Source organism: Mustela erminea, chromosome 16 (assembly GCF_009829155.1).
Source record: "Mustela erminea isolate mMusErm1 chromosome 16, mMusErm1.Pri, whole genome shotgun sequence".
In the NCBI taxonomy this organism is placed as follows: Eukaryota; Metazoa; Chordata; class Mammalia; order Carnivora; family Mustelidae; genus Mustela; species Mustela erminea.
Window position 1 is genome coordinate 72,524,188 of NC_045629.1, and position 72,089 is coordinate 72,596,276.

Here is a 72,089-nt window from a genome sequence, read left to right on the forward strand (position 1 = left end):
TCAAGAGTCAAATGAGTGATTAATGTGGCCCTAAATATTATCTGACACCCAAAGTAGCATTTTTTTTAAGTTGAATTACTTTGAGTACATTTTGGAAGAAATCAAAATAAAAAAACAAAAACTTTCTTCCCTCAGGATTCTCATCTTTGCCTTGTACAGCTTGCTACAGATAACAAAAACAAAATGCAACTTAAAAACAAGATATTCTAAACAAGTGTATCTCAGCTGTGTGGTTTTTCTTGGGTGGGGAGCTCTAAAAGGGCAGGGCCCAGGCTCAAGCCTGATAGCTGGACGAGCTCACTCCTCCCTGTATTCATCTCCACCCTGGACCCTTGTCCAGCAACTCCACTTCTCAGAATGCCCTGCCTTTCCTTCTTCCCTATCCACATCTGATCCACTCTGACTGGGCTGTCCTCACCTTCATCCAGTGGCCAGGTGAGCATAGTTAATGGCTCTGGGTTAAAATCCTGACTTTGCTACTTTCCTGGTGTGTAGTCCTAGGCAAAAGGTTTACCCTCTCTGAACTTCATTGTTCTCATATGTGGAGAGGGGATGATACAATATCTACTTCCCAGATGGTTGCAAGGAATAGATGAACAGCTACTTGTGAAGTGTATTGGTATAGTGCCATATGCATGCTACATGTGCTCCTAAGACTTAACATTACATCTCTTCTGCACTAACCCCTAAAAGATGACATTTTCCTCAATCATTTGGTTCTTGGAAATGTAACTTTCAATTTGAAACAAATAGTTTTTATTCTAAATTGCCAGCTGTATTATATATGTCTCCTTCTTCTGTACGAAGAAGTGGTGGTTTTTTTTAGAGCAGGAACCATATGACACAAAAATACAAAAGCACTTTTTACCTTCTTTCTTAGAATGTTCCTAGGCCCAGACTAATAATAACTGCTAGCATTTGTAGAGAGCTTCTCATTTTGCTACTGCTACTACTGTTATTACTATCACTACCACTACTATTCCTTCTAGTGCTACTATTACTACACCTTTACTACTTTTGCTATTACTCTTGCTGCTAGTGCTACTACTGCTATTACTAACACCAGTCAACAATGGTTACTTTCTGGGAAAGGCAATACTGTATGCAATTTACATTTGTTACCTCACTTAATAAGCATAGTAGCCAATGAAGGAGGAAGGAAGTGCCCAGAGTAGTTAGAAACACAGGATGGAAGTCTTTGAATGTGAGCTCCAATAAAATTGCTAGTTATACGATTCTGGAGAAGTTACTTAACCACTCATGTCTCAATTATCTCAAAATAGAGATATTAATAAAACTATGGAATCAGTGAGATAATGTAGATGGAAAGTTTTTATAATAATCTGAGTAGTGTCTGGCATTTAACAAGCACTCAAGTTATTGTTGATATTAAAAACACTTTTTGGTGTATTTAGGGTTATTTGTCCCCCTAATGTCCAGTCCTCTCTGTGCCCCCAAAGCATCATGCTTTCTGCACATCTAGTTGCATATCCTTTAGGACTGAAATAGTCTTTTACTTCTTTGAGTCTCCTACTAGCTTACACACTACTTTAGAGGACAGGAATGAGCCTTGTTCAGTGTTGTGTCCATATTACCTAGCATAGACCTGTTACATGGCTAAGTTTTCAATAGACACGTGTGGAACAGAGAAAGGACTGAATTTTTGAGCCAAATCTTATGACAACTTGCTATAATACTTAACACACATTAACAACCTTGTAAGACATTCCTTCCATGGTTCCTTTCTTGCTTCCCTTCTTTCACAGCAGCCAGCTTCTTGTTTTCCCCATTTTATGGAAGAGAAGATAGAGACATATGATGGCATATAAACTGGTTAATCAGACAGCTTTTTATTTTCATCATTTAAACAATGATCTTATTTTATTTAAATTCAATTAATTTAAGTCTATTGTTAGTTTCAGAGGAAGAATTCAATGATTCATCAGTTGCTTATAACACCTGGCGCTCATCACATCACACGCCCTCCTTAATGTTCATTGCCCAGTTATCCCATGCCCCACCCACCACCCCTCCAGCAACACAATGGAATATTACTCAGTCATCAAAAAATTCCAATAATGTGGAAGGAACTAGAGAGTATTATGCTAAGCAAAATAACTCAATCAGAGAAAGGCAATTATCATATGATTTCAACCATAAGTGGAGTTTAAGAATCAAACAAATTTTTATGGAACAGTCTGGATCCGTAACTTATCTACATACATAGATCCATAATATAGACTTAATAAATACTGGGCAGATTGAATTGCAATTTGGCAAACTCAATGAATATTCTTGAATGATCAGGCTTATTCTATCCCTTGACTTGAGAATAGCATTTTGGCATTATCAGGAAGAGAAAAAAATATAGAACCTCTCCAAGTGCCACTGGAAAATCCAGCCATTTGAATCAATGAGTACACCACTAACCATGTCTGTGTGATAAGAAAATACCTGAGTGCCTGTGTTTGGGCTCTTGGCTGCTAACTGTGTTGACCGCATGACTGATTCACATCAATGTAGGGAAATTGCTTGTTAATCTTTTATTACCATGTTCTTGTTCAAAGAACTACTGTTCCTAATTTGCCTGTAGTGTACGGATCCAATAATTGAAAGAACATAAAGTATTGTTTCTCGCTAGAAAGCAATCTCCTGGTTTAAAATTTTAAAATATTACACACACACACACACACACACACACACACACACTCACTCATGTCTTCATTATAAAGATAGCAAAATAAGACATACACTAGAAAATTCAGAAAAGAAAGAAAAAGGGAAAAATCACCCTTAATTCTGTGACTTTTACACCATTCCTCTTGGGATGTTGATGATTTTTCTTCCACAAATATTTCTGTTTATTTTTACGTTTTCATTTGTACTATGATAGTATTCATACAAACCTATCTTTCTATTCTCCCTTAACATTTTCTTAAAAGATTTTATGTATTTATTCGACAGACAGAGAGATCACAAGTAGGCAGAGACGCAGGCAGAGAGAGAGGGGAAAGCAGGCTCCCTGCTCAGCAGAGAGCCTGATGCAGGGCTCGATTCCAGGACCCTAGGATCATGACCTGAGCCGATGGAAGAGGCTTTAATCCATTGAGCCACCCAGTTACCCCTCCCTTAACATTTAACAGAATAATTTTCCTTATAATACAGTCCCTATGGGCATAACATTTAAATGGTTAAATATCCACAGACCATCATTAATTTTCTGGTTCTCACTACAGTGGCTTATTACAACTAATTCTGATTTTCAGACAAGTAGCAAAAGATATGGAAATGCAGGTTTTTCTTTGCCATTGATCAGAGCTCATAATATTGTGTCATTGTTGGGCTTGGATTGTATGATCATCACTGCAGGTGAAAATAGTTACAAAATCATAACATCTTTGTGGAGGAATCCGAGAGGTCATTTGATCCAATTACTTCATTTTGCAGAAGAGATTGAGACCCATTCATCTATGGGATGATGGACCTAGGTGAGAAGATGTGTGTTATTTTAAGAATAGCAAGGAGAGCAGTATCACCAGATTGTACCTGACAAGGAAGAGACAGCAAAGATGTAAGGACAGAGGGAAAGTAGTTGTGTGGGGGTAGGCTGGGGGGCAGCTCACGTAGGGCTTCATGGTTTCTAGTATGGACTTAGGCAGTTACTCTGATAAGGTGGAGAGCCAATGGCACCCCTCTGGCTACTGTGTTAAGGTAGAGGGAAAGAATGGAAACAAGAAGATCACTGGAGGCAATGCAGAAACACAGTCAAGAGATGATGGTGGGCTCAGGCCAGGAGGGTACCATGGAAGTGACCCAAAGTGATCAGTTTCTACCTACATTTTATTTTATTTTGACTTTTTTCCTACATGCATTTTAAAGGTTGAGGTAAGAGTAGTACGTTGATAGTAGATGGGATGATAGTGTAGGGGGATGGGTTTCAGGTGGAGTATGGGAGATAGAGAGGAATTGAGGGTTGACTCCAGGTTCCTTTGACTGCAACAATTGAACACACGGTGTTCCTATCGCTTGAGACTGGGGAAACTTCAGAAGGAGCAGATCAGGGGTTCTAAGGGGAAGCAGGGGGAGGGCAAAAGCAGTAATTCAATAATAAATCAAGTGAGAATGTGTGGAGTTTGAGGCATTTATCAGACATTGAAGTGGAGATGTCAAGCCAGCTGTCCATCTGGCCAGCTAGATAGTCCAGTCTAGGATGCAGGAGAGAGGTATAGAGACATGAATTTGGAAGTTTCCTGTGTTGGATGCTGTTAAAAGCCACGAGAGGAGGTGAAATCACCTCGTGGTTGAGAGAAGATTAGTCAGAGGGAGGACCAAAGACTTTTTTCAGAGAGATGAAAAGGAGCCCGTGCAAAAGACCAAGGAGCAGCATCGGTGAGGTGCGTGCTGCCCTGCTACATGGAGGCACTGTAATATACTGAACCATTCTACTGGGGAACAACATTAAGCAGTCTAAGCTTTCTACTCCCTACAGTCTCACCATGCTCCCTTGTGTTTCTCTGGCCTTTCATATAGAAATTAGCTACGTGTTAGTACTTGGTGGGTTGGTGCCCTAATACCGAGCCCTGAGAATACCTCATGAGATCTCTGGCTAATCAGTATTTTATATAATTTATTGCAATTAGGCTTGAGCGGCCAAAGTTAACCTTTACGCTGTCTCTGATGAGAGAGAAATCCATTCAATTCAATCCAATAATCCTTATTAATTGTGTAAATTAGCTATAAGTTAGCTGCAAATTAGTTATCTATACAGGGTAATGAATAGTATAAGCAGTATTGGCAGTGAGCATAATCTACTTACAGGAATGAACTGCTTACAAAGGCTTTCGTGTCTTCATTGTTCAGTTACAATGATGGACACTCGAGTGCGATGGTTTTAACCTCATCTCCCAGATAGCTGACCTCATACATGCTTTAAAGGAGCTCCCGGACAGAAGAGGAGGTGAAATCACAGCCTCTGGGATCATTCAGGCCCATATTAGCATCCAAGCTCCTACTCTTTGGTGGTGTGCCCTTAGGAAAAGTGCCTTTCTAGCTTGACAATAAGCATATAGTACTAATACTCTGGAGAGTTTTTAAGAATTAAATGAAATATAGTATGTAAAATATATGTCACAGAATATGTTTTCAACAAGGATGAATTCCTCAACTTATCCTGTGAGATTAGTCTTCAAAACTCAGCCACAATAGTCCCTCCTCTAGAAAAGGAAAATAGTCAACCCCAATGGCAAGGATTGCCCCTTTCTGGAATCTCATACAGCTTGCAAAGTTTGCCTCCATTTTGTGCTGCTTCACTCTGTCTTAAAATGAAGTTAGGTATTGGCATATTTCTCTCACCCAGAAAGGAACCTCAGTCTCACTCGTGTGTGCATTCATCCCAGGTCCCCTGGAGTGGTGTATGGTATATGGTATGTGCTCAATATTCTAATCTATTATATTCACTCTATCCAGAGAATTCCAATGTGGATCTGTTTAATTAGTAATGAGGTAGCTGAGGTTCCCATGTGCATTTGAAGGTAATACAATGGCATTTTTTTGTAAATCCTTCAAATTCATGATCTGCCTCTTTCTATTTGCCTGAATTAAGAGGTTGACTTGAGACTATTTAATGGGATTTCCTTTATTAGATGGGTGTTCCTCTATCTTGGGTAATTAAAAACCACCACCATCTAAACTGAGTACCAACCACAAAAGCTGCTTAGAAAGAATGATATGATTTTAACTTTTCATGAAGTCTGGATTATTTTCACTTTCTTTGACTGAAAGTTTCTCCCACCACCTCGTACACACACACACACACATGTGCACACATGCAGGACAACAATGAATCACTTCCTAAGCTCATTTGTATAGAAACAAACTCTGGAAAAAGGGCAATACGATTAAGCACTAGTTTTTCAACCTCAGTTTCCACCTCTTTATGAGCTTTGGACAAGAGAAAAAATCTGCCTTGCCAAAAGAATATCTGTGATACGGTCTTAATATGATCATGTTTATGCGCACATATCCTGGCTAGAATAAGATACTTCAAGTTAGTGAGTATTCACATGGGATCATTTTTGTGTGCTGTGCTAAGAGGTGTGTAAAATAAATAATAAATCTTGGACTGTGCATCAGAAATACAAAGCTACCACTTACTGATTTTTTACCGTGTAGCAGGTACAATGCTAAACATTATATAAACATTTTTGTAATTATTTGGTGTTCTCCTAACAACTCTGTAAGATAGAATTTTTCTCTTGCTTAGTTGGCATGTGAAAATGGGGTCTTAAAACAGTAATTTAGTCCAATCAAGGTCACATGGCTTGTAAATGGTAGAGCTGGATCTCAAATCCACATTTGCCCATTCCAAAGTCTGTCTGTGTTCATATCTACCACTGAATACTTATTTTATAAAAAAGACAAAAAACCAAACCAAACAAAACCAAACAAAAAGACAAAGATGAAATGGTCACAAATAATGTTCTTCAGGAGCTCTCAGTTTAGTAGGGATGAAAAAAGTAACCATAATATAAAGGAGAAAGTGGGATCTTGGGAAAGATGGAAAGAATGCTGACTGTAGATGTTCAGAGTGAGGAGAGATTGTTTTCCTCTTACTAACTCCTTCAGTTTCAACCAAGCCATCACCTCCCTCAGAAAGGCCCTCTTGATTGGCTAGTGCTGCTCCTCTGTGCCCCTCCCCTATGCCTATCTTGTGGCACAGTCACACCCATAGGTGCTGAGCGCACAGGAGGTCAAACTGCTTGGCATGCAGTAGACACCAGATGCATCACTGAAGGTGAGAACAGGGTGCATGCTTCAGGGAGAGTGTGGTGTGTAACATGAGCCCTGGGGGGACAGAGAAGATGTGTTTGAAGGTTTGACATTGAGAGTGGCAGCCTCAAGAGCATTCTCAATAGAGTCTCGTTTAAACACGCAAAGACTGGCTAAAGCTGAGCTTTGATGAAGAATAGTGGAGAATGGTTTTGTTTGCCAGCCCAAGGTCATGAAGCTATACAGTGGGATAAAACTTAGGCTGTAGGCTGAGGTCAGATATAGAGAATCTTCCATATTAGGCCAAGAGATACCCGTTTTTTCTTCATAAATAAGAAGGAGGCCTGGAATGTTTTTGAGCAGTTCTGCGACTTAATAAGACTCATTGGCTAGAGGCCTTAAAATATGTAGGGAGGGAGCAAGGCACGCTGGAGAGCACTTTGGAGCAGACATAGATTTGGGTTTGAGCCCCTTTTACTGAGTAGACTCAGACATGTAACAGCTGTTCTCAAACTTACTCAATTGCTTCATCTGCAAAATGGAATATTAAGAAACACCTCTGGAGTCCTAGCAGAGATTAGGAAAGGGGCGTGTCTTGTGCTTCTCTTTGTTCCTGGTAGGTAGCAGGAGCTCAAGAACGCATAACTGTTAACAATATAACAGGTTAGAAAAGAAGGAGATGGAACAGGAGGGCTCTCAGGTGGGGAGATGTGCCAAGAGTCTGGAGGAGTTTCTAGGAGGTCCTTGACAGAAAAGTGGCAGTGGACATGGAGGAAAGAGAGAAACCTGCATATGACCAGGAGTCAGAGTTGGCAGGAGGTGACTGAGATAACCATGAACACAAGTTGGACTCCTTCTGTCAAAGATCTCAGGGTCTTATTTCAGAGACAAATTTCATGCATGGGGAGAATTGGGGCACAGGGCCCAAAATGGGACAGCATGGAGTAGAGTGCTGGATACACAGAAAAATTCAATAATGAATCACAGCTTAAACAGCTGCTTCATGCCAGGAAGTGTGCTGGAAGCCAGCATATATTTTCCTATTTAATACTCATATTGGAGATAGGAAACTAAGATACGAGGGAATCAGTAATTCAGAGGTCAGAAATCTGATAGGTGGCTGAGGTAGATTCCAATGTGTGTGCTTGTAGTCATTCAACTAGTGTATCAACATGACTGTGAATTCTCTAAAAAGGAATTAAATTAGGTCTTAATGTGTGGGGAGGGTTGTCATTGAGAGGAGGAATCCTCTGAAGCAGAAGAAAGAATGTGAATGATACACTGGGAATCAGCTCTTTCTATCTTTGGGGCAACAAGGAAACTTGTATAAGAGACAGGATTATATTTCATATTTTTGTTTACCCTGGAGAAGAAGAAAAGTAATGCAATTCTTCGTTTTCCAAAATGAAGTTAACTACAAGGCAAATATATTTCCTGAACAACTTCCAGAAAATAGTATATATTTATATAAAACAAAATGAGCAATTAACTGAATTCAAAATTTTGCAGAAGTGGTCATGTTTGTAGCAAGATTCAGGAGTGTTGTATTGCTCCGAGATTTAGCATTAGTCTTTATTCTCTGCCATCTTCTCTATGTTATTACCATTTCTTTGCCACTCCCTGGTTCATAGGAATTTTTTCCAGTCTTGAAATTCCTTAGAAACTTTTCTTATGGGTTCTCCTTGCCTTGCTAGTGCTTCCCATCACTGATCTTGTATACACACCATTACCACCATCCCAGGTACAGTTAAGTCTCATTATTCTCATTTTCAGTAGTTATGTTCTCTAAAGACATCATGAACACTGAATTAGTGAATAGTGAACAATTGTTCTTAGGGGAAATATGCAGTTAGGTTCCTATAAGCTTCTGGTCACAACATTTTCATCAATGGATCAGTACATAAATTTGCTTTATGTGTGTTTCTACTTAAAAACACCTTATTTAATGTATATTATTGATTTACTGACATTGATCTCATGGCCAGCAGGATGACAACTCATGCTTGAACAAAGCTTATCTAACAGCAGTTTTTTCTCTGTAAGGTACACCAGTCTTCTTATGATTAGGAATGCTAGATAGCACTTCAGCACCACCATTGGGGGCCACTTTAAACTGTAAACCAACAAAAAAGCATAAAAATGAGAAAGATGCGGTGCTCAATAGGTCATGAAAAGGATAAGTAAATAGATCGTGAAAATGATACTTGTTTGCAGGAAGAAAGCTGAAACCAGAAGACAGAGCACCTCCTTGTCACAGCTAGGAATATGCACAGTGGGTGATGCAAATTTTTCATCACTGTACCTGTCAATGAGTGACCTTGAAAGTGCTATATTGATTTTGGGGTTACAAATAAATATTAGCAGGTAAGAAAATCCAAAAATATGGAGTTCACAAATAATGATGATGGACTTTATTTACTAGGTTTCATAGGGCTGAGTTATCACATCACACTTGGCTATAAGGGGCTGCCATGTAACAAATAACTACTTCAATGTTCATTTAGCTTCAAGTGCTTTCAAATGAACCAGGGCTCCATTTGATCAAACCTTTGTGTTCTTAGGTTTGCAAGACAAGCTTCCTAAATAAGTGAACTTTTTTTTTTTTTTTTTTTTTCAAGCAGGGTGAGTATACTAAGAAGATATTGGGCAGAAAAACACTTTATTTTATTTACTACTGAAGCTAGAGGTATCATAAGTATGGTTGTCTTCATGGTAAATGTTTACCTCACTGTCAACAGTCTGCCAAGTATGCATGTAAATTCAATTTGGGGAAGCAGTGAAAATGGAAAGTTTAAGTGTAGGGGAGAAAAGTTTAGGAAATTTGCCTTCCAGAAGACTTAATTTATCAAGAGTTTTAAAAAGAAAAAAAAAATCAAAGATTAAATGGTCACAAATACTGTTCTTGAGCACCAGGAATGACTTTGTCATTTGGCTGCAAGGGACATGCAGCAGAGGGCCTGTGGGTTGTGTGTGAAGACAGCCCCCAAGGGTTTGGAAAGTCCAGATTCATCCTGAAAGAGGACTTATTTGTTCTGTTATTTGCTTGCTGAGTAAAAGTGACCTCCACAGAACTATTTTTAACTGTTTCTCACGGAGGGTCAGTTAAGCTGTTTGATGGTTCCAGTGTGTTGGGTTAGTAGTAGAACTGGCGTCTCCACATGCCCTGTCTGATCTTCTTGCTCCACAGTTCAGTAGTCTTCCGTGGGTCACTAAGGTTCACAGTCAAATTCCTTGGAGTATCACCCCAGAGACCAATGCAATAAGACTTTGGCATATTTTTCACGTCATCCATGCCCATTTCCACTGTAGCTATAGCTCACCTTTTCTATATATCCACTAAACAAAATGTCATGTGCCTGCCTCTGCATTTTTGTATCCCATAATCAACATTCATGCACTTGCTTCCATTTTCTTACCACCTGACTGGGAAAACCCATCCTCAAAGCCACAGAATAGCCTTTTTTGGACTCTGACTTCACAGTGAACTCTCCTTCCCTATATGACTAGATGTACTCAGCCTCCTTCCAGCTTTGAAATCCTAAGCTTGTGGAGTGTTATCTGTATCACTCCTCTGCCATTCATTTTTATCCTTGTAGGCAGTCATCTTACAGATATTTATGTAGCATCAATTTTGGTTGTAGTTCATCCATATAACTAGATTACAGTGTCCTTTGCAGGGCAGACTAATTTCTGATTTCTCTGACCCTTAGCCTTCTTAGCAGTAACATGGGGATAATAGCAGAACTACACTGCCGAGTTGTGAAATTAAATGAAGAAGTGTGAGACAATACTTAGAAGAGAGCCCTGATTAGAGAATATGCTTAATTCACTATTGCCAGTCATTCTATGCTTCTTTGCATCTTCTGCTTCCAGGAAAATAACATCATAAATGTTCAGCTTCTATTTAGAGTGGGGTTTTCTCATATGTCTATTTAACTCATGCAAATTCAACTATATACTCTTTTGTTTAGAATTGGAATACTATAAAATTTATTTCTACATATATACTACTATTTACATTGTATATTTATATGTATATATTACTAAGGCAGATTTTATATTTTATATATAATATATTTTTAAATATGATATTATATATTATATTTTATAATATATCTAGTATGTATCAAATATTATGTATCATATAAAATCTGACATATATGCCAAAGAACACATATATTATCTTTTTTGGACAATTTAAGGGATTCCCAGGGGTAATTTTAGTTATATGTCACTTTTACATGTCATATGAAATTCAACTCCATTACTATGTGTTAAGTGCTTTCCATACATCGTTTCATTTAAACTTTGTGTCCATTCATTTTACAGAAGAGCAATTTAAGACTCTAGGAGTTTCATCAATCTATCCAAGGTCACAGAGCTAGAAAAATCAAGATTTTTAAATTTTAAATCCTGAAACCCAATCCTTTGGCCATTCGTTCCCATCCTTATTGACTGCTTTAGGCTATGAGTTACGGGCATGCTCCCATGTGAACAGTGGTCAGTGGTAACAAGGGAGATGGGAAACTGGTCATCTCTGAAAATGTGGCATGTCATTCACTCTCATGGGAGCTTTGTTCAGCCTCCATGACCAAGGGCATCTACTGGAGATTGGGGACACTAATCTGACCCTCTGGTTCTCTTAGGGACATCTAGTGTGTCCTGCATGTAAATGCAAGCTGTGGCTGGAAGCCAGTACTTGACTTGGTATCCAGTGGCTGATCTCAGCCACGCTCTGATTTCATCAGCCTGATATCACCCAGTGCTCCTTTTATTGCTCTCAAGGAGACATATCCTGAAAGTACCAGATGACATTGTTCTAGATGAAAGTTTACAAGGACCCAGTTCAGGAATATTTTCAGCCCAAATCTGAGCTCTTGATTTGATTTGACTTGAGAGAGCAACTAATTGGAAGAGAGTTGGCTCATGATTTAGGACTTGCCCCAAACTTTATTATCCAAATAGAACAGTAACTGCTAGTTGATGAATTCAACAAACGTTCTCTCTGTGCTGAGTCCCAGGCATAACAAGGTTAACAGGACATTATCTTTGCACTCAATGGATTATACACCATCCATATCCCATAATAAATTCCACATTTCCTTTGTACAAAAGCAAACTACTGTATGGTTTGCTTATTGTATATAAGTTCTGTTTGTCTGTCCATGTTGGCAATGCCTATGTTGACTAGAAAGGAAGAGAAACCAAAGGCGTGAGGCAGGACAGGTGACAGAATGCTCACTGCATGAGGGGTTAGAAGTCTCAGCTCAAATTTTAGTCTGTTCCTTATTTGACGTGTGACCTGGAACACATAATTAAATCTCTCCAAGCCCTTCTATTTTTAATGCAGATAGGCCTATTATTTTCCTCATGGAGTTCTTGTGTCATATTTGGAAATATTCTTCAGAGTGCTCTATGAACTGTAAGACATTTTTTATTTCACATGAGGTTAAATGTACTGTATTCTATTATAGCTTATATTTTGGAAATCTAGAAATCCATCTTTTATTAGCTATGGTCTTTTCTAATTCACCAGACTGTTAAATTAATGAGACCATTCCATCCCTGACTCTTGGGTAAATGATAGCTAATGGTCATATTTTCTGTCTTTTAAAAGCTGGCAATTAGTTAAGCCCATAGTGATTAATTTCCCTGGAATAGATCAGGCACCCAATATAATTATTCTTGCCAAAGCAAGACTTTGAGAACATTTGAGAAAGGATTTCAGTTCTACCTTTGGATAAAAAGGGTCAACATGCAGAACTGATGGGATCTATATATGATAATCCAGTGGTTCACAAGAAGTATGATATGCACTATTGGAAATTTGGATTCATTCCAGCACATCTGAACTCACTTTCTATCTTCTGAAATCAGCTTCTAGATGTTATGCAATAGTCTTTCATTTTAGAATATGCAGTTGAGTTAACATGGATAGTAGTGTTTTGGTCTATTGAGTTAGTGTAGATTGTCATGAATGCTTTGACTTACTTTCAGGGAACTAAGTTTGGTATGAAGTTTATTTTTCTTGGCAATGACTCTGACTCTGTTATTCAGGATACAGGGCCTATTAGCATGAAGATGTCAATATCCCAAGTAAGAAAATATTAATCCATAAGAGAAACTGGATGACAGAACAGCCATGCTTAGCTGCATGTGTTTTGGAACCAGACTCGGGTTTAAGTCCTGGCTCTGCTGTATGAGCTGTGTGATCCTCAGTAAATTCTTTAACCTTTCAGAGTTTTATTTTCTTCATTTATAGAATAACATGAGAATAGATAATAATATCCTCCTTGTAGAGCTGCTGTAAGGAGAAAATATGATAATAATGTAGAATGCTCAAAATGTTCACAATTTTCACTGTCATCACCACCAGCACTATCATCATCATCATCATCAGTGTCATCACTAATTTCCCCATCATCACCACTATCTGCCTTGACTTCCCTACTATTATGTACTTGGTTCAGTGGAGACCATCCCAGTACTTCCATTTCATGCCAGCCCAGATCTTGCCATTTCACAGCAGAGAATGAATCATTCCTTTTGTGTCTTCTAGAACTTATCCTGGCTCAACCATCTGAAGCTGACTGTTGAAGATAGGAGTAGATTATGCTTTTTGTATCTCCATAGAAAAATGGCCCAAAACTCACCTGGATCTTCAAAATTCTAGCAGTGGGAAGTAAAATATGGTCTCAGTGACAGTTGTAATGCAGTACTTCTCTTGCTGGGACTTCCTTGTTCCCCCCTCACACTCATACATAATGGTGCCTGGAATGCCAGAAAGAGTGTCATTCAAGCTCTGTGACATTAGCCTCCTGGACTACTCTGTGGCAATTGCCATTTGCTCACTATCTTCCATCTTGCATTCTCTCTTTTACTCCTTCATCTGTTCACTTATTCATATTCATCAGTTACTTTTCCCATGTTATGTAACAGGCTGCAGCTATAAAGGAGAGAGATGATGGCTGTCCTAATGAGACATTATGAAGGATGTCATCAAGGAAATAGATGGTTACAATTCAATATGATAAAGGAAACCATGAAACAGTGGATCATAGAAGATCTGTCTGATCTGACTTGGTGGATAAGGGAAGGAATGTGGAAATAGTTCATATCGGAGTTAAAGAGAGACACTGCAAGTGGTCCCGTCTAAAAAACAGAATGAGGCTCAGGGGAATTCCAACTTCAGGCTCTCCGCAAGCACCAGCAATCAGTTGCTCTCAGCTGTCTAGTCCTTTTTATTTTTACTTCCTCTTTTCTTGAGAACTTGACCAGATACCTGAGACATGCGACAATCTGAATGACAGCCACTGGCTAATCTTGTAATCCTTTCTCTGAAGGCTTTGAGTTAAACCTGTGTTTTCATGCAAAGATGAAAAAAGAACAGCAGGACCCTCTGTGACATGAAATAGTGAATCCCATCTTACTGAAACTGAGGCAGGTCTCTGTCTCTGGCTCTGTCCTTCTCCCTCTGCTTCTATAGCCTAGATGAGTTGAACTTGAGACTTCAAATCAGAGATAAAGTGAGATGCCTAGAATTATATAGAAAGTTGATAGCAGGCACAAGAATTAGAGACAGATTCCAACCAAATGAGCAACACCCTTGTATGCATAATGAATGTCAGAGCTTCCAAAAATTTGATCATGTTCTTTTTGTACCTGGAATGTCCTCCTCCATGTCCTACGAGATTCATCTCAAAGGATACCTCATCTGCATCACCCCAATCCTAGGAAGGATTAACTCCTTGCCCTTCTGTGCTCCTAAACTTTTGTTCAGACCTCTCTTTCAGAGTTTATCTTTCAGTGTTATACTTGTGTTATGTTGAAATGGTAAAGATTATAGAGACCGGAACCATGTGTTAGTCATCTTGGTATCTTCAACATGTACCAGGTCCTCATGAATCTTGCTGAATGATTCAACAAACAAATCCCAGAGAACAAAGCCCTCATCTTATTTAAGTCAAGTTGCCTTTTAGTTTAAAGCCATCTGCAAGGTTCTTTTTGGAAACTCCAGAGAAGGTCATATTCCTTCCAAACAAGATTTTTATCTTGACAGTATTCATGGAGCTTGGGAATGGAGTGGGCCTGGCTATTGGGTCACGTGCAAATAGAAAACTCTTGTGATAGATGGGCAATAGATGGTCATCAAGCACATGGAACTTGATAAACCAGTATTTTTACAGAAGAATTCACAAACCATGATTACCTTAGTAGATAAATCAATCCTAGGAATCCTCTTTCTGTCTTCAGCAAGATCTCCCTGTTTAATCCTTCTATCTTCTTGCAATTATCACAGTGATTTCTGTTGCATTCAATTACAGTTTCAAACAGACCAGGGGGCTGAGTCTGGATCCACATGGCTGGGTCTATGATGAATTATTTCAGAGTCTGTGAAGGGGTCTTTCCCTAGTTTGATGTAGCCTAAAATCAGTGTAGCAGAGATCTTGGAGTCAGAAGAACTGGGTTCTAATCCTGACACCATAGCAACTTTGGGCAAATTACATTGCTCCTCTGACTTCAGTGGGGTGTTTTCCTAGAAGGGTTTGGAGAAAATTCAATGTGCTAAAAAAAACAGAAATATTGGGCGTATATTGGGTGTATATTGGGCACTTCATCACAGTGAGGTTTCCTACCTCCTGGGAAAGTGGGGAAGGTAAGCTGGACAGGAGATGGTGAGATAATCTTTTTTGAGACTGCTGAAAGCTGCTGAAGGAAGAAGCATTTTGCGCTAAAGCGTACTTCTTCTGTACCTACTTGTTTCCTTTTTTGGCTAGAGGCAAGGGTCAGTGTTGTCCCCTCTGATAGGCTAAGCCACCTCATTTCCCTTCTGCCCTTACTTCAGCTGCCTGAAACCAACAATTGTTCCTTTTCTGAATGGAACGCCTGTGGCCCCCCCTTCCCACCACTGTGGTGGTTTGGGCCCTCCCCCAACTCTCCCACCCTTGCTGGTGCTGTGAGGTGACCATTTCCCAAATACCAGGAACTCAGAGGGAGTACCGCAAACAGCAACTCTTCTCTGACTTTGGCCCGGGGCCTTGACCCCAACAGCACATCCTGTTAGAACAAAATAGGTACTGAAAACAATAATTATAACACTGAGCACCCCTCCCTGTCACATCCCCCACCCTGTGAATTTCCCCAAAAGGTGTTAGGTGAGGATGAGGAGGGGGAAACCTTCTTGAGGGCCAGGAAGGCATTCAGAGCAGATGTCTTCTCCCTCCCCACTCCTTGTTCTTGCATTAAGAAAGGGGCATCTATTTCTTTGAATTGGTAATCTATGCACATAGAATGAAATTTAAAAGGTGCAGAGTGGCATCTAGTGAAGACCTACTTCCCATCCTTTTCTTCCACCTTAAATTCTCCACCCAAGAGCCAATTTCCTGTTCCCACTTTCTTGTGTATCTCTGCAGCACACATATTTACATTTGTTCACCCCAAAAGTTGCATGATGTACACATGATTGGGTACCTTGCCTTTTGTATTTAGTACTATATTCTGAAGTTCCTCTCTAAAACTCTCTCCTGATAAACAGAAGGATAGTATTCATTTACATGTATGACTCAGAGTTTACTCAAGAAGTCATCAGCTGGTCACTTAAATTGTTTGCAAAAATGCAATGAATAACTTTGTGCATACATCATTTCCCCCAGTTTTGTTCTAACTCTGTTAAGAAAATGTGAGGGTGGAGGTACTGTAAGCTAGCTCAGGGAGCACAAACACCTGGAATTCCTGGAATGTTCCCCTCCAGCTTTGCTTGTCCTTCTGGGGAACTCTCACTCTCCTTAAGCCTCTCTAGACCAGCACCACCAGGGAAATTTGCTCCCACGTGTTTTGGGTTTCTAGGCAGTGACTCCCAAACTGTAGCTATGGAAGTCCGACCCTGAGGATTTGTTAAAACCCATATCGTTGGGCTCTTCTTAGTCCCCATTTCTCATTTAGGAGGTTTCAGGAGGGCTCTAACAAATTACTGCTTTGGTGAGGGTTGCATATGAAGAAGTATGGGTTCAGTGACTTTCCTGTCCACTGCTTAGCACATTGCTTACTAACAGTCTATGCCAAATGTCCCAGGCTGGTTTAGATCCTCTGAAATATTCACCTAGCATTCCTTTTGGGGCTGAAAGTTCATGAGGACAGGAAGTGGCCAAAAGTTTATTACACATTTGGCCTTCAGGGCTTGACAGAATAGAATGGGTGAGCAATCTTAGAACACAGTGGGTGGACAGCCCATGTGTGTCAAGTGAATCAATGCACTGGAATTATGAGTTTGTTGCATTTTTTCTTACAATGCTAAATTCTCTAAGGCTATGGCCTCTAGGTCCCTAAATATCTCTCTTCTCCATCTTCACTGACACCAGCTAGTCTCAGTCACTGCTCTATTGTTCTAACTGGTCTTCCCATTTTGACTCTTACTCTCCTTCTAATCCCAGAGACAGACAGACTGATATTTTAATAACATAGGCTGTAAAGATTAGCAACTACCTTTATTCTCATCAATAGGGGTCTGGTTAAATAAATTATCGTATATCCACATGGGTGTGTAAACAATTCCCTAATTTTTTCTTACAGTTACATGCACACACTCTCTCTTTTTAAAATATTTTGTTTATTTTATTTTTTAAAATTTAATTTAATTTAATTTTTTCTCATATGCTCTCTTACCATTGTCATTCAGTTACTTATGGCATTGGAGCAGCAGGAGAGTTTGTTAAGACTTCCAAATCGCTGTTGCATGAATCCTATTCCTACTAAAGTTTTTTTTTTTTTTAATTAATAGCTTTTTATTGACATAAATTGTGCCTGGAAATTCAGTAAAATATTTGAGGATTTTAGGGTACTCATTGGTGAGGTATTTCTTGTGGAAACTGATACAGAGTCTGCAGAAACAGGTCAGGGAGGATTTTGCTGGCTGTGCTTGAGAGGGTGGACTTTTTCTACAGGCAAGAGGAGATGTGAGATGTACAAAGTGAGAGAACTGTGGTTGCCTGGCATTTCAGAGAGATTCCTCTGGCTAGAATGGGAGCTTGGATGTAAAGGAAGGGAAAAGAGCAGTCAGGGAACTATTGACTAGGTGAGCAATGACTAGGGACTTAGCTCCAAAACAATGGTAGCAGGGTTGGAAAGGAGGGGAGGACATGACAAAATTCGCAGGGTTTGGTCTTTGCCTATGGTATATGTGTGTGCATGTAAAATGTGTAAGAGAGAAAGCAGGTATGCAGTTGTGCATCTTTGTGCACTCACATGTGCGTAAGAGAGAAAGCATGTGTGTGCTGTGTGTTTGTGGTACGTGTGTATGTTATGGAGGTGATGCTTCTGAGATTTGGCATTGTGCAAAACACCCCCTTAGTTCCTGGTGTGTGTAACCGGATAATGCAGTGTGGTATGTCTATTCTAAAACTACTGAAAAAGCAGCTTTTGGAGAGGTGAAGGTGCATTCAGTTTGGGCCATGTGGCGTTTGCAATACTTGTAAGAGAAGTTCTGCAAAGAGTTGGATATTCCAGTCTGAGGCTCAAAAAGAACTCAGAGCAGGACTGATACACACTTGAGATAATGGGATGCTCCGATGGGTCATCCCGAAGAGCACGGGCTGAGATCCAAAGGGTTGGGAGATCACCAATGTTCAGGAGCCAGACAAAGGGCATGGACTCCACAAGGAGACAGGGAAGGAATCATGAGAAAGGAAAACACAAGAGCGAAGGACAGAGGAGGACTACGATCCAGGGGACTGTGGATGAGGCAGTTGCTGGTAATCGCTGGAGAGAAACCACAGTGAAATGGAGCAAAGACTGAACAGAGTGTAGGCAGGAAGGTGAAGCCAGGGAGGAGGTCAACCCTATCAGTAAATTCAGTCTCAGAAAGACAGAGAGCAATGAGGCTACATACCCACACTGGGTTAATTGAACATCACTCAATCTTTGCTCCGAAAACTGAAGGATTATGTAAGTATTTTTATAATACCATTTTATCACTTTACTGCTGAAAAAAAATCTTGAGATCATTTTTTAAAAATACAATGGACTTTGGGGGCCCTGGGTGGCTCAGTCCGTTAAGCGATCTCAGCTCAGCTCTCGATCTCGTGGTCATGAGTTCAAACCTCGTGTTGGGCTCCATGTGGGCATGGAGCCTACTTGAAAGAATTAACAGAAAATAAAAAATGTAATAAACCCCAGACTTCAAAAACTAGAAAGAAATATTTGAAGGTTGTCCTTTGATTTTTGTGGGATTTTCTTCTGAGCTGCTTGGCAATCATCGTGGGGAAACAAGACCAGTGATCAGTTTTAAATACTGTTTTAAGTGTCTGCTAAAACCACCTGGCAGTCAGATTCATTAAGGGTTCGTGCTGAAAGGGGTTGCATAGATTCCCTCCCTCAACCTCACTCTGCAGCTGGGTGACCTTACACAGTCATTTTACCTCTGAGGAAGCTGGTGTGGTTTTTCTTTGGTACTAAGAGGTTCTAGTATGAGGGCACCTCTCACAAGGTTTATTATGCTTTGACAGCTGGGAAGGACTCCATTAGCTTGGCCCCAGTGAGGCACAGCTCAAGAAGGAAGTGATGAGAACACGGGAAAATCCTCTCCCGTCCACACCTTTGCACCTAATGCAGCAACCTGCTGTTCTGTGCCAGGCTCCAACTGCCAGCGTATCACAAGCTACATGGCTGATTAGATTTCTAAAAGTCTTCTGGCATCTTACTTCTGCAATGGATTTCTTCAAGGTCAAAATAAAATTGCTTTCAAAACCATCCATAATGTAAGGCAGCAAAAATTCTAAATATATGGATTCACAACTGGATTTCGTTCTCAACGATGAGCTATGAACGTTGGTAAAGCAGTAGTTCTCAATCTTTAGCTGCCTCAGAATCACAAAGAGAGCTTGTTAAAGCCCAGAAGGTGGGGGCCCCAACACCAGAGTTTCTGATTCAGTGAGTCTGGGGTGCAACCTGAAAAATTTGCATTTCTTATGCATTCACAGGTAGCTGATGCTGATGCTGCTGGTCCTGGGACCACACTTTGAAAAATGCTGGTGTCGAGGAAAGAACGCCTGGTTTTCAGATCCCAGGTGACTCATTGTCGCTGAGCCTCAGTTTCCTGGCCTTGGAAATGAAGACAAAGTGGCCCGGCTAACCCAGAGCTTAGTTTTTTTGTTTGTTTGTTTGTTTGTTTTTTAAACAAAACCAGAAAGAGAGAGATTAAAAAAAAAAAAAAAAAAGGAAAAAGGAAAAAGAAAACCAAGGTCATGCATTTTTCCCCCCTTTTCCCTTTGGCATTTTCTTCCAGGCTGTGCATAGGGGTCAAGGAGATCATTGTAAGCGCCCGCCCAAGTGCTTGCTAAATGATCTGGTAGTCACAATTCATTCAATCTCTGTGTTAGTAGGAGCTACAGGAATCACTTCCTCCACCCTCCAAGTACAACCAGGTAGCCTTGGGCAAGTCCTTCACTCCCCTGGAAATCGCTCCTTCCTGGTCTCATTGTAGGTTTCTACCCCTACAACCAGCTCCACTTAAGGTCTGTCTTCTTCCTTAAGAGTTCAAGGATGGCAGCGCTGGACAAATGAATTCGTCGGGACCCAGTGTATCACTGATAAGGAAGTGGGACTAATAAAATGGCTGTAGGGACTCGGTGAAATCAAGGAAGCCGAAGCTTGGTATGCTTTTAAACACATAATAAAGAATCAATAAATGGCATATTGAATACTCAGAAAAGCTTGAAACAGTGAAGTAGCTGCACAGTGAGTCCTGAACTGAATCGTGACCAAGTGGACAGCTGAAGGTATGACAGGGATAACCTAGACCACCGAGAAAAAAGAACAAAAAGGAATCACTCCACATTTCCCCAGACAAAATCCCCTGATTGTTCTTTTGTGGGCAGCACTAGGTGGGTACACGCTGCCCCAGGGAGATGAGGAGAAACAGCTGGTACATGACAGGGAGGCACCTGCAAAGCCGCCCCTCCACCTGCAGCACAGCTCCCCTTTGCCAGATCCTAGAGGCGGAGAAGAGTCAGAGGGGCCAAGGAGGGAGGGGGAGCAAGGAACGAGGGAAGGAGACTTCGAAATTATCTCCCTGAGACTGTTTAGAATGTAATGTTCCTCTCCGCCCCCTTTCCTTTCCAAGTTGTAATTTTCTTCACAGAAAGAACACAATGGAGGACGCATTCGAGACTGCAGAGAGTCTGCTACTAACTCCAACAATCCCAGACACGGGAACAGATAAGGAGAAGAGAAGAAAAACAGAGGCAATTTATTTATTTTTTTCAGAGATTTCGGAGATTGAAGCTAAGAAATCCAGTTCCATTTGAACATCGCATTACCCGCCCACCTAATGGTTTCGGTATGATCTGTCCTCTCTGCTCAGTGCTCGGCGAGTTTCAATCCTTGTTTTCTCTGCCAGAGGGTCAGAGCTCTACCCCGGGCTTTGTGCTCTAACCCCGATCCACTTGAGAGAATGGGGCCAGCAGTCTGGGTTGCATGGTTTGCTCTCCCTGCATTCCCAAGTAAGTGTTTAATTGTCCAATTTTCTTTTGCTTCTCTCCAGAAAGTGGGGAGGGACTCGTGGCTCAGTCCCAGGGCACCAAGTGTCCTCAGACCGCAGAACAGAGGTATAAGAGGGACTCTCACTTCTTTGTCTTCCTCACTGCCTATTCCCTCCATCCCTGTTCCCCCACCCCGCCCCACCCCACCCCCCTCTATCCTTTTATTCCCTCCCCTGCCGCTCTGTGCCTAGCCTAATTTTTCCCAACCTTTTAATCTTAAACCCAAATGAGCAGCCAGGCTGCATTTGGACACATATCACTGAGTCACTCTCCAGGAAGCTGGTGTATTTCCTCCAGCAGAACACAAAAGCATATAGAATCAGAACATCTGTTTTCTTATCTTCTTCTTTGTACCTGTCTGATGGAGTGGCTTTCTTAGGATATCTCTTGGTGCCATTAAATAAGTTCAATGCTGTCCTCCTAAACCATTGTTTTCCACAGGGTCCCATCACCTCCAAGAGGCTGCATGAAAAAAAACATAGTCACTTCAACTGAGGGTTTCCTAGACCAGCCAAACCCCAGCAGACCCACCAGCTCACCAGCAATGCGTGTGAATCCTGTCTTGTCCAGATGAGCTGAGCCAAGCCTACTTCAGGCCATCCAACTTGCTGGCTTCAGAGAAAAAAGAGATTCCTGTTGTTGAAGTCATTGACATTTATTGACCATATAGGATGTGCCAGAAATTGCTAAATGCAGAAAACACAAAGATGAACTAAATAGGATCCCTGCCCTTGAATGTGTTGGAAGCGTTCACAATGAGATTAAGGTGGGAAAATACTGTAGTATCTAGTTCATGGAGGGGGGAAATACTGCAACACTGTGGCTGTACTAAAGGCAGATTCCCAGACCTTGGTCATCCCTGATCCAATCATTTCTTCAGAGGAAAATTGGTAATCAGTGGAAAAACAGAAACAAAACAAAACAAAACAAAACAAAGCCAATTCCTTTCTGATCTCCACTTTTCCCTTCAAATTCTTTTGTTAAAGAAGCATTTGCATGTGTTTGGCAATGTGGAAGTGTTGGAGGCAGGATAGAAATGCACAGGGCATCAATAACATTGCAGAGGTTCAAGGTCAGTGTTCACCAATTAAAATGCAATTATAATTTCAAGTTATAGTATCCCTCCTCAGATGATAATCGGATCCACTGGACTTTAAACTCCTGAGCTTTGAGACTGTTCTAATCAAGATTGTATTGCAGTGCCTAGCACGTAAATGAGTAGCCTAGACAATTAGGTATATAATTTGCTTTTGCTTTAAGAGAACCATTTCTAAAAGATAATCCTTTGACATTTTCTTTTGTTTTATTTGTTTGTCTTGTTTTAACTTTATTTTATTTCTTAAAATATTTTATTTATTTATTTGAGAGAGAAAGAGAGAGAGAACAAGCATGAGTGGAGTGGGGGGCAGAGGGAGAAGCAAACTCCTTGCTGAGGAGGGAGCCTGACATAGGGCTGGATCCTGGTACTCCAAGATCATGACCTGAGCCAAAGGCAGATGTTTTACCTACTGAGCCACTCAGGTGCCCCTTGTTTTGACTTTAATAAATAGGGTCATCATTTCATGTCTATAAAGGGGAGAAGAACTGACATTTGTCAAACGCTTGCCATCTTATAGTCACCATACGGGGTCTCTTCTGTTCCTAGTGGTACGTAAGCCTCACAGTGATCATAGGAGGCAGATTTTATTACTAACATTTACGGATGTAGATACTGGGGGCTCAGAGGGTTAAGTAACCTGCCAAAAATCACACAGTGAGTAAGTGGAATAGAGTTTTCCTATATAAAACTTATTCTTCCCCCAAATCCCAATGCTAATATTCACGTAGATCAAGCCCTCCCTCAACAACTTGTAAATCTTAAATTTGGTAACGATTTGAAAAGGCTTTCAGTTCCGGGAGAGAGGAAGAACATCATAGTCCAGAAGAGGACTCACATTTTCAGCTAGAGAACAGTTAGATTCACAGAGTTTACAGAGTCCCAGTGGGACAGATCGCCATGTGGGGAATGTAATGATAGGGTCCGCAAACATTCCTAGATTGAAGAGTTTATGCATGTCTTCCTGCTCTCACCAGCTGTACTTGCCTCTGACTTAATTATACGCTCAGGGTACAAATGCCTCTAGAATTGCAGGCCAGATCTTGCTTCCCAGGAAGGCTTATTGGTTAGATGACACTCAGCTCATGGAATGCAGGGGAAAAAAAATGTTGGCTTGTCCCTTAGCAGTGGAGATATAGTTGAGTCATTGTGAGTCAAGATTTATTCATTCACTCATTCAGAAATATTTATTGATTGCATATAGTGGGCATTTATTATCTTTGTTCATCTTAACAGAAAGATGGCCAGTCAGAGTACTCCATTCTCCTAGACAATGTAATTAGTCCACGGTTTGGCAGATAACATAAGACAGCAAGAGTCCAATGTCTGGAATTAGCATGGATATTCAGAGAAAGTGTCTCTCAGATCTTAAACTGAAAGGATCTTGAAAGTCAAAGATTGTCAGTGTTTGTTTTACCCACCGTGCTGAGACAGTCTGCCCGAGAAGGAAGCCCACATGGAGGAAAGCAGAGTTCAGACATGGAAAGAAAGGAAATAGTTGATCCCCTGGATCCTACCATGTCTGAATCCTTAGATTGGAGCTTCATTGGGCAGATACCCTTACTGCATTCAGCATTAGAGTTGGGAGCTGGCAATATGAAGAATATGAATTCCTTTTCTTTGTCTGACTTCGAACTTGTGTAGGGAAGATTCAGAGTAGTCTATGGGAGGCATAGTTGATATAATAGAGGAGGCAGAGTGCTTGGAATCAGAGCTGTGAGTTTGAATCTTATTTGTGGTATTTGTGCTTTATAATCTAGTTATATGATCTCTTAATCTGGTCCCAGGAGTTGGGACAAGAGGCCATCATCGCACAATGAGCTCCCAGTCTAGTGGGACATGAGGGTTTACTAACTGGTTGCACAATTTTGGAAAATTAATTGACCTTTCTGACTTCAATTTCCTTATTTGTAAATGGAAGCTACTGAGAATGTCTTCCTCCAGGAGCTGGAGTTGGAAGAATCAAATGAACCATTGGATATGAAAGCACTTTGTAGATTGTGAAGGGACCACAACCCAAAGCTCTGCAGGGGCAGAATTGGCCTAGGTCCCCACTGACCAAGCACTCATGCAGTGAAGTAAATACCAAGGGCCTAATGACCACATGCTTGTGGAAAGACTAAAGTAATATATTATTTAGCAAATTCTTTTCAGCTGGATACACAAAAATTCTTTTTCTTTATATTCTTTTTCTATATATATATTTTTCCTTTTTCTTCTAATTCTCTTTTCTAAATGAATCATTGGAGACGGTCCAACTTCCTTGGCCATGAGGAATGCTGATCTTGAATCCCCCATTTCAGGTAACAGTCTAACAAACCAGCACAACAGTTAAACTGAAAGCAAACCAAACCAAACCAAACCAACTATTTATTGATTGATTGATCCTGAGTCTATGGGCTGGACAGTTCTGCTCATCTGGGCTGGTCTTGTCCAGTCTCATCCCTTCTCATCCAGCAAAGACCAGCTAGTGGGCCAGCTGGGGAATGGCTGGTATAGGATGCCATCAGATGGGATGTCTCCCATTCTTCAACAGGCTAGCCTGGGCTTCTGTTCAAGGAGGTGGCATGTTTCCTTAAGACTACAGAATTGTTCAAGGTCTATTGAAGTCTAGGCTCAGAAATGACCCAGTTCTTCCATATTCTGTTTTCCAAAGGAAGGTATAAGTCTAGCCCAGATTCAATGGGCACCTTTGCCTCTTCATGGGAGGAGCTGTAGAGTCAGTTTGCCGGTGGTGCAGAAACAGGGAAGATAGAAATCGGAGTATGTTTGCTATCAGTCTGTCAGATAGCCTTTGCACTAGGTTGGGAAAGTCATTTAATGCTATAAACTCAGAAAAGGAAAATGTGGCTTCTCTCATCTCTTTATGTGGCCCCTGACCATGTTCTTTATGTCCCCTGACCATGCCCTGGGTGGGGGGGGGGGTTGGCTTTCTTGATCTCTGCTGCCTAGACAGTTGTGGTAGCTGCCAAGTGATGTACGTGCCTCCAAACCAATCTGACAAAGAAGACACAGGTGTTCTGAGGATATAGTCCTTCTCTCCTGGACCTCATCCCAGAAGAAAGTACAGACATATTCTACCTGTAAGGCATACCAACAAATGCATCTGTGCCTTCTCACAGCAAATCACCTTCTACTCTATCACTGAGGTTATTTTAATAAAGTTCTTCATGTTACCTATGAAATAACAACCTCACTTCCTAGTCTGGCATTCTAGGCTTCAGAGGTTGTTCCCAATCTCTCTTTCTCGACTCTTGTCTTGCTATGTATGGAAGAGGATCCACAACTTCCATTTCATCAGTGTTCAGTATTTCCCCCAGCTGTATTTCTTTACTATGTAACATTTCCTCTGTCTGTACATGCTCACTTGCACCTCTGCCTCTTGCAATCCCACTCTGACTATTAAGATCCTGCTTGGATGGGGAGATGGTGAGGAGAAGGGAGTTGAGGGAAATTGGAGGGGGAGATGAACCATGAGAGACGATGGACTCTGAAAAACAATCTGAAGGTTTTTGAAGGGGTGAGGGGTGGGAGGTCGGGGGAGCCAGGTGATGGGTATTGTGGAGGGCACGTATTGCATGGAACACTGGGTGTGGTGCATAAACAATGAATTCTGTTACGCTGAAAAGAAATTTAAAAATTTAAAAAATTTTTAAAAATTAAAAATTAAAAAAAAAAAAAAGATCCTACTTGGTTGCCAACCTCCTCCACTGAGTCCCCTTTCAATTACTTAGAATCAATCTCTTCTTTTTCTCTGCTTCCCTAATCAGTATTTTCCCCCTCTCCTCTCTCTCTCTCTTTCTCTCTCTCTCTTTTTTTGACTTTACTTGTTTGCTACAGGAAGTGAAAGAGGAGGGGATAGGGCAACTCCCAATCCTGGGCAGCTCCAAAAACTCACTCCCTTGTCATCCTCCAAAGATACATCGTACCACATTCTTGTGCCACATATCACACTAGACGAAAGCCCCCTGAGACAGGCCTTGGTTCTCTCACCTGTATATCCATCATGTTACCTGGACTGTCTGCTTCATGGTACATGTGGAGTCCATGTCATTCACCTGACTTGAATCTCTTCCTGCCACCCTCTGCCTGCTGTGGAACACGGCCTCAAATCCTGGAGCTGGCCAGAGTCACGGTCACTTTCCAGGACTCTGAAAGCTGCACTTAAATTGGGATATGCTCTAGGCCACTGAATTGGCAAGAGTTACAGGCCTAAAAAAAGTCCTGCTCTGTAGCAGGGGGTCAGTTACTAATTCCTCCTTTGGCCGCTTTTTTGAGGCTTGAACTCACATTGCCTTGCTGATTTTATTTTTAGGTGTCTGGCAGTTTCAAAGGGTGCTACAACTATCTTGGGTTTATTATTATACTGTGAATAGTCCTTGGAAACCCAGTTCCCTGATTACCGTCACATGGCCTGTTCAGATGAGGACTCCTCTTTCCTCCAAGTTTGAAACCCCTTGGTTTCGATGAGTGGCTTTCAAACAGCCGTGTGAGTAAGAATCATCTGGGCCTTTGGAAGCATGTGGATTTCTGGGTGTTATCTGCAGAGTTCCTGGATTCCTAGATCTGGGCAGGTCCAAGGACTGTATAATTTTCTTGGGCTCCCAGGGGATTCTGCTGCAGTCTAACCTTACTTGGAGAAAAACTGCTATAGAATTATAAGCATCCAACAATGAAGAAAAATATTGGCTGCAGCTTGTTAGCTGATGTGATACCAAAATTTACCATCACATCCTGGAGACCAGGGAGGCCTCCAGACACCTCTCCTTTCACCATGCCACTCCTCTGCTCAAGAACATGCAGTGGCTCCATCTTTCCTCATCCACATCCAGTCCAGACTTGTCCCTGGGTCATTCCAACTCCTGCTCAGCTACTCCTTGATGCTCTCTCCTTCTGCTTGCATTCTGTTTGCTTTGTACCCCCATCTCTTCTTCATTAAGAATTCCCAACAGTTCATTGAATACCTTCCATGTGTCAGGCACTGTCCCATAGTTCCTTCAGTCTTCAGACCAGTCCTGGGAGGAGGGCATTAGCATCATCCCCTTTCCTGCTGAAGGGGAGTTCCGTGACTTGCCCAAAGTCACCTGCTGTTAAGTGAACTTCAAACCCAGAGTGACTGATCTAAGTGCCATTGACCACTTATGACATATTGTGAAGCCTCCTTAAATCCCACCACGCACCCTTTTCTGAACTCAGACATAAACCCCCTTTCCTTCATTTGTGAATTGGGTGTGTGTGTCTCACTCAAGGTCACTGTAAGAATCAAGGTGACAGTCTCTGCGTGCCAAAATCTAGGTGATTAAGTGGTACTGCTAGAAACCCATGCCGTGTCTCGTCAAGTAGGAGAGATGATATGTGGTTTTTGAAAAATGATGAGATTTAATTATTAGAGTAAAGTTTGTGGCATCAAACATAATTTACCCCTTTTCCTGCATGTCACATGTATCCTTCAAAGATAAAGATATTAAGAACCATCCTTTCTGCTGGAACAATTTTTATTTCCTCTTCAAAGTGTAATCTCAAGGCAGCCACAGCCATGGAAACAGAGTGTGGCAGGTGTAGCTGTGCTCTGCATTAAGGCCCAGTTTTCCCCTGGCAGGGAGGAGAAAGGCTGCGGTCAGGGAAGATGAATGGATCTGGGTGGTTTTGTCACGGTCTGCAAAAGAGCACATTCTCCCGGTGCCTCCATCAATCAGGCTCTGGTATTGAAGGCCCTCTGCTATCACTTTTGAGTGACTTGCAGCCCTTTTGTGTCACCAGCAAGGGACTTCTCATCTGCTTGGGTGACCCAGAAGTGTGATGCGGCTGGCAGTGGGGTCCGACCCACAATTAAGAGTACATGTCTTTGTTTCTTTGTTCCTGCCCAGTGGCTGGGAACAGAGGATATGTGCAGATTGCTCTAAGAAGACACAATGTCGCTGGTTTGGATGAAGCTGTTGCTACCCTCTCTCATGGGGAAGGGACGGATGCGACACTGGAGGACGTCATGGCATTTCATTAGCTATTGCCTAGGTGGGAAGTGAGGAGGTGGGTTCCAGAAAAAGCAAATGCTTTTTGCCTCAGTTTTTGCCTCCCTGCCTCAGTTTCCCCAAACCATCAAATGAGAGTGACTGTGCCTACCTCATACAGATGTGGGAAGGATTAAAAATTGGACCTCTGGGTGTGGTGTATAAACAATGAATCTTAGAACACTGAAAAAAATAAAATTAAATTTTATAAAAAATAGTCACATAAGGTGTCTGACTGTAGCGAGATGACAGTGAGTAGCAGCAAAGAACACAAACTAGATTCAAATTCTATCATCTTTCACAGTGTAAGGTGGCTGTCCCTTTACTTCCGATGAGCAGTATTTATTTACTGAGAACCTGTGTGCATTAGGACCCTAGGTTAGCCTCTGAGGACAAAAATATGATGGAGATCTGGTTCGCAGGAGAGGGTCATAGTGAATCTACAGCCAGTGTTTGTAGAACACCTGTATGGCTGCAGGACACCTGAATCCAGACAATTTAAGGAACTCACATGAAGTCCCAGAGCTGTTATTTCCAGAATCCATAATAAGGCTTTCTAATATTACATCCAGGGCTTTTCCCATGGACTAATAGGTCTTGTTTTTTAATTTTTAAAAATTTTAATTTAAAAAAATTTTTTTTAGAGTTTAATTAATTTATTTGACACAGAGAGACACAGCGAGAGAGGGAACACAAGCAGGGGGAGTGGAAGACGGAGAAGCGGCTTCCCACGGAGCAGTGAGCCTTGTGTGGGCCACGATCCCAGGACCCTGAGATCATGACCTGAGTTGAAGGTAGACACTTAACGGCGGCTAAGCCACCCAGGCACTCCTAATAGCTCTTGTTTTAAGAAAACAGGGCCAATTACATCATTCAGAGCGAAGGCCCTGAGGGACTGAGCTACCCAGAGACCAGACCAGATTAGTGAATATAACTAACCAAATAAAAGCGAGCTGGAGGACTAAATGTGATCACACTGGAGAATGGAGTCATCATATGCCAGAACTGAATTTCTCATCTGCTGGCTTAGGGAGCCTTCAGCTGCCTCCTCCTCTCCAGGTTGGGCAAACAGGTCATTCTGATAATCTAAGAGATGAGCCTCTGGTGATGTCAGCCTCCCCTTGGGCACCTGAGCCCATTGTCACATGTACTTGACTTTCATTCTCTAGCACCCCTGGATCTCAGCTCAGGAATGACTCAGCAAGGGTGAGACTTTACTCCTCCTTTCAGAGAAGACTCCGGTTTTTATTCCTGCTGACCCAGATGTATGTGCTTTTCAGCCATTTCAGACCCAAACTTAAACAATGCTGGCACTTTAGCAATAGGAGAAGAGCTCGCTGCATTTATTTCCTTGAGATAACTTGGATGAGAATTTGTTATGTATGCTTCTGTGGATTTACTATCCACCCCCTCCACTTAATTTCATTGTGAAATTGTTCAAATGTATAGAAAAGTTGAACACAGTCACATACTGATCACCAAGAGTCTACTGTAATCGTTTCACTATAACTGACTTGCATTACTACATATTTATCTGTGGATCTATCCCCTCATCTAGCTACCTTTTTTTTTTTTTTTTTTTTTTTTTAGTTCAAAGTAAGCGGCAGATATCAGAACACTCTCCCATCAGTATTTCAGCATTTTTATCCTTATCTAGAATTAAATATTTGTTTCTGTTTTGGGGAACCTATGCTAGGATATACAAATCTTAGCTCCACCATTGTTAATTTTGATAGATTCATGAAGTTGCATAACAAGAACCTCTTATAAGATATAGAACATCTTATAAGATGTTCTTTCAAAAGTTCTTTCAAGTCTGTCAATCCTTGCTCCCACCCTGATCCGTATCCCAAACAAGCACTTGTTTTATGTTCTTACTATATCAATTAAGTTGTCTTAATCCAGAGCTTTGTAGAAAGTGAATCATTTTTCGTATAAGCTTCTTTTACTCAGAAGAGTGTTTTGAGATTCCATTCCTGTGTGTTTAAACAGAGCCCGTAAAGATTACTGTGGGGCTTAAAAGAGCTATGGTAGTCCAAATAATTAAATGCAATGCCTAGCACGTGATGGGCCTGCCATAGGTGTTAACTACTGTGACTGTGATTATTTATTATTTTTATTATCATTATTTTCTTTCCGTCATGTTTGCTTATGTTGGCTGTAGGATGTACTAGTCATCAAAGCAAGGTATTTATCTTAATTTCTTCATCTGGAAAGTTGACCTCAGAGAATATTCTAGATCTTATCCTTCTATGGTTCAGAGTTCCTTGGGGTTGTTGCCTAGCTTAAGTATACATATTCTCTATGTACTTAATTTCCCAGTTAGATCCTAAGCTGTACAGTAGCAGTACACTTTGTGCTTGCCACATCTTTTTATCCATTCTGATGCGTTGCAGTGTGCTAAGCATGTAGGAGATAATTAATGCATATATTCAATATGAGGTCAAAATCAAGGTTCCACCACACAGGAGTTGCTTGCCTAGGAAATGGCAATGAGGTTCCTGAATTATTCCATCAGTCCTATGGTAGTTAACCTGCTCAAGTTCACATAACTGCTTTGTGGGGGGCTAGAGTTCTGGTTGGAACCTTGGTTCTGCTGGGAGCCCATCTTTAGTGGGATGGCTCACACTCCATAAGATAGATGTTACAATCTTCATTCTACAGACAAGGAAGACTCAGGGGAGTAGCCAATAAGTGATGGAACTTAGATTTGAACCCAGCCTGTCTGATCCATAGATCCCCCCTTCTATTCTTGTTCTATGGTCTTTCTGACTGATTTTAGGTGCATATGGAGGAGAGAAGTAAAGGTGGAGGAGGTGAGCACTTGATGAAACTGCTGGTATGAGTAGGAAATACGGATAGTGATAAATGGCTCCAACATGTGTACCAGGACAACATGTGTCTAGGATTACCACACTGAGGATTTTGGGTCCTAATGAAGTCCTGTGTATTGTTTCCACTTTACAGGAAAGAAACTGAGGATCAGAGGGTAAGTGACTTATACAAGATCCAAAGCAAGCATAAAACAAGGGTAATGTGTGTGTGTGTGTGGGGGGGGTGGAATGGAAATTTGTAAGCAGGTGTCATGATTTTAAAGTAAGAGCTTTCTGGGCTGTCCTCTGACCATTTGGGGAAAAGATATGTTAATAAAAGATATCTGTGGGCAAATACATTTGAAATAAGAGTATGATTAATCCTTATTATTTCAAATGAGGTTGTCAACCAAAGTTCAAAGTCAACATATTTAAGGATGTTCTTCTTGAGCTTTTTCTGTGTGCGAGGCTCTGGGCCTCGTGGCCGTCCATTTTTAGCAGGATGGATGACATGAATTCTACCCATGAGTGATGCTGTACAACCACCCATCTTTCTTGGGAGCAACTTGAAAGGCCGACTGGTTTATTGTTTTTATTCTCTCAGCTCAAGGCCTGAGTCATTCCATTAAGTGAGCATTCTCCCAGCCAACAGCTGCAAAATACCAGATTGGCATGAAGCAGGTGAGTGAAGTCAGCTTAAATTTAGCATCACAGAAATCTGTTTCTGGGGACACCTGGGGACCACTCAGCAGTCACTCGTCCTGGGAGGAGAACTTTTCAGGTTTAAGCAAGGGCAGTGTGGTTTTCCTTTAGCTATCATCTGCCCGGCTGAACAGCATGACTCAACCCCTTGTTTAGAAAACAGCACTGTGATCAATGGGTAGAGTGGGGGGGAGGTGTAGTGAACAGAAGCAAATGAGAACATGCACTTTATGTGCATTTTCACAGAATCCCGTGGCCATCCTGTAAGGAAGAAGCACTTATTATCCCACTTGATTGTGTGGTAGATGACTGGGGCAACCAACTCCTGCTGGTTTGTCTTGAAATTTCCCAGGCTTCTCACTCAAAGTCTCACGTCCTGGACATCTCTCAGTCCTGGACAAGCTGAGGCAGTGGGTCACCTGAGGTGGATCTGAAGTTCTACCTTTACCGCAAAGAGCATTTCTTAAACTTTGTACTCTCCTACCTCTCATTCGTGAAGTCATCTGACAGTCTGAGCAGTTCGTAATTCAGAGATGTTATACCCATTTTACTGATGGGGATGTGGAGGCTCATTGAGATTAATGACTTGTCCAAGATCTACTGACTAAGCAGTGACAGAGGCAGTTTGGAATCCAGCTCTCTTTGTCTCAGAGGCTTCTCTACACAGCTCTCCTAGCAGAGAGGTGGGAGAGGCAAAACCCGACAGGTGTGAGGAAGAGGCAGCCATGTATTTGGGGATGCCACCATCTGCTCTTGGGAGCTCCCTGGGCAATTCCATATTCAGCTCTTTGACCTTTTATTCCAAAAGGTCTTATGGCTTTCTGACCACAGGCAGGATGCAGAGCAGCTGGGAAGGGGCACTGGGAGGGATGGCTGTATGGGCAGCTGGACACCAGGAAGCACTGAGAAGAACCAAGAGCCGCGGCCATTATCATCAGGTGCCACAGACAGCCTGGGCCTGGAGTCAGGGCCTTGTGACAGTCTTCTAGCTCTGACAGGGTAGGGGGAGGGAGTGAGGGACCCCAGGGGGGCAGCGTTGACCTCTCCTCATGTGACTCTGATGTGACAGCCTGGAACAGCTGTCAGGAATCACATGCCCTGAGAATGTCCTCTGTCCTAAGATTCTCCTTCACAAGCTTGTCCACTCTGCCTTTTTCCTCCCAGTGCATTTTAACACATCACGTTCAAAATGGGCTGCTAATGCCCTGGGTTTATTCATTCTCTTATCTAGCACTTACTGCAGGCCCATTGTGCACCAGGGCACCAGTGCCAGGAGTGGGAGAGGAATAATGCATCTTGTCTCTGAAGCAGGGACACTTCCTTTAGAGGACAGATAAGGAAGCAGCTCAGTGCTAAGCATAAGAGCAAGGGGCTTGGACGTTTCTCAGACCTGAGCTCCCATCCTGGCTCTGTGACCTTGGTCAAGTTAACTTGGAATTTCTCCTGAGCCTGAGCCTTCTTACCTGTAAAATGGGTTAAAAATGCTACCTCACAATTGGTGTGAAGATTACGTGTGATGATAGTGTCCAGGGCTAAGTCCAGTGACTGTCACATGGTAATTACTCAATTAAGGAGAGTTATTTTTCCAGTTCTACCACTTACCAGTACTGTAAGCTTGGGTGAGTCCAAGAATCCTGTTAGGCATCAGTTTCCCTTCTATGAAAAGGGTATAAAAATAGTAACTTCGTTGTAAGAATGTTGCAGTAATTAAATCAGATGATACATGTAAAGCACTTAGAATAATGCCTGGCGTACAATATGACTTGAATATATAATAGTGATTGCAACGAATACTAAGAATGATACATACCACAGGGATGTGGACAAAAAAGATGTTCTAGGAGATAATTCTAGGAAAATGGGTGGGAGGGTATGTCAGGGAGTGAGCAGCATGTGTAACATATGGGGGTGTGAAGCTGCCCAGTGTTCCAGAGACGTGGGTCAAATTAGGAGCTCAGGGTCACACCATGGGCAGAGCAGGAGATGACTTTTCAAATGAACCCAAATCCAGGTTCTCCCCCTTATTAGCAAGGTGACCTTTGGAAAGTGACTGAATCTGTCCTAATGCCATCCTCCTCCCCAGTCGCCGAGAGCTCACGCTTTCTGTTTTTTCATGTCAGTGTGAGGATGCAAGGACATAATGTCTGTAATCACTCAGCCAGTGCCTGGCACAAAGGACGCCCCCAAAGGTGTTGGTGAGTAACCAGGATATTTTTCTAGAGGGCATGGTGAAGGGTGTGAGGGAACCGACAGAGTGAAATAGTGATTAGATCGGGAAAATCTCAACAAAGGAATCTTCCTTTTCTAGAAGCAAAATGGGAAGTGTAGTGCTCAGGACCCCTGAGGCTCTCTCTGGTGTTACAGTAGCTCCTCTGCTCTTGGAGCCCAGCTTCAGAGCCCACATCCCTCAGCCTCGTCAGAATCTAAATTTACCCTCGTCGTAATTATTCACACTGTGCCTCATCAGCTTGTGAGCAGAACAAGCGGAAGCCAAAACTCAGAGGGGGAGGTGGGAGGGAAGAAGACAGAAAAGAAGGAAACTTCAGGCAGCAGGGCTGCCCAGCTTTGCCTGCAAGCTGCGGTATTGGCCAGTCCCCCTGAAATAACTCCTAAGGGCAGAGTTGGCTCATGTGTCTTCCAACGTTAACATTAGAGCGAACCGAGATTAAATGCTCCCAAGAAACTGACCAGCCTAACATTTTTCTCCTCCCTCTCTCTTTTTATAACTATGACCACAGTAGTAATTCAATTGGAAACATATTCTGTCCCTGATTGCTCCAGCACTGGCACTAGATCATTCCCAGGGCTTGATATTTTTATTAAATGCACACTGCTGTTATTTTCTGCTGGGGCTAAAAATACATCTGACTGCAGCAAAGGCTCAGTTGGGGCCTCCTCCCTGTTCTCTGGGAGGCCAGGACCAGGCAGGACCAACAGATTGATGGCCTCCCAATTAATTTCGGCAGCACCCTATTTCCAAGGAAAACGGCCCCAGATACTAATGTAACTGTAAAAATAAAGATGGAGTTCTGGTCTAAAAGGACACATAATGGGAGCCCACATTCCTAACCTCACATACTGCCTGTCTCCCTTCCCTTGAAGCTATCACACATCACCATGTCAAAACACTATGTACTTTCAAGCCATGTCTTTGTGGATGCCAATCCTTTGCCCAGAATGCTGCTCCTCCATCTCCTTCTGTGAGTTTGTGATTGTCCCATAGTCTCAGCTCAAGCACTCAGCCCCTTTTCTGTGCCTGTGCTTTGACGGAGACCCTCTTTGCCTGATTTCCCCGTGCTCCTTCTGCTTATACCTTCAGAACTCACCTTCTGCATTGTAATCATTGCAATCACTTATGTCTGTCTATGATTATCTTGCATTTCTTGAGGCCAGGGACTCTGTTTTACTGACAGTTAGAGACCTAGCACCTAGTCCAGTGCTAAGCTCAATGAACTGGGGTGAATGAGTCACGGAGGATGCAGAATTTGAGGAAGTGCTGCTTTCAGGAGCTGACCCTACACTGGAAAGACCCTGATAGTGCTTCCTCAGAGTTCATGCCGGAGGCTCCAGGCTTGTCCCATCTAAGTCCTGGTCCTGGGGCTCAAGGGGGTTCATCAAAATGATCTTGGAGAAAGACGAGTCCATCACTTCTTCCTTTTGGAAGCTCTCCCCTCCATTGGCTCTTACAATGATGCATTCTTCTCATTTTCTTCCTACCTGGTCCTTCTTTCTTCTTTCTTAGATTCTTCTTCCTCTTTGTGCTCCTGAGATGTTGCTGACAAGATGCTGCTCCTCTGTGGTCCCACAGGATTGTCGATGTACTACCCACCTGCTCATTCAGTCAGGCATTCAGTGTTTATGAAAGTGTTACCGGGTACTAGGTGCTGTTCTAGATGTTTCAAATATGGCAGAGAGAAAGAGAATGATCCTGTCTTCAGAGAACTGACATTTTAATGGAACACACAGAGATTAGGATAAGACATCTAGAATAAAATGTTAGTTGTTATCTATGATTAAGTTCAAGGGCCTGGCTTTTTTCATCCCTGTATCTGGAGCTTATTATCACAGTGCCTAGTCACAGATCATGGGCTCAATACCTGGATAAATGATCACTTGAATGAATGAATAAAGGCCCAGAGTCAATGTAAATCTTCTATAAAGCTTTCCCTAAACAACTCAGGCCAAGTCTAATTAATTAGTCCATTCATTCATTCAACAAATATTTATTTCATGCCTCCTCTCTGCCTGCCTGAAAATATCTGAGGCACGTTACAAACATCTGTCATTGTGCCTACCACAGTAGATTAGAGATTACTTGTTTTTTGCCTATCTTCAACACTTCTCAAGCACAGAGACCTTGCCTAATTCATTGCTGAATCCCTCGACCTAACATGGCACTTGGCATCTTATAGGTGCTCAGCAGAAGTCACTTGAATAAGAGATATATTTTTAATAATTTGTAAGGGAGTGAAATTACCATACCATACTGTGGGATATGGGTGGTTTCCACTTTTCTTCCACTTTCTGTGACTTTTGAAAATATTTTTTTTTCTGGAATTACAATGATTTTATATGGAAACTTTGTAAAAGGCAGGATATAGCCCTGTCAATGTACAACGTCCCCAGTGCAAAAGCTCAGTGAGAAATTTTCTCTGATATCAAAGAAAGACATTTTCAGATGGACTATTTCCAACTCTTTGTCTAGATTCCTCACCTATCCCATAGTTGAGACTTAGGCTCCGGGCTTAGGGCTATCACTAACTCATTGTGTGACCTTGGACCAACCATTGTCTTTCTTTGGACTTAATTTTCCTTTTTGAATAGGGACTGTGTTGGTCAATTATGTCAAAGTCAGCTACAATTCTGACCCTCAGAGGAGCCCATGAATCGCCTCCACTCTGGGAGCTGGTTCCTGAGGATCCTTCTTTTGCCTCTTACTTGATTAACGGACACAGAAGAGATATTCAGAGCTACTACTACTTCTGGATTTCATAAGATGGCCAGTTCACAGACATTTACTGAGCATTTACTATGTACCAAGAACTGCTGAAAGACAATGTTATTGCAGAGATTGTCTTTCTACCTAATAAAGCTATTGTTGAAGTACTTCAGTATTCCTGAGAATATCCCGAGATGCAGTTGGTGTTAAGTGGGTGGGGAAAAGAAGACAGGGCAGTAAGCTTTAATCACAACATCACTGCGTAATTGAGGACCAAATACCACATAGTGCAAGGACTCAAAAAAAAAAAAAGTGTAAAGAGACTCTATTTTATAAACCTTTCTGAAGGACATCTAAGTTCATTATTTAGGAATTAGGAGAGAAGAAATCCCCAAGGACTTGAGTAATGGGAGAAGGGCTCAGGGACAAGGTGACACTTGACCTGGACTTGGTAAGGGGAGGGGAAGCCTCTGAAGGAATCAGGGACTTTAGGGCACTTCTTTCCAGTCTCCAGTTCTGTGTGCTGATTTATTTATTCTTTAAACCTGCTGATTAAAAGCACAGATCTTGGGCGCCTGGGTGGCTCTGTGGGTTAAAAAGCCTCTGCTTTCAGCTCAGGTGATGATCCCAGGGTCCTGGGATCAAGCCCCACATCGGGCTCTCTGCTCAGCAGGGAGTCTGCTTCCCCCTCTCTCTCTCTGCCTGCCTCTCTCTCTGGCTACTTGTGATCTCTGTCTGTCAAACAAATAAATAAAATCTTAAAAAAAAAAAAAAAAAGCACAGATCTTCTCTGAATTCTTGGGTAGATCTGAACCGAGGATCTGGGCCTAGTATCCAGGATTGTCTGGGGGCAGAGCCAGATATCTAATTGTGATATGTGCAACGTCCATCAAGATTCTGTGTGGGCAGGTGAGCTGTAAGAGGTTTCTCTACCTTCCCTTTGCTTGTGAGTGAGTTTTACTGAAGGAGAGTCTATTATAAGAGAGGAAGAGAAACTTCTCTTTTCTCTCAGAGACCAGGATACTTCACAGAAAGTCTTATTTCTGCTCTGAGTCCACGATTCTCAAAGGATGTGGAAGGGGCTGAAGGAGTGAGTCCTTTGCAATGGAGAGGGACTAGAGCCTGCCTGCTCGTTTGGAAGCTAACTCCTTGAGAGGACTTGGAGGTATGTCATTCTAGCTTCTATTACTAGAGTCAGCAATCTGGCTGACAAAAAAAGCCTTGCTATAAAATACTGTTGTTTGTGTTTGTGGTTGAGGTGTTTGTGTATGTGTATGTGGTTGTATGTTTTTTGTTGCTCCTTAGTCATTTTTTTTCTAAAATTGATAAAAAGAGAGATATCTAAAATGGTAAACCTCTAGGAAGTTAGCGATTAATCGATTTTTAAAAATCTCACCTGCTGGTGGGTATTAAGGAGGGCACAAGTTACATGGAGCTCTGGGTGTGGTGCATAAACAATGAATCTTGGAACACTGAAAAAATAAAATTAAAAAAAAAAAGGTCTAAATAATTTGTTAAAAAAATAAAGTCTTGCTAATGGGTTATATATATATTTATTATGGTAAAAGCACATCACATAAAATTACCATTTTAGGTATTTTTAAGTGTGTAGTTCAAGGGCCTTAAGTACATTAACATTGTTGTACAAGCATCACCATCATCCATCTCTGGAACTTTCATCATCTTCTGAAACTGAAAGTCTGTACCATTAAACAATAACTCATTATTCTTTACTGTTTTCACCCCCTGACAACCTGCTTTCTGTCTCTAGGAATTTGAACACTTTGGGTACTTCAAATAAGTAGACTCATATAATACTTGTCCTTTAGTGACTTCTTTAACTTAATGTAAGATCTATAAGGTTCATCCATGTTGTAGCATGTGTCAGAATTTCTTTCCTTTTTAGGACTAAATAATATCCCATTGTATGTTCGCCTCATTTTGTTTATGCATTTATCTGTTGACGGACACTTGGGTTACTATTTCCACCCTTTGGTTATCACAAATAATGCTGCTATGAACATGTGTGCACAAATATCTCTTCCAGTACTTGTTTTAAATTCTTTTGGGTATATACCCAGGAGTGGAATTGCTGGTTCCTACGGTAATTCTATTTTGAACTTTTTGAGAAATTACCATATTTTTTTCCACAGCAGCTATGCCATTTTATGTTCCCATTGGTAACATACAGAGTTCTAATTTTTCTGCATCCCCACTGACACTTGTTATTTTTTGGATTTTTTTTCTTTATGGTCTTCGTTTTTGTCTCTCTTTATAATATTCATGTTAATGATGTGAAGTCTCATTGTGATTTTTATTTGCATTTCCCTAATGACTAGTGATGTTGAGTATCATTTCATGTGCTTATGCATTTTTTATGTCTCTATTTTTATCCTTCATCTAAAAATAAACTCTTTTTTTGGGGGGGGTCACTAAACCAATCTGTGTTGAAAAGCAATTCATCTAAATTTGGTATTATTCCATGCAACCTCACAGGTATTTAAGGAGCGCTTACCCTGTGCAGGATAGTTTGATTTTTTCTAGGACTTTGTGACTGTTCCTTTGGGGTAATCATTGATTGGGGGGGACTCATAGATACATAACTTGCAAACAAGTCAGCCTACGAAAAATGTTAAAAGAGAGGATGGCCAAATTACTCTTTGAGACACAGATTATTGGAATATGTAGATCAACTCTTACAAGACTCTATGATTCATTCATTTGTTTATTTGGTAAACAGTTAACAGCAACTGCTTTGTTTCAGGCAGTGTGTCGAAAGCAAGAGATGTAGAAAGGGGCTGTCTTCAGTCCAGCCTCTCCTTTACATTGGCCACTAAGCCATTACAAGAGAGCTTACAGTCCCTGGAAATATTCTCGTGTTCTTCTACCCATCCTGCCTCTGTCCTAGCTTTTCTACCTCATTCCACTTCATACTTCACTTCCTTACCTTCCATATCACTTATCTTCTACATCTAGTCCTATCTTTTTCCCTCCGGATTTGCACTCCTTTTTAGAACTAACACTGATGCTGTTTGGACCTTAGTACTGTTGTGGTGACCCTCTTTAAGTCTGAGGTGCATTCATCCGCTTATCCTTTGTGCAGTGTCTGCTATGTCTGACTGCCTCATCTGCTCCAACACCCAAAGAGCGGGGACTTCCCCAAAGCTGGATGCTCCTCGGCCTCCAGAAAAGAGAATTTGACAATTCCTACCTCCACATGAACTACAGCTTTGGGTGGTAGCAGTGTGTTAACACATCAACACTCAGTAAAACATGCAAACTATTAGAATGGAGGAGCACTTGCAGAGCAGTTTGGGAACAAAGGGGCTAGGCAGGGAAGTTCTTACCAAGAGGACATTTAAGTTGAGTTTTGAAGTAGGAGGTGCACTTTGAACTAGCTTCAGTGTTTAGTGTCAGTAACAGCATCATGAGGCCTTCATAAAATGGCATTCTATTTATGGAATAATTCCTTATTTTTATGGGCACTTGCAAAGTCATGAGGCCAGATGTAACTTCTGACTCCAAACCAAGACCAACTCATTGAGTGTTACTTTGGGCCCGTGTTTGATGACTTCAGCTAATAGGGATCGAGAGGGGTGCACCTATATGATCTATATTTAGGCATGTACTCTGCAACGTGGGGCTGTCCTTTCAGAGCAAAGTCTTCGGTGTCAGCTGGGGAAGTACTGATTTCAGGATGAGATCCCCTGACGAGGTGGCACACAGCTTGGAAATTTCTGATACAAAATTACAAAAGCTTTCTATGCTGTTTCCACACCGATTCCGGTTGTTTGATTAGAAGGTTCAGGGAAGACGTTGCGAGCTGAAAAGCACCATTTCAAATATTTGCATGTGGGTTGCTGAAAAGATTTTTTGTATTTCATGCAAAAATGGAATGAAGCCATAAGAATGTGTATCTGACTCATTTGGAAAGTGAACACTACATATTTGCCACATGCCAGGAAGCACCTAGGCGTTCCTGTACCTCTTCAAGTGGCTGCTTCAGTACCTGTTCTCATATTATATCACTGCTTGGTTGGCACACTTTAGTAGGGGTGAAAAAAGCCATTTTGTGGATGTGAGTGGACAGCAGTCTGGGAAACGGAGAACCTACATTCTAGGACCTGCTTCTCCATTGGCTGGTGGCTGTGTGTCTTTGGACGAGTCTCTAAAGCAGGACATTGAGAATGAGTTGGCATTGTCTTTCTCTAACTTCCGTCACACGGAAATGGAAACTGAGTTAAGATACCAAGAAGTAGGCTGGGCACAAATAGGCCTTTGATGTCACAAAAATTTAAATCCCTGCGGCATACAATTATGCATGCTCAAATACAGCAAAAATATTAATGGAAGAAACCAAATATTAATTCTGACTTTCAACATTCCCTCAACACATGTTCTAAAATCTCACAGGAAGGGAGACTGAGGGAGTAACATCTTCAAAGCTGATTCACTAATCCATTATCTTCTTACAAGAGCCATTTGAGAGGATGAGATGTCAATTGAGATTTCAAGTTCTATGTTAATAGATCAAGTTTTGACTATTTACTATGAATCAGGTACTTTGTAAACAGTTGACATTCATCATCTATTTTAATCTTGACCACCAACCTTATTCCCATTTTGCAGTGGAAGAAATTGAGGTTTGGCAAGGTTAAGTAACTTGCCCTAAATCTCACAGCTCTTCAGTGGTAGAGACTGAAAAATCAGTCTGTCTTATGTCAGGGTTGCTTCTCTCCAGCATTGTCTACTCAATTCCTTGCCTGTACAGAATCCTGAAGCATTGACGTGTACCTATATTCCCAAGGACTTCTGATTTGAGAGGGGTCCTTTCATTCAATATTTAACAAATGGATATTTCCATCCTTGTGATCTATGATAAGGCAACTGTCTTCCAAAAAACAAACCTACATCTATCACTCCTTAGGTCAAAGCTTCTTTCTGTGCTTCCTTTTACCTTCAGGATAAAATTTTGGGTCCATAACATGGCATTTAGTGTTCTTCTAAATCTTTTCCCAGTGTAACTGTCCAACATGAAAGCTGTGTCCCAACCCAAACTCCATGCTCCTGTCAGACATGTCCAGTCTTTGCCCTTAAAAGCTCTCTCCTTCTGCTATCCTACTCACTTAAGCTTTCCACCTATTCTCCCCATGCATCTAGAACATGTCCATTTGAGGGATCCCATTTGCAAGGTCCCTCTTCATTCTCAGTTCTTCGTGTAGCCCTATCCTGCTATGTCCAGACATGCATTCAAATATTGTCCATGTTAGTTCATTGTGCATTCATTTACTAATTCACTCAACATTTATTGAGCATCTACCATATACCAGGCTTTTTAAACTTAAAGACATTCCTTGGTAGCTGTTTTTCTTTTAAATTATGATTTGTCTTTGCAGAGGAACAGTAATCTCCTTGATAGATTTTTTTTTTTTTTTCAGCTTCTAGAACTGGACCATTGTACCTTCAACAACCGGCACATAGGAAATGATCAGTAAATGGTTTGGGGATTAATTTCTGAATCACATTGCCTTTTTACCTTATTCATTCATATAATACCTAGGAGATTCACAACAAGCACAAATAAAATCATTGGCAAGAATATTATCCCTACAAAAATATCATTTGTGGGAAAATTATCAGTTTCAAAAGGTGGTTTTTCTTCTCCTTATCCATACTATACTGCATGCGGATCACCCAGAAATATGTCACACAAATGTAACGGTGAGAAGCTATTTCTGGCACCTGTTACTTACCTAGAGATGAAAAAAATAAAAGCTAGGCAACTTGGCATGGCCATTTACTTAATTATTTTTAAGGAAAATATGCAAGATGTCTCTGGGTCAGAAGTCCAGGTAGGTTTTGCAGAACTTCAGAAGTTTTTCATTGTGGGAGTTTTGACCTCAAAGTTGACTAGAGGTTCATATCTTCTGCCCATTTTTTGAACAGACACTTCTTCAATCAAGACATACAAATGGCTATCAGAAACATGAAAAAATGTTCATCATCACTAGCCCTTAGGGAGATTCAAATTAAAACCACATTGAGATATCACCTTATACCAGTTAGAATGGTCAAAATGAACAAAACAGGAAACAACATGTGTTGGAGAGGATGTGGAGAAAGGGGAACCCTCTTACACTGTTGGTAGGAATGCAAGTTGGTGCAGCCTCTTTGAAGAACAGTGTGAAGATTCCTCAAGAAATTAAAAATAGAACTTCCCTATGACCCTGCAATTGCACTCCTGGGTATTTACCCCAAAGATACAGATGTCGTGAAAAGAAGGGCCATCTGTACCCCAATGTTTATAGCAGCAATGGCCACGGTCGCCAAACTATGGAAAGAACCAAAAACCAAGATGACCTTCAACGGACGAATGGCTAAGGAAGATGTGGTCCATATACACTATGGAGTATTATGCCTCCATCAGAAAGGATGAATACCCAGCTTTTGTAGCAACATGGACGGGAGTGGAATAGATTATGCTGAGTGAAATCAGTCAAGCAGAGAGAGTCAATTATCATATGGTTTCACTTATTTGTGGAGCATAACAAATATCATGGAGGACAAGGGGAGTTAGAAAGGAGAACGGAGTCGGGAGAAATTGGAAGGGGAGGTGAAGCATGAGAGACTATGGACTCTGAAAAACCATCTGAGGGGTTTGAAGTGGCGGGGGGGGTGGGAGGTTGGGGTACCAGGTGGTGGGTATTATAGAGGGCACGGATTGCATGGAGCACTGGGGTGGTGAAAAAATAATGAATACTCTTTTTCTGAAAATAAATAAATCAATCATATATATATATATATATATATATATATATATATATATATATATATGGTTGACTAGAGGTACCTTAAGTCTAATTCAACTTAACCACTCATGGTTGCACTCATAGCCCTGAACATGGGATCTATGACTTAGCCATTGATTAACAACATAATTTCAGGTAATGGTTTCACCCTTAAGGAAATGGTCCAGTTGAAGAAGTCCTAAAGCTGCATCTCCTGAGCAGAATTTCTGAGGTTGGTAACAGAAGCATCACACGTACGTACACGTGCACACACACACACACACACACACAGCGTTCCATGGACAAATAAGTTAGGAAGTCTATCTTTATTAGGTACTTAGTGAAAGCCACGCCCTTGGATATTTACTAAGCAGATTTGCACATGGAAGACTCCAACAAATTTATTTATAAAGAAACCTGGCTCACTTTGTTCCCCAAAAATGATTGGGCAGAATATATAATGTCATTGCCCACTCTTATCCTACTTGAACCTGGTTTTTCCCATAACTTTACTGCAACATCCATTCATTTGGCAAACTTGCACTGCCTGCTACTGTGCTAGACACTGGTGTAGGACCTAGTCCCTGTCTTAAGTAACCTGTGGTGTCTCAGAACTGAGATACGAGCACTGATGAGGCACTTGCTGGAAGCTGTGAAATAACGCTGTTTGCAGGAGAAGTAATTGAAATGCATTCTTCCGAATTGCAAGTTGACCAGGGAAATGGTCAAGAGGAGATTCCAGGCCTCAGGAGGTGTGTGAGAACCATTAAATTAGGTAATGGGGCAATCAAGAAGCTTGGTCTGATTAGGATACAGGGTTTATGCAGGGCACTAAAGAAACATGACATGAAAGAAGCAGCAAAACAAGAGCATGAAGAACATGGTGCTTATTTCCAATCTGGTTTTGTCTCTTGCTTTTCAAGAAATGCCCATGGCAGTCCTACTTGGGGTTTTTATAACTTCTTCATGGCAGCAGGGAAAGGAGACATACTGGGATGATTCAGAATATGAAAAACAAGGTTCCAGAGTTGTAGGCGTTGGTCAGAACAGCAGGCATCTGTAGATGTCCCTGGAAACTCCCCGAAGAATGATGAGTACTCTTGATAACACCTGTTTTCTTTCTATCAATGGTTTGTGATATAACAAAACAATTCATGCATTTATTCCTACAACATCCTGTTCTCCTTCAGATGTGGGCATTATGCTCACCATGACACTGCTTGGAAATTACTGTGAAAGTGATTTCCATGTCATGAACTGTCACTATTGACAAGTGACAAAATTGTACCCAAGGTCCTTTCTCTCTTTAGATCCTGGCTGTATAACAACACTTCTTCCAAATAATTGTAAATTTTTTCCGCAGCTATGTATGTATGTTTGTAAGACTATAAATGTAAGATTACAAGTGAAATAAAATATTACCTGTAAATTATATTATGTCATCAATTCCAGGAAAAATGCACCATAGCAAAATGATCTGGAAAAAAGAACTCTGCATGTTATTTTCCCCTCGTCTATAAAATTATGGGGTGGACTATTTGGTCTCTGAGGTCTTTTCTAGCATTAATGTGATGTTCTTGGATTCTATGGGAGTTGTAGACAATTATGGACTGCAGATGTGCAATATAATTGTCTCAATAGGGTATTTGTCTCTCACTGACTCTTTGGGAAATGGTGGGCATGTATTTTGTTTGTTGTTATGACTGGAAAATCTGAGCAATAATTATAGTAACATCCACAGAATTTTCCCCTGTGGTGTAAAATACAGATAAGACTCTTATAATATTATCCCTTGGTAACTGGAACTCATGATGGCTGGAAATCTCTATGTGGCTCACTGAGATTGGTACTGTGCTTCTTGTTATCTGGCTCTACTTGTCTGTGGGATGCCCAGGCCTTGGGGTTAGTTCCAGCAATCAATTCATTCATCCATGCGACAAATATTGATTGAGCACTAGCCAAGTGTTGAGTACTATGCTAAGGGCTGGGGAGATAGGATGAGTAAGAGCTTGCAGTCAAAAGGGAACATATATATGTAGTCCATTCTGCATTGGGTGCGTAGAGTGTGCTTGGGTCTTGACCAACACAGACAGATAGGAATGAGAAAAATAAGAATAGACACATATGTTCAAGTTTTGAGGTTAGTAATCTGTGATACAGAGGGCCGAGAGGCTTCCTATAGGAGACGGCATTTATTTGAAGAGCAGAGTAAGAGATTACCAAGTGGCTAAGAAGATAGCCATCCCAGGTAGTTAGAACAGTATTCCCCAAATTTCAGGGGCATGAAGAACATAGTGTGGTGAGGGAGTTCCAAGTTGCCAGGAGCCTCAGTGTGGCTCAAGGTACAACTTAGAGGATTGAATGAGCCACCCTTACCCACTTAAGAAATCTGAAGGAACACAGAGAGCCACTGAAAGATTGTGGCAGGAGGATGATGAAGCTGCTGCTCTGTGACCCAACATGAATACAACTGGTATGAGCATCAATAAGAGTAACAGCAAATATTGACTGAAGGCTGCCCATAGACCAGGTACTGCTTTAAACACTACATATCTGATCTCCTTTCAATGTTGCAGTACTCACAGAAGAGGTAGTATTATTGTCCCCAGGTTGTAGATGAGGAGATGGAGACACAGAGAAGTCAAGCAGACAGATATCACAGGGTAATTGAGCGGAAGGGTCAGGAATTGAATCTAGGCAGTCTGAATCCAGAATCCTGTCCTCTATTATAGTTTGTTTATTACATTTTAAACTTTAAAAAATTGTGCAATGAAACACATGTGGAGAAGTGCACAGATCATAAATATATAGTTCAATACACTATCATAGGGGTCATCGAACTGTGACTCATGGGCCAATTCCAGTCTACCATCTGTTATTGTAAACAAGGTTTTATTAGAATACAGCAATACCCATCATTTACGACCTGTCAGTAGCTGCTTTTGAACTTCAGTGGCAGAGCTGAGTGGTTAAGACAGATGCATATGGCTTCCAAATCTCAAATATTTCCTAGATGACCCTTTACAGAAAAAAAATCTGTGAATCCTTGTGTTATCACATTGAGAGCATGGTTATCATCAGGTCCAGAAATAGAATGTACCCAATGCCCAGAAGACCCCCACATGTTCCTTCCCGACCACTGCTCCTTCTACCTAGTGAAAACCTCCCTCTACTTTCACACTGTTCATTGGTTTTGCCTGTTTTTAACTTCATGTGAATGCAGTTATACTATATGTGAGTTCTGCCATCTTAATTTCTGTGCTATGCTGAGGTACTTAGTATAAGACCACAAAAAATGGGAAGCCAGTCTTATTTTCCCTGAGCATAGAGGAGACAAGGCACACTGACCCATGTCTTGCTTCTTCTGAGAAGAGGACATTTAAGGGTCACCATTTTTTGTCCCAAGTTGAATTGTGGTTCTTTCTGACTACCTCTACTAGTTTTCTATTGTTGCTCTAACAAATCACCACAATCTTAGTATTTCAAACAATACAGAATTTATTTTCACATAGTTCTCAAGGCCAGAAGTTCAAAAGGATCTCACTGGGCTAAAATCAATGTCAGTAGGAACATCTTTTGAATGTCCCCACACACCTTGAACCCACACACCTGCACTGACAGTCCTTCCAGGGTCTACCCATCTCATGGAATGGCACGACATTCTACCTAATTGCTGAAAGCTGATTTCCTAAAACTTTTTCTGGATTTGTATCTCTTATTTAACCTCTAAATTCAGTCGTTTATCACATTCTGTCCATTCTGTATCCTTAAGAGCTTTCCGGGTGTATCTATGTCTCAACATCTCCACTGTGATGGCTCCAGGTCAGGCTTTCTGATTTTTATCTAGTTCACTGTGCCTATATCCCAGCCATGGCCTTGCCCCTTCCACATGGAAGGCAAAATGGTTTATCTAAAGCAAAATCTAACTTTCTCTTTTCCCCATAGAGTTAACAGGCTTTTGCCTTGTTCACTATCATGCTCCTGACACCTAAAAGAGAACATGCAACAGGAAACTCTCAATAAATACATGTTAGTTAATTGGAACTCTGACCTATCCATCTGCTGCAAGCTCTTCTTTCACATCCTCCGACCTCCTTGGGCTTTCTCCGATTCTAAAATCCTCCATCCTGACCTGGGTTCCCCTTCTCTTCTCTCTCATTTCTATAATTGAAGAGCATCTTCTTTCCAAGAGAGATCACTACCTTAATCACGGTGCCTCATCTATAGCAGATTTCTAATGTATGTTTGATGAATTAATGAATCCTTACATGAAAAAATAAATGGAGTCATGAGGTTGTCAGAGATCATTTCCCAGAGTCTGCAAACATTCTCAACCTATTGGTAGCATCCAGTTGAATATTCTAGGGCAGGAAATGAACAAGCTAATCTGGGACAGGAGGGACTGGGAAAGGTTATCTGGTCCCGTCCCCTGAGTTAAGGCAATGTTTTTAAAGTATGGCAAATCCTTAAGATGCTCTAGGAATCCAGTGAATTGGGCCACAGTCTACCCTCTGTTGGAGACTGACATTGCCTCATAGCACACTGAAGAAGAAACAACTCAACAGTTAATAGAACTCAACTTTTACCCTTTAAAAGTTTTTACTTTTATGCTATTGTTTCTCAAACAGAGGTGCTATGGAGCCCTTTCTTGCTGGTAATAGTTACTGACATCCTGCAGATCCAGTGTTCTAGCTGACATACTGTGGGCAATATTAGTCTAAGCAAACCTTGACTTTTTGTGTGACTCAACTTTTACAAAGTGAAGAGAATTGATTTCAATGAGTAGTCTCTCTACTGCATGAAATGATTGTGTTCAGAGGAACCTGAAAATGACATATTTTTTTTAATCTGCCAGAGCAGAAGCAGGTTATAGTGTTCCCTTTGTCAAAGTAAGCTTTGCCTTTAGTTAGAGGGGAGGAGGAAAACCCCGGTAATTATATAGTGACGGGGACTGTTCTTTTTTCTCCCATTGAGTATCAATGTCTCTCTTCTCGAACAAAGGTGCTATTGAGATTGTGAATCATAAAATTGATTTCTCCAACTTCTGGGCACCATCTGGGCTCTGAAGTAAAGGGTCTCTCGTATAGATGAAGGCATTTTTAGCCAGAGGTACCTTATTGTGTCCTTCAAGGACTTCATATAGCTATTCTGATGCCATTTCTTCATTCCACAAACACTACATACAGCCTCCATTCTGCTAGGTGGTGGCAATATCCAGATTAAGAAACTGACTTATGGCTACCCTGAGTGCGTAAAGATGGAATAAACTCGCATGCCATTCTTCTCCTCCATTTTTAGGGCACTCAATGTGTACCAATGATTCTGCTAATTCTGCTAGATGCTTTCATTGTCTTTTTTTTTTTTTTCAGAATATAAGACTTTAAGTAACATAACATAATAAAAAATTAAAAAAAAGAATATAAGACTTTATTATCATATTAAATTTGAGGTAGAACTATACTAGTGTCGATCAATATCATTAGCAAGATTACAAATCTCAAGAATTTTCCATTTTAGTTCCTTATACTTTTCTGTTTTTCAAAATGCATAATATATTAAATAGGATTAAGTGTGGCTATTACAGAGTGACTTAAACAAGAGACAAGTTATTTCTTTTACATAAAAGCCAGAGGCAGGTAGTGGCAGTGCCTTCTCTGCCTCAACAGTGGCAGTCACAGGTTTGGAAAGAGGTTCACACTTACAGGACCTAGTAGGATTTATTGGCCTATAGGACTGAACCCAGCACCAGACTCACTTAACTTCACAGGAAACAGAACAACGGTGTGAGCCTTATTTCAACAGAAGGTTTTAGTCTGGTGCCCAAGTGTCAGTTCAGGTGCAAGAACAAGATTATTTGGGTGGATGCAGAAACTGGGCTAACTTAGAACCTTCAGACTTTGCAAGAGTCATCATCTCTTGAAATAGTCATGAGTGTAGCTTTTAGGAATCTTCATAATAAGTAACACAGTGCTTGGGGCACCTGGCTGGCTCAGTCAGTAGACCATGTGGCTCTTGGTCTCAGGTCTGTGAGTCCAAGCCCATCACTGGTCACAGAGCCCACCCCAAAACACAAATGAACAAACAAATAAACAATACACAGTGCTTAAGTAAGTTCGAAGTCCATATTTGCCAAAGGACATTTATAGCTATTGTAGTCTTCCTGGTCTAGACACAATTTACCAATAAGGGGTCTTTTTTTTTTTTCTTTCTTTTTTTTTTTTTAAGTAGGCTCCACATGGAGCCCAATGCAGGGCTTGCACTCATAACCCTGAAATCAAGACCTGAGCTGAGATCAAGAGCAGACACTTAACCAACTAAGCCACCCAGGGGCCCCAATAAAGGGTCATTTTTAATCACAAACAATATTGCCTGACTTCATAGCTGACATTTTATTATTACATTCTCTAGCAGATTTCCAGAGAAACAGTGCCAAAAGGTAAACTTGAAGTCATTTCACCAGGGAGAAAAAGAAAGGGTTTTATTATTAACCTTCTTTATTCTTGGCAGTCCAGGGCAGCATCATATGAGGATCCAATCTTCTATCTTGTTGCTCTGCTACTCACAGATTCTATTTCCACAGTTTCTTTATAGTCCGAAAGCCTGTTGAAGCTCTAGCCACCACATCCATGTTCCAGGAGGAAAAAAAAGTGGCTCATCTCCCTTTATGCTTTAAAGTTTAAGGAAATTTTCTATAAGCATCCACCACTCAACACTTAGAATTCCATGTCACTGACCAGAACTTAGTCATATGGCCATATACATACATATATACACCTATAGGGGTCCATGGCTAATCTGAATAATTCTGCGATTGTTACAAAATAAAAAAGAAAACAGATACTGGGTCAGGTAATTAGCAAAATGGGTCAGAAATAGGATAGTGGGAGGGAAAAGAGATTTACTGGCTTTGAGGACAAAAAGACCATAAGCCAAGGAATGTAGGCAGTCTCTAGAAGCTGGAAATGGCCCTCAGAGGACAGGAAGAAAATGGGACACTGATGCTTCAGTGGCAAAGAATTGAAATCTTCCAACAAATAGATGAACAAGGAAACAGAGTGTCCCCCACCCCCAACCTCCAGAAAAGAATGAAGTCCTTCAACACCTTGATTTTGGCCCAGCCCATGTCAGATATCTGACTTACAAAACTATAAGATATTGCACTTGTATCATTTTAAGCCACTAAGTTTGCAGTAATTTATAATGGCTACAATAAAAAAAAAAACTCATACACTTACCTTAATAAAACTCTCAATTTAAAGGACTTACCAGAGAAGAGTCCCAATAGTCATTTATACCAGATTTTTAAAAATTTAATTCATATTAGGTCCTTAATGACTCTGGCATTAAACTGTGCTCTAATCAGAAATGCATGTATAATCAACAAATCTAGTAAAAGAGTAAACAACTGAAATCTACATGGTCAATGATTTTATATAAAAACTCCAAAAAATTTGTTACTAGTTATGAGAAATATTTCATCTAAGAGTGATTTTCAAGGCAGTATCTTGAGTTTCCATAAAAAAAATAATAACCGTCCATCTCAAAAGAAGGGATATCAATAAGAGGGCCAGAATTCTTTTCTTCCAAGTTCAGTGATTTCCTGTGTTCATAACTCAGGTTTGAATTATCTTTCCTTTGAATCTCTTGCTCTTCCAACACCAAAGATTTATCTGAGGCTAGAGCTACAACGTCGTCATCTTCATTTTCATGCAGAAAGCTACAAATCATGTTGGGTCTACAGCAGAAATCATCGTCCTTGATTTGTGGCCATTTCGTACCACCTAGGATTTCTTCTCCTTCCTTCTTTTCTGTCAAAAGAGTGCTTGTCATGCTGAACTTCTTCATTGTACGATGTTTAGATTTTAGCATTATTGTATTACTGCCTTCTGCATCACCATGTTCAACATTTGTTTCAAATGTAACACAGGTTCCAAGAGTGTCTTCATACTCTCCAGCAAGGACACAGCTGCCCACTTGTATAATGGGACTCTCTGTGTCAATTCCCCAAATCTTGCATTTATTTTCACATTTTGATAGAAAGACTGAATCAATAATTCCAGACAATTCCACCAGCAACAACTTCCCTATTTCCTCTTCCCCATTCTCCTGGATCCACTCTCTGTCACGGCCATGATTCCACAACACATTCATTGTCTTGATAAATCCTTAAAGTTACCTGGAAGATGATTATCACAACCATATTACAATTCCAGAAACTGAGGCTAAGAGTCACATACCACAGTTATTAGGGGATAGTGTCACAGTTTGAATAGGGCATGTTCCCTCCATGGCTCATTGTTCTCACAGTTGGACAATGTGATGTCACTGGTGGAAAGTTTAAAGGTTAAACTTTTGCTAAGGATCAAAGGTGAGCTGGTATAGAAGAAACAGCCACCAAGTATGGCGTGCCTGTTTTTTAGGAGCTATCACTCAGCTGCAGCAACAGCAGAGAAACTTTTACATCCTATCTTGGACCTCATGCAAATTCTCTCACAGCAACATTGGCTTTGTGAAGAATTACATTTCCTGCTGCAGTGATTAGATAGACAGGCTCCTTTGAGTCCTATCAGCCAGAACTTAGCCCTGTGTTTTGCTGGAAAGTCTTTGAATACTCTCTTCATGCCAGCTTTCTCCCTCTTTGCAGAGGAATAATAATGTAAGTCTCTGTGTCTTTCATTCACTTCTATCTACATCATTTCCTTTGAAATGTGCCTATTTCCCTGTTGGCAAGACAAGTGGTACTATGACAATTTGTGTGATAGAAATGAGGACCAGAAGAGCCCAAGGCCATGGTTAGCACCCTATAACACCTCCATCCATCCTAGCACTGACAAATGGTATAATATACTTTTCTGTGTATCTGCCTTTTCCTCAGGACATTGAGAGTATCTTGAGGTCAGAAGCTATGTCTTTCACCTGTACTTTTCTAAAGTTGGCCAAGAGTCTGAAGGATATCAATGTGTAACACATTTAAGAAGTATGTTCTTGGGTGGAATCTGGGATTCCAATTATTCCTGAATGTTTACCTCCAGCCCTCAACACACCCTGCAACTCAAGACAAGACATACCTAAATGCCAACTTGACATCTCTATGTGCATACTGCTGGCATCACAAGAATAATGTGGCTAAAGTATAACTCTATTTCTCATTACAATCTTGCTTTTTCTGGGTTTTGCCATCCGTAAGTAGCTTCATAGTGGTGTACACCAGAAACTGAGTTATCCTTGATCTTTTTAATTTTTTTTTCTTGTGTCTACTTTTTAGGAATAACTGGTCATCAAGTCCTCTGGACTTTATATTCAGAACATATCCAGAATTGTCCACTTTTTCCAGCTCCCTGGTCTTTACCCCAGTCCACGCCACCATCTTTTCTTATCTGAACCATCGTAAATACTGTCCCCATTGGTTCCTTTTACCCTTGTCCTCTTGTAATCCATTCCCCCGGAAGCACTCAGGGTGATATTTTAAAAAGGAAAATAAGACCAAATCACTCTTCCACTTAAGACCATTACCTGGCCTTTCTTGTCATTGAAACAAAGAAATAAACAGACAAATTCAAACTTCTTTCCTTGGTTTGCAAAACCCTCTTTGATCTGACTGTACCACTCCTTTGACTCTATTCATTACCTCTCTCCTTGAGTCTCACATGCACCACCTGTGCTAGCTTGCTTGGTATTCCTTGGACTTTCCAAGTTTCACTCAGGCAGACAGGCATTTGTACATGGTCTGGAATGACTTGTCTCTTTATCTTGTTTACATGGCTGGTTTCTTCTCATTATTCAAACCTCAGCCTACATGGGACTTCTTCAGAGAGGCCAGTTCCAACCACCCAGTTTTAGGTAGCCACATATCTACTCTCTACCATATTATGTTAAGTCTCTTTTTGGACAACACCTTCAGATCAGAATAGGTGTTGTCCAAAGAGAGATTTAAGATAATTTTCTGATATGAAATTCTTCTTGCTATTTTTTTTTTTTGTCTGTTTCTCCCTCTACCTTTCCACCCTCTGGATTATAAACTTCAGCAGAACAGGAATCCTCTTGTCATTTTCTATGCTATGCTATGTCCTATATAGAATGCCTGCAATGTAGCCTGAGTCCCATGAATATTTATGCAATGGCTCTCAGAGGTGTCACTTCACACTGTAGAGAGATTGTTGGTGCTTTCTGCAGGGTGGATGGTCAAGGATTAGAAGGCTGTCTAAATTAATTCTTGAAAGCCTGAAATAAGATACATTATTATACCCTGTCTTTCAGAGGAAGGAACTGATGCTCAAAGAGGTTAAGCAAGTTGCTTAAAGGCAATAGTTTATCATGACTAATTAGACCTGGAAGGTGAGGGAAAGAAAGGAATCAAGGGTAATTCAGATTTCTGGTGTGAGAAAACATGCCACTCTCTCCTAAGATGGGAAAATCTGGGTGAAAACAGATTTTCAAAGGGAAATCAAGAATTCTCTTTTAGCGATGTTATTCTTACAGTGCCAAAGACCTCTTCTTCTTCCTAATGAGAGGGTCAAGATTTGGGCTCCTACTCTGAACCCCAAATGTCATGCTGCCTTCCCCAACAGTGTTTGGAACATTCACAGTCTCTTTCCTTCCCTGCGACTGAGGTGTTCCATCTAAGTGATTTTTCCATCCAACTTAGAGAGGTGGTAGACCATGCATTTCTGCAGTCTGGAGATAAGGAAGATAATATTCCAACTGGGAAGTGTAAGTGATACCTCTTAAAAGGAGACCAAGGAGGCAGTTTGCTTCGTATGTTGATGACTGATAAGTGAGGCCTTTGAAGGTTTGGGGGAAGAAGTGAAATTTCATGGTAAGAATGGGGAAGAGGGAAAGCACAGGAAGGGCAACTTTTGCCTACACCCAGGTCTCTGATAATAATGTCACCCCCTAATGTGGACAGGGCTTTACATTTTCCAAAGTATTTCACATTGCCTATCATTTGTGAACCTGACAACAACCTGCAACATGGGATGTCTATCCCTGATAAACAAAAGAGGATGCTGAGCATCAATAGTATTAAGTAGTTGTCCAAGGTTATTGAGTTACAAGTGAGATGAGGCAGACCTCGAAAGCTGGTCTTCCAAGTAACACCAAGGCTTCACATGCCTTGCTTCTCACAGAACCCTGTAGCCCTTCTTCTCTGCCCCCGTGCAGAAGACATTTTCCCTCTCTCCCCTCTACTTGCCTCTATATTTTGTCCACTTCAGTTCTGAAGTTCACTGTCTTGCCAAACTAGCTGAAAAGCTGAGTTTATAACCATCTGGGGTCTCTGTTGAAGAGTTAGCTATGAGTCGATTTCAGGAAAGGTTATTGAGAAAGAACAAAGCAGTGAAGATAGTCAGGAGGATGTGTGTTGCTTGGTGACACTGATAGATCTGTTTCTTATGCTTGAGGTCATTGGTTCTCAAACTTTAATGAGCAAAAGAATTGTGGAGAGTTTATTAAAATCCAGATTACTTAGTCCCACGTATCAGGGATGTTGATTGAGTAGATCTCAGGGGTAGAACCCAAGAATCTGCATTTCTACAAAATGCAGATGATGCTGGTCCGAAGACCACCTTGAGTAGCACTGTTCTAAAGCAGCTGTACCTGCTCACCCTCCTTGGTGAAGTCCAGGTGATGGAGTTAATCTCAGATGGTGCTGATAGAAATATCCACTGATATAAACTCTCTTCAATCAAATTCTGAAAAGTGTGTTTTGACCGAAAGTTCCACTTTGGGAAAATAGATCTTAAGGGAGTAATTAAGAATATGAGTAAAAATTTTGGTATTATGTGCCAGGCTTTTTTTTTTTTTTTTTTTTGAAGTCCAGTAACTCCTTATAGAATGAGTTGAGGTATAGAATGCTTGTTGCTGAAGTGTTTATAATGGGGGAAAAATTGGAGGCAATCTAATGTACAAACATCAGAAAGGATTGATTGATGACCTTAACATACCTACTCTCAATTGGAAACCAGGTTATTTTATAATTTTTAATATTTAATAAACGTCTATTTTTTATCCCCAGGGGTACAGGTCTGTGAATCGCCAGGTTTACACACTTCACAGCACTCACATACCCTCCCCAATGTCCATAACCCCACCCCCTTCTCCCAGCCCCCCTCCCCCCAGCAACCCTCAGTTTGTTTTGTGAGATTATGAGTCACTTATGGTTTGTCTCCCTCCCAATCCCATCTTGTTTCATTTATTCTTCTCCTACCCCTTTAACCCCCCATGTTGCATCTCCACTTCCTCATATCAGGGAGATCATATGATAGTTGTCTTTCTCTGCTTGACTTATTTTGCTAAGCATGATACCCTCTAATTCCAACCACGTCGTCGCAAATGGCAAGATTTCATTTCTTTTGATGGCTGCATAGTATTCTATTGTGTATGTATACCACATTTTCTTTACCCATTCATCTGTTGATGGACATCTAGGTTCTTTCCATAGTTTGGCTATTGTAGACATTGCTGCTATAAACATTCGGGTGCATGTGCCCCTTCGGATCACTACAGAAAACCAGGTTATTTTAAAAATTTAGAAAGGATGGTGACAATACAGCAATATGTGAAAACAATTAGCATGACTTCATTTTGTTACATATTTTCAAAAACAATAGTGATGAGATATCAGTTAATTCTTACTGTGATGAATGGTGTTTTCTGTTTTTAGTTCATGATAAACATGTATCAATTGCATCACAAAATAAAACTTGTGTAAAATCAGCCTAAAAGGGTAACTGTTTAGGAGTTCAGTTCTCTGATTCAGGACTTTTTCCTGGATCTGCCATCTTGGAGGAAGTAGGAATTTTTAGGTTGGGGAGAGGAATGATCTTTGCCTTTGAAGGGGCAAACCCAGTTGCAAACCCAGTTAATAGAAACCAAATGTGTTTGAACCTCGGCTTTCCGGCTGGGTTGCTCTTTATCTTGGAGCCCACCCTTAACTCTGGCATAAGCTGTCCTTTCCTGTGGGGCTGATGTGCAAGGCTGGTTTTTAGTGGAGGTAAGCACCTTAGGGATGTAAACATTAACTGGATTGGGCATTATTTTGAAGTCACCTTGGGCAAATTGTATACATCTCCTTTGAAACTTTTAAATTAGTTGGTCAATATTAACCAGCAATGATTGTTAGATCAACATTTCAGGGGACATGATTGACTGCTGTTTGACAATTTAAAAAGTAATAAGAACACTGGTATCTGCTTTCTGCATGAAAAGAAATGCTACCACTAATAATCTCTATAGAAGATATGATGTTATAAGCATGAAACTTTACTCATCTGGACTGTTAAAATGAATGACATTGCCTCTGCTTGGATAAATTGTGGGTTAATACCTCTTTCCATTTTGTAAGTATTTTCATGGAATAGGTATTGACTTTCTAATCACTCACTAAAAATGTAATAATATAGGAACTAGTTAAGAAAGATGTTACTAGAGGGGAAGAGGCGATTCAATAGATGGGAAACAGAATTTAGAGATGGGCATGTAGAACCTGGCAATAATCTGTGTGACTGTTGACAAATTGCTTCAGGGAGATGCCTTCATTTCTAAATGTTTGCCTTGTGTGGATTTTGAAGTTGGACACTTAAGTTAGTGTTATGTTCATCAGCTGTGTAACCTGGCGGGGGGTGGGGAAGGGAGGAAATCCTCCATCTTTTTGATTGAGTTGTGTTGTTGCAAAAAGGACAACCTAGATCCGCACATTAAATAGGTCCTCCTCAGTACACGCTTGTTTGTGGTAATGGTGCTGAGGGCTAATACTGAATCCCAGCAATCTTCCACCTATGCACCGATTTGACCTTACAGGCTTAGCCAGAGAGTAAAAATGCATTTATACTCATTAATTTCATTACGAGAGTGATGACATAAAAATCTATTGGAAAAGAGTTAAAAAGAAAAGGCCCTGTAATCCCACCACTTCAACACAGTCATTGATGGATACTTTTTATAGGGAAGGTCAACTGGGTTAGAAAAATGAAAACTTTTGAGTTTCAGGTTCGAGGTTGGATAAGAAGGTTCTTAATTTCTCTGACCCTAAATCCCTTGATTCCCAGGACATAGAAAGAGATATGCTCTTTTCAATGTAGTTTTGAGGTTTAACTGAAAAAAAAATAAAATAAAATACTGTGTAAGATATTTAGCCTCAGCACTAATTTTTATGGGAAAACATTAGAGATACAATAACTTCATTAATTCAACAATTCAGCAAATGTTTAATGACTTACATATATTTGGAACTATGTACTGGGAGATACAGTGGTAACCAATAGCCGTAAAAAACACAGTCTCTGTCCTGGTAGACATTGCAGGCTGATTCAGAAGACAGACTTAAAACAAGTAATCACATATATAAATACAGAGTTCCAAATTGTCATAGAGTTGCCCAAGGACAAGTAGAGAGTTCTAAGAGGGGGCATCACTGGGAGCCTAATTTCACTGGGGAGCCATCACTATCTTTTGGGGGATGCTTGCAATGGTGGATGGGTAGAAATCAATCAGTTTAAGGGGCAGGATGGGCGGGGCTTGCAGAGTACGGGAGTGAGGAGTCCAAAGTGAGAACCAACTTGGTCTTATTTGAGAATATGAAAGAATAACTTTGTAGTTAGAGCACATGGAGGGAGAGGGGAGCATGGTATGAGATGAAGCTGAGGAAGTCAGCTGGGCCACACAAGGAGGGATTTGCTGCTTATGGCAAACTATTTGGATGATCCAAAGTACAAAAGGGGACCCTGAAGAGTTTGGAGTGGGCAAGTGGCCTAATCTCTCCCTGCTGTGTAGAGATTGGGTTAAAGCAAAGGGTGGTAGGAAATGGAGAAGGAGGGAGGACAAATAGAGGCCACTGGAGTGATCTAGAAAAAACGATGATGATGTCTTGACTTAGCATAAGGTCTATAAAGGGTTGAACAGTGGGTGATTTGAGTATTTTCGAAGTTAACTTCATAGGACTTGTGAAAAACTACTCAGGAGGGTTAAGGAAAAGGGTCTGAAATGGCTCTCAGATTTCTCATTTAAGAAGCTTGACAGAGGGCATTCCCTGTCCCTGAGAGACGGGAGACAGAGGGGAGAATTTAGGTTTGAAACAGGATGATTTTGAGATAGGTACCTGGGAGACATTCAAATGAAGATAGCAAGTAGGCCAAGGAATACACAAATTTGGCAATTGCATCAGGCTCATTTCTTTTGATGATGATAAGAACCAAGGAGGTTTTCTACTACTTTAGTAGTTGTTAGCACTTGACTATCTCTGAGGCATCTAAGAGGTAATAGGCAATTTCTGTCTTAGCTTACTTAGCCTTGTTATGTAGTGAACTGTTGTTCTGTTCTAGCCAGCTATCTCTATCATCATCTTTATTACCTTTTATGGACTGTCTACTGAATTTAGTTTTCTGCTATGCATCCATCCATCCATCTATCCATCCATTTCCCCGAAATAGACTATGCCCAAGATCAGAAGTGCACATATGAGATCATTAAATCTATTCATTGTATAGATGAGAAAATTGAGGTCCAGTGGAGAGAAATTTCTAGTCCAGAGGCACTCGCTGCTGGTTAAAATTCCACTTCTGCTTGTTACATCTACCCTAGTTCCCGAACCAGTATTTTTCATCACTATGGCTCTTTGGACAATGGCCCTGCCAGAAGGTGAGAGAGAATACTGCCAGGCCTCACTAGGTAGAGTGTGCACCTCTTTCCAGCATTTCTCCCCCATGGTGTTTAAATGTGTTGGGCTCCCCTTTGAAGTCCTGCAGAGTGAAAGCACCAGCAGGCGGTCTCTTCCAAGGAATCTGCAGTCAGTCTGCTAACAGGCAGCTTGTCTCCCCTGCTGCTGGGACAGGACAGAGAACGGGTTTATAGCAGGGGACAAGATAATGATCAAAGGAAAACTTAGACTGATGGTTTCAGAAAATCTTGTGTGATTGATTTAGAGGTGGAGATGGAGGGACCTGCTGGCCTCTGAAGATTGCAGATTTGGAACCTGCCAGGAGTTAACTCTTTGGGAACTGCTGTACTTCACACCCTCAAAACAGACAGAATGAGGCATCAGCAGGGTGGCATCAACCAGCTCTGCCTGTCCCACTTCACCTCAAACTTCAATGATGGAATGAAATTAAAAAAAAAAAAAAAAAAGAGGAAAGGCAAAGAGGATAAATCCACTGTTTATTTCTATTCTAAATACATTAACCCAGGAGTCAAACTGATCCTAATAAGCTCAATGGTTATGTTTCTTGGCTGATCACTGTAGTGCATATTTCTTAAGTGCTGGCCAAACGCTAGGCACCACTGGGATGCTAGAGGTTCACAAGTAAGAAGATGGTTTTCTCTGTGTTGTGGCTCTTGGCTCCACATTCAGTCCTATTATCCCTCCATTCTTGCCATCGCTAGTCTCCCTGTGACCACAGGCCCTGGTTTCCCTTGCCAAGAAGGTCCTGCTGCCCCCTGGTCTGCCGTTTGAACATCTTTATCTTCCAAGTCTCATCTCAAGGGATGAGTCCTCGGGTTTCAGAGTACGACTTCTGGGGGGTGAGGTCTGACACTGTGGAAGCCACTGGGAGACATCCCCTTGGAAAGTGACAAGAGCTGTCCAGCGTTAGAAACTGCTGCTCATTGACTCAGCAGAAGTGGTGGTCCATGGTGGGAGGTGGAGAGGGGTGGGAACTGATGTGTGAGTTGGAAGAAGGCATGGCACCAACAGAATGTAGCCCCATTGTGACCAGCCTCGTGACTGTGGGGCAAGCTGCTCATCTCTATCACGCTTAGTTTCTTCCTCTGTACAGTGGGAAGAAAGCTGCCTCCTCTCCAGATTGCTAGGATAATAGAAATAGGTGATGATTATGAAGCAAAGAGCACCCAGTGGATGCCCCACTCGGCATACCTCTGTCAGTTTCAGTTTTCTGGAAAGCAGCTGCCCAGACAGAATTAAATGGGCAAGAGGCTTGTTGGGGAAAATGCTGGTGCAGGACCAAAAGGAAAGTGAGTCGGGGAAGGGGAGAGAGGCTCCTCCCGTGGGGTGGGCTTGGCCTCTGGGAAACAGAGGAGAAGTAGGAGGAGGCAGGAAGAACCTGAGACCCCTCTCCAGCACTGAGGAAGTCTCAGCCAATGGAAAGAAGCCAGAGCCTCCTGCACTGAGGGGTGAAATGGCCTGGTCCTAGTCTCCCTGCTGTGCTCAGTCATCAGCTGGGAGCTGCCCTGAGAAGGAGGCCCTGGGACCTCAGCCTGAGCATCTGCTGCATCCCCACGACTGGCACTGGAGGCTTCCTGAGCTCCTTCCAGCAGGTTCTCTGTGGAGGGACATCTGAGCAGCAAACCGCCACAGCAGCCACACACCCCTCTTTCTTCTTCCCTTGTCTGTGCAATTGGGCTGAGCATTTCTGTCATTTATTATATGAATGTGCCAGGACTGACACAACCAGATACCACAGATTCAGGGGATCAAACAACAGAAGTTAACTTTCTCACAGTTCTGGAGTCTGCTGGCAGAGTTGGTATCTCCTGAGTGCTCTCTCCATGGCTTGCAGATGGCTGTCTCCTCCCCGTGTCCTCATGTGGTCTTTGCTGTGTGTGTGCACCACTGGTGTCTCTGCTTATAGGGACCCAGTCATCTTGGAGTAGGGCTCCTCCTTAGGACCTCATTTAATTTTAATTTCCTCCACAAAGGCCCTGTCTCAGTAGAGTTGCCTTGGGAGTTAGGCCTCCAAAATATGAAATGTGGAGGACACAATTCAGTTCATAATATTCCTGTACTTCTCCCTTTTTTTCCTTCTATCTCTCTCCCTCTTCTTTTCCCTCTGTTCAGTCAGTTAATGTGTTTTCCCTCTTTTCTTCCCTCTCTCTCTCTCCTGCTCTCCTTCCCTATCTCATTCTTCAAATTAAGAGCCTAGCATATTCTACCCAATGTGCTAGGGATGGAGAGATAAAGATGCAGTTCTCTTCCTCTGAAGATGACCACTGACCAGGAAGAGTTAGTTGGGACTGCCAGGTGGTATGATGAGAGTGAGCCTGCTGGCTTGAAAAAACACAAAGGAGAAATCTCCGACCCAAACTAGGCTTGCTGGGTGTGATCCAGTAACGCTTCCTGGAGGAGGCGGCATCCAAATGTTAAAGAATGGGTAGAATTTATTCTGGCAAAAGATGATGCACAAATACAAAGGGTCCTATGAGATTATAATCCGTTCAGCCAAGCATTGTCAGTCCAGCACGCCTGGGGCATAGGGCAAGTGCTGGGGAAGTGTGGGAGCCAAGAGTAGAGGGGAATCTGGTACCGGTGCTGGCACCGAGGGAGTGCAGCTCACACAAATTCTGATGCCCAGCTTGGAGCTTAAGTTTATCCTGAAAGCTGTGACAGTGTCTCCTTCCCTCCTTCCTTCCTTCTGGTGGTTAAATACATTAACAAACCAGCTCCCCAACATTTCAAGGTATCTGGACTCGATCTAAGGTTCACAGTGTTTTTTTCTCCTGTCTTTTGTTTACATGGAAGGGCACCTTTCCCTTCCCTCCTGAGCCTTCCTTGCCTCCACCTGCCCACTGCGAAGCAGAACCTGCAGCTCACAGAGGTGCAGCTGTCCCTGTGCTATAAACAGTGACATGCCACCATCGTCCTGTTATTAGTGTAGCTGCTGTGCACATCAAGCAAATGCCTTCCTCTTAGGAGCAGCATGTGAAATGGCCCAGAAACATCATATTGAGACCTAGAAGATGAAATTTAAATTTTCTGTGGCTGTGGAGACACCCCCGACACGGTGATTACATATGTCGACCAAGGGCAATGCAGCAGGATGCCCTATAATTGGAGGTCCCAGACTGTGGGCCGGAGTTGGGGGTGACGACCTGGTGAAAGGGGCATGCACTGCTGGAGAGTGCTCCTGTGTGGCAGGTGTGCTGCACACGTCCTCGGGGTTATGCATATCCAACACAGAACTGGAGAGCAAGCCCTGATTCCAGAGACCTTGTGTTGCCGAGGAGGAAGATCAGGCTGGGGAGAAGGGCTGGTGTAAGATTTTTGTCACACAGCTAGCTCGTGGCAGAGTCAGAACTAGGATTCAGGATACTGAAATGAGAGTCCGGACCCCACTCGCTTGTTCATGAAGCCTGTTTTCAATGCTTACAAAGTTCCAGGCTCTGTAAAAGGGAACTGGGACACACAGGGAATAAGGACAAGGAATCTTCCAGCCGAAAATTTACAGTCTGATTACATCCCAGAAGCATCCTGGTATTTAACAGAAAATACCAAGGCCTGGCCCTAACCCCAGAAATTTTGACCTAATGGGACCTTGGAGGGACACAGTTACCAGCATTTTCTAAAGCTCTCCATGACGTAGAACTGTTGGTCCAGGGTCACACCGTCCAGCGTGTGGCTACTGAGGACACACAATGTGCTATGAGACTGAGTACAAGCAAAAGAATTAAAAATATCTCCAGAATAACTTATGTTGATGCTATATTGCAATGATAATACTTTGGATATGTTGGGTTCAAGAAAATATATCATTAAAAACTGGTTTCACCTGTTTCTTTTTACTGTTTTAAAAATATGGCTGCTAGGGGAGCCTGGGTGGTACAGTCAATCCAGTGCCCGACTCTTGGTTTCAGCTCAGGTCATGATCTCAGGGTGGTGGGATCGAGTTCCCCATCGGGATCTGTTCTCAACTCACAGTCTGCTTGAGACTCTCTTTCCCTCTGCCCCTCCCTGCCACCACCCCTAAAATAAATAAATCTTTTAAAAAAATGTGGCTGCTAGAAAGTTGGAAATACATATGTGGCTCATATTATGATTCCATTGGCAAGCCCTGGTCTAGAGACATTAACATTTTTCTTTAGTAACTGTACAATGTCTCTCTCTGGTTCCTGCACACAAGGACATACAGTAGTATAAATAGAGGGGCCTCTGATCATATCTTGGGCAGAAGTAGAAAGAAACTTTGCCCTCGAGTCACACTGCCTGAGTTCTAATCTCAGCTTCAGTGATTATTTTTGTTGAATGATCTTTGAAAAGTCAACTCTCTGTGCCTTTATTTCTACATCTGTAAAATGAGGAGAATGGGGCTATTTAAGTTTTCATTGAAATAATATTAGCTATGATTATTACTCTCTCTCTGGGTCTTTTCTTTTGAAATTTGTTTCTCAAACCTCATTCTGTGACCATCTGACACTGAAATGAAACCTTAGTTACTTGCAGAATGAATAAATACTTCTAGCTAATTGCAGTCTGCAAGCATCAATTTAATTTCATACTATGTTACATTGTCATAACAAAAAATGTAGCCCCTTCTGGGGCACCTGGGTGGTTCAGTCGGTTAAGCGTCTTGATTTTGGCTCAGGTCAAGATCTCAGGATTCAGATGGAGCCCTATGTCAGGCTCCATGCTCAGTGTGGAGTCTGCTTGAGGATTTTCTTTCTCTCTCTCTCCTTCTTCCCCTCCCCCTGCTTGTACTCTCTCTCTTTTGTAAAATAAATAGACAAATATTTTTAAAAAAATGTAGCCTTTTCGCCTTCTCACTATCTTTTTGTTAACTTCCAAGGAAAAGAAAAGTTAGGTGAAAATAAGGTGAGTCAATGTTCCCCGTTCCCTCTTCCCAGTTCCTTTACCAGCTTCACATGGCACTTTGAGCTGGGGGCTTAACAGTAGAAGCCAAGTTAAAATATTCAGGCAGTTTTCTTTCTGAATAAGTTTCATTGAGACTTAGGAGTTTATCTTTGGTGGTAGGGATGTCTGGATGAGGACTAAACACAGGGCTGACTAGATAAATATTTGTCCAACCTGTGGGGACATTTCTTCCATCTTCAGGCTGTTGGGCTCAAAGTAGAGATAGTCCTGTCCCTTTAGGATTCTGTACTGCATGCTTTGCTTCACATTAATGGAAGTCTTGACATAGTCCTGTCCTGCGAATATCCCAGTTTCTTCAGAAGATCAAAGCATAGCAAACATTTTTGGGGGTGCAGTAGGAATGAAAACGAGTTATTATTTCATCAGAATCTTCAGAAGTTCTGGTCTGGGACTCATCCTGGGATGAAGGGGATAGACAGCCACATACTCAGGGAATGAGTTTGGAGAGAATTTTCTTGGAGTGGTTTCACTAGTAGAGAGCACATTCTGTATCATGAATGTTTTCAGCATATTCAGAGCTAGCTAGTGCCTGACACCTGAAAACAAGTAATGCACATTTGAGGATCAGGGAACCACTGAGGAAAGTCTTGTGGTCACCCATTGACTGGGCAACAGCCAGAGGAATCCAAAAGAGACACCTCTGAGACTAGAGTCTTGCACTAAACATGTGGACATAGGAAAAGCTACATACCTCTCTCAGCCTCCTTTTCCTTATCTGTAAAATGGGAGTAATCACCTCAATTTATAGGGTTGTGGAAAAGGTTAGATGAAAGGATGGGCATAGAAGTGTCCAGTGAAAAGGCTAAAGTGAGGGCTGCAAAGACAAAAGGGTGCTGATAATTCTGAACAGACAAAGGTTAATGTGATGGGGAGCCACCAGAGATCCTGGCAGGGGAGCTTTGTTAAACACAATGGATTTATTAGGTTTTTGATGATTTTAAAATTTTTATCTTATCACAATAGTAATACTTGCTTATTGCAAAAAATATGGGGGGGGGACATAAAAAAATTAAAATAATTTTCGATCTTATTTTAACCTACCACACAGAATGAACAAAGTCTGTTAACATTTTTGGGAACTCTTCATCACATAAAACTTAATTTGGTGAAATAAAAGAGGAAGAAAATTCCAGTCATTTATTTGAACACAGAGGCATGGCTTGAGCAAGGAGGACGTCTGGGCTGGGGTGGGGAAATGTAGCAGAAGGCGAGGCAGGAGACAAATCAGATGGATTTTGTATGCAAAAGCACTAATGAGCTTCCCTTTGTACTTTCTTTTTTCAAGGTAAGTCATAAGCCCTTAACTTCTTTTCTTTTTAATATTTATTTATTTATTTATTTGTTTGTTTGTTTATTTCAGAGACAGAGAGAGCCCATGCAAGTAGGGGAAAGGCTGAAGGGAGGGAATCTTCAAGCAGAACTCCCCATTGAACACAAACCCCAACTTGAGGCTCTGTCTCATGGCCCTGAGATCATGACCTGAGCCAAAATCATGAGTTGGACACTTAACTGACTGAGCCACCCAGGAACCTCATTAACACTTAACATTCTCTGCCTCCTCTTCCGGCTCCCGTACCTTCTGATTTTCACCAACTCTTTCAAATACGTTGGCATGATTTCCCTTGGGAAATGTGTACTCTTGCCTAACCAGGAGATCAGAGGGCAGTAGGGCTCTTCTCTGGCAGAGCTGCTGTGATACAGTGGGTAGTCATGTAACATGAATCATGTGCCTGGGCTAGGTTCCCAGGTGGTCTTCCCATTGGGTTATTAATGATTGGACCATGGTGGAACCTTCAGGCCCTCAACACTGCTGTACATATAAACCATCTAGAGGGCAATTTCCGGGTTTTGGCTTCCTAGCCCAGGTGTCTTCCACCTCTTCTTCAGCCTTTATAATGAGCTCTGTCCTTTGTGGCATGTGGCTGAGAAGTCAATGGATTTAGATTCTTTCCTGATTCCAAAGGTGAGATGAGGTAATGGAACAGGAGAGAAAGTGTGTGAGTGTGTGTGTGTATGTGTGTGTGTGTGAAAAAGAAAGAGAAGAAAGGAAGAGAGAGCAAAAGAAATAGAAAATTGAAGGTGTGTTGAAGAACAGACAGGGAAGACAGAAGAGAGAGAGGAGGAGGAAGGGAGACAGAAAAGGATGCTTGAGTGACAGAGACAGCGTGAGTGCAGGGAGACAGAGACAGTCATTACCACTTAATGATTAATACAGGATTTAAATGAAATATTCATGAAAGAAAATTAGAGCTATAGACAAATCCAAAGGCCACCCCCCTTGATCCCACCTCCCCCTTCCTATGTGTGTTCTCTTCTGGAGATTCATGCTTTCTGCTGTTTTTGCACAGAAACAATGGATGGCTGTAACTGGGAGGGAAATCTTGGTTCTTTGATGGCATTTGGCTCTGTTAAAAACTTGTCTGCTCATCTGTGTGGGCAGTACCTGAGATTCTGTGAGGGTATGGCCCTTTAGAGAAGCCTCTTGGCAACTTGCAGGTGATGCAAACTGCTTTCCATTCCTCTGAGCTCCATCTGTGGTCAAGCTCCAAGGGTTCCCTGAGTCAAGGTCTTCCTGTCCTGCAGGAGATAGCTGGAAACATCCTTGAGGGTAGTGGTAGCATACCTCCCTGCAGAGCTCTGTGCTGGTAAGTAACAGAAACTCAATAAATCCATGTACACTGCAATTAGCCCTCTCCCCAGCCCAGTAAACAAGAAAATCACATGATCTCTTCGAGCTTCCATATTCTCATCTCTGTGCCTACAAATACCTGTTCTACTGATGGCCTTACCCATAGATATCATCAGAGAGGAGGTGAGAGTTCTCTCCTAGGGCTTGGTACAGGATGGAAGGCTTGATGCTTCCCCCTTCACTTTCTCCTTCCCTCCCTTGTTTCTCATCAGCAGGGAATGAAACTCAGACCCCTACCAAGTCTTGTTTGATTAGATGCCATACCAAAGCCAGTGGTTGGGACCTGGGGTTTTTCTCTGCTCCCACCTCAGAGCTGGGGATGCACCAGAAAGCTTTTGCCTTGAGGAAGTGGTGTAGATGCTCTGTTTTTTCAAACCCCCATACCTACGTTACTTGCTTGGGGAACTTACTGTTTCCATGCTAAGTTATGTACGGGTTAAATTTCTTCTTTTGCCTGCTGGTTCCCACCCCCCGCCCAAGTACTGTATTTCCTCAGCTCTAGAGGAGCTGGGAGGTCAATCCTTTGATTATAAAAATAACTTGAGCTGTCAATTTCCCATTATAATGTTGTATCAGATGTCTCCTTTCCTTCTGACTTTCCTTATTTAGTCTTGGGATGTCAGTTTCTTCATTTAAGATGGAGATGGTAATGTTTATTTCCATGGGGCCATGTGAGGCTCAAGGAGGGCTTTCTGAAGTGTTAAACCTATTCAGGTAGGTGACAGTGTGTGTGCAATCTTGCCTCTGTTGAAAGCTCTGGGAAGATAGGAAGCCCCTTCATCCTTTCCAATACCACAGAACCAGTGCCCTTGCAAAATGCCAGGTGCATACAAGGTGCTCAGTAAATGTTTCCTGAACAAACGATTGACCTCAGATCTTCAGAGGTTAATCTTTATTGTATTCTACCTATTTTCATCACCATTTAGAAACATTTTATTAGCGTTCATGGCTGCCAACATCCCTGCTATACCCACATCCCCTCCACCCACAATCCCCAGCCCCTATCCTGCACTCTGGGGTAGAATTGATGGATAGCTCAGTAGTCCAGAGCATACACTGGGCCGGCCAATGACATGGATTTCAAGAGGCAAATACAAGGAAACTGGATCACTGCAGGCTGATTCAGAAGAGATGAAATTCCTGTGCTGGCCTCAGAAATAGTTTTTTTTTGTTGTTGTTAATTACATATAATGTATTATTTGTTTTATACAGGTTTGTGATACATTAGTCTTACACAATCACAGCACTCACCAAAGCACATACCCTCCCCAATGTCTATCACCCAGCCACCGCATCCCTCCCATCCACCTCCCCACCAGCAACCCTCAGTTTGTTTCCTGAAATTAAGAGCCTCTTATGTTTTGTCTCCCTATCTGGCTTTATCTTGTTTCATTTTTCCCTCCCTTCCTGTATGATCCTCTGTCTTGTTTCTCAACTTCCTCATACCAGTGAGATCATATGAAAACTGTCTTTCTTTGATTGACTTATTTTGCTTAGCAGAATACCCTCTACTCCCATCCACATCATTGCAAATGGCAAGATATTGTGTTTTTTTGATGGCTGCATAGTATTCCATTGTATATATGTACCAAACCTCCTTTTCCATTCATCTGTGTGGACATTGCTGCTATAAACTTTGGGGTCCCCATGCCCCTTCAGATCACTACATTTATACCTTTAGGGTAAATATCTAGTCGTGTGATTCCTGGGTCATGGGGTAACTCTATTTTCAATTTTTTGAGGAATCTCCATACTATTTTCCAGAGTGGCTGCACCAGCTTGCATTGTTACCAACAGTGTGTGGGGCGGGGTGGTTAGGAATAGGGGAGTTTTTTTCTAGCTTCAGGGAACACAAAATAAGAATGAGTCCCAAACAACACAGTGGTCTAAAAGTAGCAACTGTATCTACCAATGATGGCTGGCCATAGTTTCACCTTTCTGGGCACAATCTCAGGTGATTCAAACAGTGTTGGGCTCATTTTACAAATAGGAGTTGTAGGCATTTCCCATATTGTTAAGCAGGACATATATTTCTGCTTAAGACAGCAGACCAGGCCTGATTCCCTGTGGGTATTCAGTAGAGCTAACGGATTAGATGAGGACATGCAGGAGATATCTTGCATCTTCTTTTCTCTGTAGCCCTTAATATTCTCTAATATGCTACCCGTGTTCCTAATTTATCTTGTGTATTGTATGTCCCCCCCCGCCCCCAATTCTGTAAGCTCCATGAGAGCGACGTTTTATCTTTTTAATTTTTCAGGTTTTTTTTTTTTTTTTTCCCCAGCTATACACCCAGACTCAGAGCACTGCCTGGTACATATTAGGCATGCACTAATTATTATTTGTTTATTTACTTAACTAATTTCCTAAATAAGCCGTGCTTATTCCTTTACATAACATAAAACCAAAACACAAATATTTAAATGCATCTTTTCTTTCCTGATGGAAATGCCTTAGAATATATTACTCAATCCCCTGACTTCCTAAATAGAGCTGAGATAATGATAGGTGACGTTTTTAGCATTTTAGTTAGTTACATGTGCTTTATTTGATTGACGCATTTAATCCTTATGATATGGTTTTCCTGTAGATGAGGGAAATGAAGCACAGAGAGGGTAAGTAATTTACTTAAAAATCACACAGTGATTAAATTACAGACCCAGCAGTTGAACCCAGGCAGTCATGGTCTGAGAGCCAGAGGGCTTAAATATCACACTATATATTCTGTCTGGATATGAATTAGGTGGTCTGCAGAGAGTCAGTGTCTCCACTCTGAAGGCCAAATCTCCTATCACAGTGAGTCCCTAAAGGTATCTTTATTTGGGAGTGCCTTCTTGCCACACAGACCACAGAATAAAATCTGTGTTCCTTCTGATGTTCCTTCTCCTTCATCGTTAGCTGTTACTAGGTGATGTTGTCAGGAATTTTCTGAAAAGTCCTGCTGTGATGATGCTTCTGCTATATCCTAGAGGAAACCAGATGGGGAGGATCTTGTTTCATGCCCCAAGGGGATTAACTTCCTAAATCCTACTAGCAAACTTCTGGAGAATTTCAGAAATAGAAAACCCAACATCTTTTGAAGTACAACCTCTCTGCGGAATGTCCTCTCCATAGCCTTGGGGGACAGAGGTGTCCTGGCATTGGGAGAAAAGAAACCCACGGAGCATGATGTCTTGTTGCAGCCCTTTGTCCTGCAGCCATAACTGTGTTGGTGCATACTTGGTTAATATTCAGTGTGTGTGTGTGTGTGTGTGTGTGTGTGTGTGTGTCTTTGCAACATAACCATCATTGTTTTTCTATTCTTTGTGTTTTCCAAAAGGGAAGTGATTGCTCAAAGCAGATCAATGTGACACACGCATCTTATTTATGAGGCACAAAGCCCTCCTCTCGCCCTTGGTGAACTAGAAGAGAATTTTCTTCTGGGAGCTAGGTCAGGTCCCAAGAATGCCATGGGTATGAGTTGTTCTGTGCTGTAGCAATAATATAGGCACCAAAGTACTTGGTATTGTTTATTGGTATGAATTAAAGGGAATAACAAGAATGAGCTCTGTGGCAGCCAAAAAGAATTTGTTCTTGCACCTGAGTTTGTGACGGGGGGGGTGACAGAAGCCTGTTAATAGGCTATACAAGTTTATGGGAACCAGTTCACTGTCTTGACCTCATTCAAGTCCATTCTTCAACCAATAAACAATTACACTGATATTTATTAAGACTTAGGTCAAAACAGATATATGTCCCCATGCTAAGCTTATTTTTTTCCTCATTAGAAACAAATATTGACATGTATGGCAAAAAATTCAGTGATCACCCATATCTTCATTAGTCAGAATCAAAGATCCATCCTATAGGTAACATATTGAACACATTTCATCCTGGGTATAGTACTAAGTGCTTTATCGGATTGACTCATTTAACCCTCTCAATGCAAATGTAAAGCATGGATATAAAGAATGCAGAAAGCATTTAAAACAAACTTCTTCCTTGCTCAATATCAGAGAAGCCAGCTTTGAGGAAATCTATAAGTATTCTGTCTGACTAGGAGTCTCGCTACTGATTTCCACTTTGAAGTCTTCAGTTCATCAAATACTGCCTCCCCCATGAAGTCCTTCTGATTCATTCCCAAACATGCAAATGTTTCCTCCTCATTAACATCTTAAAGTCTCCCGGCTATACTTTTCAGTGGCACTGATGGCACTGATCCTATTCTGCCAGATACTGTGGTTATCTGAGGAGATAGGGTGTGTTACAAGCAAAGGATTTGGGGTCAAGAGGCATCTGTTTGACTTTTCCCAGGGTCCTTGGGTAAGTGCTACTAATCACAGTATTATGTTCCTCAGGGACCTTATGATACCTAATGAAAAAACCACATAGATAGAACTTTCTTAACTGAAAGCGGAGGTTACAGCGTTTATTACTATCACTGGTGTGTAAACCCATCAAACGGAATGCTGGGCTGAGCCATCTTTGTGTGTTCTCTGACACCTTGAGCATTGCCTGGGAACTAGCAGAGGTCCTAGATGCATTATCAAAAGAATAGCTTTAGTAGACAACCACTGTCTTCTTAACAGCCAATCACATGAAACATCTCAAGAGCACCTTCCCCCAGATGCAGAAGCAGGCTGGGCAGACCCTTAGCTTGGGCTGGATTCTTTAAGGCCAATGAGGCATCATGTATTCTTTAGCTAGCCGAGAGGAGACAAGACTGCTGGAGATGCTTTGTCAGGAAAGGGGAAACTACTCTTTTAAAAAGTCACCTCAATGTGACCAAATCCTTCATAATGAGGTCAGAAGACAAAGTCAGAGATGCAAGAGGTATGCTCTCCACGGGTCAGAATGACAACCCTTCAAGTTTGATTCCCAAATGCAGACGTGCTTGGCTGTTCTGCACTTCTGGAAGGAAGGCTGTATTTGTGAAGTGATGGAATAATTTCCATGGCAACAGACTGTCTGGTGTCAGAAGAACAGACATGAAAGCTCCACGTGCCAAGTCTGTATTTATGTGATGCTTATCTCTCTGCCTCCTACAACCCAGAAGGGGCTTGATCTCTCAGCAGACATCCTTTACTGTCCAAATGGTGCCAAAGTGGAAATCAAGCCATTTCTATCAGACTTCCACATCTAAAGGTTGAGTGTACTATTTCGGTCTTGTAGAATTTTTA

At 41.6% G+C, this 72,089-nt stretch overlaps 2 long non-coding RNA genes and 1 pseudogene across 2 annotated transcripts; 2 read left to right on the plus strand and 1 right to left on the minus strand.

Moving 5' to 3' along the window:
• The first annotated feature begins 19,794 nt into the window (after nt 1–19,794).
• Nucleotides 19,795–31,806, plus strand: LOC116575332. The gene is made up of 7 exons (XR_004279716.1): nt 19,795–19,829; nt 20,246–20,540; nt 20,903–21,368; nt 21,744–22,068; nt 24,343–24,476; nt 28,266–28,425; nt 31,189–31,806. It is a non-coding gene; the product is annotated as an uncharacterized LOC116575332 (long non-coding RNA).
• A 12-nt stretch (nt 31,807–31,818) lies between these two features.
• On the plus strand, nt 31,819–42,843 carry LOC116575334. The gene is made up of 4 exons (XR_004279718.1): nt 31,819–31,900; nt 34,042–34,116; nt 37,873–38,025; nt 42,807–42,843. It is a non-coding gene; the product is annotated as an uncharacterized LOC116575334 (long non-coding RNA).
• Nucleotides 42,844–51,123: 8,280 nt separating this feature from the next.
• Nucleotides 51,124–51,799, minus strand: LOC116574976 (annotated as a pseudogene).
• Between the last annotated feature and the right edge of the window lie 20,290 nt (nt 51,800–72,089).